This window comes from Salvia miltiorrhiza, chromosome 7 (assembly GCF_028751815.1).
Source record: "Salvia miltiorrhiza cultivar Shanhuang (shh) chromosome 7, IMPLAD_Smil_shh, whole genome shotgun sequence".
Lineage (NCBI taxonomy): Eukaryota > Viridiplantae > Streptophyta > Magnoliopsida > Lamiales > Lamiaceae > Salvia > Salvia miltiorrhiza.
In genome coordinates, this window is record NC_080393.1 from 20,421,497 (window position 1) to 20,475,714 (window position 54,218).

General features: G+C 34.3%; 6 protein-coding genes, 1 long non-coding RNA gene and 1 pseudogene across 14 annotated transcripts; 3 read left to right on the forward strand and 5 right to left on the reverse strand.

Moving 5' to 3' along the window:
- Window positions 1-18,722: 18,722 nt before the first annotated feature.
- Window positions 18,723-22,044, reverse strand: LOC130993309 (uncharacterized). 8 transcript variants are annotated; one of them, XR_009091624.1, is made up of 4 exons: window positions 21,967-22,044; window positions 19,343-20,519; window positions 19,167-19,258; window positions 18,723-19,017 (listed from the first exon to the last, which is right to left on the reverse strand). XR_009091624.1 is itself a non-coding variant. In XM_057918146.1 (2 exons), exon 2 carries the CDS (start codon window positions 20,450-20,452, stop codon window positions 20,012-20,014), a length of 441 nt encoding a protein of 146 aa, XP_057774129.1. In that variant the 5' UTR covers window positions 20,453-20,519; window positions 21,967-22,044; the 3' UTR covers window positions 18,723-20,011. The 8 variants fall into 8 exon arrangements, 1 of the variants encoding a protein (XP_057774129.1); XR_009091623.1 differs by having other exon boundaries at window positions 18,723-19,074; XR_009091622.1 differs by having other exon boundaries at window positions 19,167-19,261.
- Window positions 22,045-24,056: 2,012 nt separating this feature from the next.
- Window positions 24,057-24,437, reverse strand: LOC130993943 (uncharacterized). Its single transcript, XM_057918980.1, has one exon. The coding sequence runs from the start codon at window positions 24,435-24,437 to the stop codon at window positions 24,057-24,059; it is 381 nt and encodes a 126-aa protein (XP_057774963.1).
- Window positions 24,438-26,284: 1,847 nt separating this feature from the next.
- LOC130993310 (uncharacterized) lies at window positions 26,285-27,190 on the forward strand. The gene is made up of 2 exons (XM_057918147.1): window positions 26,285-26,577; window positions 26,651-27,190. Exons 1-2 carry the CDS (start codon window positions 26,464-26,466, stop codon window positions 26,903-26,905), a joined length of 369 nt encoding a protein of 122 aa, XP_057774130.1. The 5' UTR covers window positions 26,285-26,463; the 3' UTR covers window positions 26,906-27,190.
- Window positions 27,191-27,688: 498 nt separating this feature from the next.
- LOC130993306 (60S ribosomal protein L9-2-like) lies at window positions 27,689-29,159 on the reverse strand. Its single transcript, XM_057918143.1, has 3 exons — window positions 28,683-29,159; window positions 28,058-28,180; window positions 27,689-27,928 (listed from the first exon to the last, which is right to left on the reverse strand). The coding sequence occupies exons 1-3, from the start codon at window positions 29,055-29,057 to the stop codon at window positions 27,839-27,841; spliced, it is 588 nt and encodes a 195-aa protein (XP_057774126.1). The 5' UTR covers window positions 29,058-29,159; the 3' UTR covers window positions 27,689-27,838.
- A 559-nt stretch (window positions 29,160-29,718) lies between these two features.
- On the forward strand, window positions 29,719-30,422 carry LOC130993312 (uncharacterized). Its single transcript, XR_009091627.1, has 2 exons — window positions 29,719-29,954; window positions 30,118-30,422. It is a non-coding gene; the product is annotated as an uncharacterized LOC130993312 (long non-coding RNA).
- Window positions 30,423-36,889: 6,467 nt separating this feature from the next.
- On the reverse strand, window positions 36,890-38,515 carry LOC130993307 (60S ribosomal protein L9-1-like; annotated as a pseudogene).
- A 2,187-nt stretch (window positions 38,516-40,702) lies between these two features.
- On the reverse strand, window positions 40,703-43,200 carry LOC130993305 (40S ribosomal protein S4-1-like). The gene is made up of 5 exons (XM_057918142.1): window positions 42,994-43,200; window positions 42,231-42,308; window positions 41,968-42,148; window positions 41,625-41,722; window positions 40,703-41,337 (listed from the first exon to the last, which is right to left on the reverse strand). Exons 1-5 carry the CDS (start codon window positions 42,994-42,996, stop codon window positions 40,903-40,905), a joined length of 795 nt encoding a protein of 264 aa, XP_057774125.1. The 5' UTR covers window positions 42,997-43,200; the 3' UTR covers window positions 40,703-40,902.
- Window positions 43,201-45,841: 2,641 nt separating this feature from the next.
- On the forward strand, window positions 45,842-49,404 carry LOC130993302 (uncharacterized calcium-binding protein At1g02270-like). Its single transcript, XM_057918140.1, has 10 exons — window positions 45,842-46,235; window positions 46,494-46,598; window positions 46,687-46,792; window positions 47,249-47,469; window positions 47,549-47,625; window positions 47,726-47,834; window positions 47,908-48,033; window positions 48,450-48,560; window positions 48,668-48,775; window positions 48,871-49,404. Exons 1-10 carry the CDS (start codon window positions 46,101-46,103, stop codon window positions 49,105-49,107), a joined length of 1,335 nt encoding a protein of 444 aa, XP_057774123.1. The 5' UTR covers window positions 45,842-46,100; the 3' UTR covers window positions 49,108-49,404.
- Window positions 49,405-54,218: the final 4,814 nt, after the last annotated feature.

The window sequence follows — 54,218 nt, forward strand, 5'->3', positions numbered from 1 at the left end:
CAAGTTCTTGACCATAAACGAATATAAGCTCAAATAAATCAACAAACACACAAAATCCACACAACTAAGCATCAAAAATGACACACCAAGAGGTAAAAATGCATGTTTATCAACCCCCCAAACTTGAACTATTGTCCGTCCTCGGACAAAACAAAGATGAACCAAGAATGAATCAACAAGAGCGCAGAGAAAAGTTGATAACATTGTGGCTTCAGATTTGTCAACAAAAATAACAACATGTATTTGTATCTTCTATCATCAAGATATCACACTCACGACAAACTTCAAATTATGGTCTCAATGACTTGCAATCCTCACCAAAAAGATAAAGAATTTAAGATCTCTAAACTCTCAAGTGTGTCAATCAACATGGACGTGTATACGCTCAGTTCAAGCAAAACAAGCACTCAACCATAAGCTTGTCAATCGTCTCACTCTCCACCACTCAATGTGTGCTCCTATAACCAAGATCAAAAAGGTCTTTATTGAGGGTTGTAATGTAGGCTCTTTGGTAGGGTAGGATACGTTTGGCTAAGTGACTAAAAGATACGAATCAAATTAACACCATCACCAACCTTATAGCATTCTTACTCAATTCTATCATCCACCTTCCACAAAACCAAATTTTTCAATATATAATCCACCACAACACATCAATTATTTCTCATGACGAATTTCTAATGCATCCTATGTACCTCTTTTTTTTTTCTTTTTCTTTTCTTTTATTTTCTTTTCTTTTTTTTTCAATTTTTTTTCCAAACAAGTCAGGGTACTAGGATTTTTTTTTCAATCAAGATCAAAGTTCATAAACCATAATGACGCATCTCCGCAAACCAACAACCCCATAACAACAATCTCCAAGCTCCCACCCACGGCTAAACCAAATAAAATGGAAAATAAAAGGCCAAAGGGGCGAACTAGGATCATATATAGTAATAGGACAAAGATGGGATATATAGGCTAGCAAAGACGGCCTTCTATCATCTCAAAGTTATTAAGCACACTATGTGACCTCGAGGGAGAAACCAAGACAAGTTCTAGTGAGACACAAGCATGCTCGAACAATCACTCAAGAATAAGAAATAAGACTGTAAAATGGTGACAGTCAAGGCTCAAATCTCACAGCTTATTTCATTGATTGCAAACACATAGAGATCATGCTTATCATTCATCAATCATGCTCAATCTCAACAATATCAACACAAACACATGCAACATCACAATTTTAAAGCAGAAATCATCATGAGCCAGCTATCTAACCAATCTCTACACTACTCGCATCTTCATCAAGGTAACATCACAGAGAAACCACCAAAGCAAGACTAAACAACGCAACGACGACACAAACAAAAACAACTAAAAAGAAACAATGCACCCACAAAAACACATCCCCCCAAACTTATTCACCTCCAAGGAGAATAAGTTTGAAAAGGATTTGTGGGGCACAAAAAAAAAACTAACAAACGAAAAGAAAAGAACTAACCGAAAATTGGGTTGCCTCCCAATAAGCGCTATTTTTAACGTCGTTAGCTCGACAGAACATCAAACTCTTCAAGGAGGCTGATACAAGCAGTGCTGCGAACAGCTGCTCCCTGCTCCACTCTTGCCAGCCAAAATGCCTTCTTCCAACTTTCGATCACCTGGGTCCTGCCAAGAAAAAGGATCTGTATCAAATGTATTAAATACATCAACACTTACCGTTCTCGGATCCTTTGCTTTCTTGGGCACTTCGTCCTTGTGGATGTGGTATGGTTCATAGACATAGAAAGTTTGGCTCTCAGCATGAACTCGTAGTGTGAGCTCTCCTTTCTCCACATCAATTAAAGCTCTTCCCGTTGCAAGGAACGGACGCCCCAAAATCAGCGGAATTTTGTTGTCATCTTCAATGTCTAGAACCACAAAATCGGCAGGGAGAATAAAATCCCCCACCTTCACAAGCACGTTCTCCACAATTCCACGAGGATAGGTGACCGACCTATCCGCCATTTGCAGCCTCATTGATGTTGGCTTCAACTCTCCAATTGCCAGCTGCTGGAAAACAGATAAAGGCATGAGGTTTATGCTCGCCCCCAGATAACAGAGTGACCTTCCGAAATGCTGGCCTCCAATAATGCAGGAAAGTGTGAAGCTGCCCGGATCTTTGACCTTCGCCGGCAGTTTCCTCTGCAGAATTGCGCTGCATTCTTCATTGAGATTCACCGTCTCCAACTCTCCCAGCCTCTTCTTCCTCGAGATAATGTCCTTCAGGAATCTAGCATATTGTGGCATCTCCTGCAGTGCCTCCACCAATGGGATATTAATTTGCACTTTCCTGAAGATCTCTAAGAACTTGAAGAACTGCTCCTGCACCCTTTCTTTCTTATGGCGCTGAGGGAAAGGTGTAGTCACAGCTGCTGGCGAAGTAGTTTTCTGCTTTTCATCCTTCTTGCTACCAGAAACCTCAACAGTGACCTCCTCAGCTTTTTCCTCAATCAGCCGTGCACTCTCATCTTTTGCCGTCATGGCCCCTTCTTGCGTAGTCCCGCTCGGCAAGTCAACCATCTTATAATGACGCTGGGGAAACGGCATCCACCCCGGAGGACGCAGATGAGGTGGGAGTCGTCGGCCTTCCTCATGGACTCTCCACGATAACTCTCCTCTTTCCATCTCACGAGATCCATGGCTACCTTCAGAAGTAGCTTCACTCTTCAATCCGATGGCCATGCACTGCTCCTTTGGGTTCACTTGGGCATTGTTTATAAGATTGTCCGACTGTTGGAGTTTGTTGACGGCGGTGGCTATTTGACCCAATTGGGTCTCGAACATCTTCATTTTAGTCCCCACAGCAGCGGCATTGGACTCTAGCTTTTCCATCCTCTCGTCGGATTTGGACATGAACTTCATCAGCAACTCCTCTATATTCGGCTTCTTCTCTTCATTTATCATTCCATTGGTTACCGAGAAGCCTGGTGGAGGTTGAATTGCATTGTTGGGATTCCCATAAGCCAAATTTGGGTGTGGATGCCCTCCATGATGAAACTGTTGTCCACTATTGTATCCGCCCTGTTGCCCATGCTGAAAGTTCCCATAGTTTCTGCCATTGATGTAGTTGGCGTCTTCTACGCCTGTCGGGATCTCTACAACCGGCTCAGGATTGCCAACAGTCATAGCATTGATTTTCAAGTTCATCTCTGCCAGCTGAGTCAAAATCAATGCCATGGGATTTGAGTTGGACACAGCAGCAACTTTCTTCAACTGAACTCTCTCGGATGGCCATTGATAACTGGTAGTGGCCATGCTTTCAATGATCTCCATTGCCTCCGAGCTCCCTTTCTTGAGCAGAGAACCTCCAGCTGCTGTATCCATAAACATTCTCGCACACTCTCCACATGCATTGTAAAACATGACCACCAGAGTCCCCTCATCAAAGCCATGGGACGGGCACTTCCTCAGCTTCTCCTGGTATCTTTCCCATGTTTCAGCCAAAGTCTCTCCATCAAATTGCTGAAATTGAAGAATATCCATCTTCAACTTCAAAGTAAGCCCAGGAGGATGGAACTTCCGTAGGAAAAGATCTGCCAGGTTCCCCCATGCTGGATTGGCTCCCAGCTGTAGAGTTTGATACCACGACTTTGCCTTATCCCTGAGTGAGAATGGAAAAAGGCGGAGTCGTATAATGTCATCTGGGACTCCGTTCATCTTAACAGTGCTGCACAGCTCCAGGAATTGCGCCAGATGCGCATTAGGGTCCTCCACAGCTTTGCCTCCATACTGGTTTTGCTGCACCATGGTGATCAAACTAGTCTTAAGCTCGAAATTATTCGCGTTGACTCTTGGAGGCTCATGATACTGATACTGCGGAGTGAACGCCTCATTGATGGGAGGCTGCTTCTGAGCATTGCGGTTTTCCTGCGCCTCAATCAAACGCCGCAGTTGCTCCTTGAGAGCACGGACTTCTTCTGCAGTAGCCATAGAACTACCTAGCAAACTTCAGAACCAAAAATCAGGACCACAGGAAAAAAAATAAAGAACAAAATTTAAATAAACAGAAATAAAAATCCAGATTAGTCTCGAACAATCAACAGATAGTACTGATAAAAATCAGTCCCCGGCAACGGCGCCAAAAACTTGTTCGCTATTTTATTTAACACGCCGCAAGTGTACGGGTGCAATTGTGTACAGTAGCAAGCAAGGTCGTATTCCACAGAGACTAATTATTATCAATTCCTATCCTAAATTATTCTACTCTATCTTGGACAAACAAAATTAAGAGTTTTTGTTGTTAAATTAAATAAATAAATAAACACTGGAAAGAAAATAAATCAAGCTGTGAAACAGAGAAACAGATAAGACAAGATTTCCCAAGGCAAAGGTTTCAACAGATTCTCCTAGCTAACATGTTCAATTCAATTAATAAGACGATTCCTAAGGCAATCTCTAAGCTAGTCCATACCCACTCCCGTGGCATACAAACCGTTGATTACATGCAAGGCTACCATCCCTGGATCGCACTTCTAACATGTAACTCCTAAAAGCTCATAGGATTAGCGCCCTCACAAATATCAATTCCCTTTAGAATTAAATATATATGTTCTATGTTCTTAGTTCAGGTAATAATTATCATCTCCCGATCTCAAATTAAAACCTATGATTATGCTAAATTGGTGGCCAATCAATAAAGCAAACAATTATAACAAGAACATAGAAAGGAAAACAGTCTCAAATAATTGAATCAAACAGTTAGAAATTCAAATCATGTCTACTCCCTAAACCCTGGGAAAAAGGGATTCTAGCCACACATAGACATATGAACTAGAATACAATTCTCAATAAAACAAATAAACATCCAACAAGAAAAACCGTAGTAAAATTGAGAATCTTCAGTTCTTGCTCTCGCTCCGTTCTCCGTCTCTCTCAGCTCTCAGGAAAAGTAAAATATGATAAAAGATGATAAAAGGTTCTTAGAAATAAGTTCTTGGGGAGTATTTATAAGCCCCAGGTCTTGTAGCTCTCAAAAATACCCAAAATCGCTAAAAAAACGAATTTTGGGCGGAAATACGGCGACTCGCGCGGCCCCGTCGCGCGGCCGCATGGCTGGCCCGCGTGACGAAACAGAACTCCTGACAGCTTTGCGCAGCGATTTTGTTTTGGCTCGTTCTCCCTCGTCCGAACTCCGATTTATGATCCGTTTGCGCTCACGAACTCCTATCGAGACGAACTACAACTTGTATTTCAGCCAATTCTTCCAAATTCTGCTGCATTATTTCTGAAAATTCGTTCAAACACAAGCAAGTAACAAGTTCTTGACCATAAACGAATATAAGCTCAAATAAATCAACAAACACACAAAATCCACACAACTAAGCATCAAAAATGACACACCAAGAGGTAAAAATGCATGTTTATCATCTCTCTCATACTTTATCACTTTTTCACATTCTCTTTCCTACTTTATCATCTTATCTCTTCTACTTTATCACTTTATTACATTCTCTTTCCTACTTTATCACCTTCCATCTCCTACTTTATCAATTTTATATTTTTATTACCTACACACTTAAAACACTAATAATATTCTCCTTAATAACCGTGCCGAAACCAAATGGGACAAGCCCAATGGGACGGAGTGAGTAACTTAAAACAATGTGCAAAGCTATATTGTTATGTTTTTGTTGAGACTGAGCTATTGTTATGTTAAATGTCTTCTTCTACCGCAAAAAAAGTATCAATTCATCAAGATTTGGAAAGCGATCTCACTATATTTAGCTTTATATAGAAGGCAAGTACCCCAGTATCAACTTAATAGAAACTTGAACTAGTCGGCCCTCAATTTTGAATTGTAATTTAACTACATTTTTAGCCAATAAATATTTGAGCTAGAGAGGAACTTTATGCGTAGAGATGCAACCACATTTTGACAATTAACAATTTCTCAACTTACTCAATATTGATATGAGAATATCATTGCAGCTGGGGGTAGAAAATTGTTATAATTATTCTTCCTTATTTAATCACTTTATTCTGTGAATGAGATACATAAGAAGTAGGGAGAAGGAAAAATATATTTGGAATCTTATTTTTAAATATATTTTGGAATCTTATTTATCAATTTTTTTAAGAAAAACGGCGTCGAACAACCGTCTATGCAATGGGTTTAAATGCACCTTTATTCTGGACTATGGGGGAGATTTTTGCGTCAAGGTCGACAATGGGGGTCAACGCTTTAGGAGTGTCCACTTTAGGGGTGTATCCGCACTTTAACCCTATTTACAATTTACTCAGTGAGGAGAACTGAAATAATAACCAATAAGGCAATAAGTGTTCTGGGAGAAATATAAAATTTGTTTCTCAAATTTTTCCCCAATGAAAGAGAAATTAATTAAGAACACACACACACACACACACACACACATATATATATATATATAGGGGGCCGCTCCAATAGGACCCCCTATATAGGGCCGCATCCGAAATCTTTTTGCTCATATACTTGTTCATGGAGAACTTCGGTAAGTTTATTATTTTGTTATTTGTTCATAATTTTTTTTTGATCGTTTGGAAGTTTAATAGTTTTTATCTAGGGCACGATCTGGTGCGTTTATTGTTTTAATCTTATGGTTAGATTTTTTTCTGATTTTATTTATTATATAATTCCATAAAGGCTAAATTTGTCATTGCCAAATTTTACATATCTTTTGTAGATTCTTTTCATATATTTCACGCTTTGCATATCTAATTCTTTTTTTATTTATGTTAATTTTTATTTGATACATATCTTTGATGTTTTTAATAATTATTTTTAATCTGCTCTTTCAGTTTCCCGTTCCTTCATTATTAGGCAGTTTTTGTTTCTTTTCATAAAATATTATTTTGCATCCAAAATCTTTTTGCTCATATACTTGTTCATGGAGAACTTCGGTAAGTTTATTATTTTGTTATTTGTTCATAATTTTTTTTTTGATCGTTTGGAAGTTTAATAGTTTTTATAGTTTTCGTTTCTTGATTTCTCTTTAATTTGCAATTTTTATTCTTTTTTATTTTCATACACTTATCGTTCCATTGTTGTCAGTTTCTGCAGTTTTCATATGTGTAATTTTTTTTTTGCAGAACCTGATTCTGGCGAAGTAGAGAGCGCATGTACCGTTCCTCAAGATAAAAGCAAGGGTAAAGAAAAATTAATCGAAGGTTTGTTATTTGTCAACAGTATGCTGTTATTCATTATCTTTTGGATATTATGCATCCGAATTTACATTAGTTTATAATGTTTAATATATTGTATTTGTTCAATTTAAATTTTTTTTTTCATGATTTTTGTATTTGTTCAGTAATTGTTTTTGCACAGAAAACCCTAATATTTATGATTTTTATTTATTTATTATCAAATTCTTAATTTTCAATACAATAGATTATCTTTTGCTAACATGGTTAGTAATATTTTTGTTTTCTTATTCTGTACAACCATGTATTGTTCAATACGTTTTCTAATACTATTCTGTAATTTATATATGTAGTGCCTGTTAATGATTCCAAAGATGATTCGCGTCAAGATTTGATTTTTCCTGAATGCGATGATTCTCTGAAACCCCGGGTTGGTCTAGTATTTCCTACTTTGAAAGTAAGAGAGGAATTTTATGATTATTATGCTAGTAATTGTGGATTTGAAACTAGAAAAGGCTCAATCAGACGAACGAACGATGGAACGATTCGCAAGAGGTGGATTTATTGCAATCGAGAAGGTTTAAGGGAAAAGCCTGACCCCTTAGCTGTCCATTCAAATAAAAAACGCAATCGATCATCATTTAGAGTTGAATGTATATATGGCCAGAATTATTTTTCATGTGGCATCAGGTGGATTATATTATGTGTATATTATGTTGGATTAAATCATGTCAATGATAATGTTTATTTTTTATTTTTTTATATACTGTAAAATATAGTAGTATATTTTAATAAATAATTTACTTTTTTATCGAGTTATTTATTAATGTTTTATGTACTTTTCAGTTTTCCTATTTTTTTTATCCTTTTATTAACTAATATTAATGGTTAGTTATTAATATATTATTTCATACAAATGTTTTTTTGTAAACAGTAGTGTAATTTTTAATGAATAAGCACTAATTCGTAATGAATAAACATTGAGTAAATGTGAGCTGTCATTTAATTAGACCTTGTAAATGTGAGCTGTTCACCAAATAATGTTAAGATTTGTATTTCGCCAACCTTGTATTTCGCCGCTGAGCTGAATAATTGTAAAGGAAGAAAACCCTAAAAGAAAATGAATAAGGAAGCAAATCTAAAATGAAAAAACCAAAAATTAGATAAAAAAGAAATCACCGCCTAAACTATTGAGTAAATGTGAGCTGTCATTTAATTAGGAGCAATTATTTCACCACCTATTTTTGTGGGTTTAGTTGAGACCGTGTAATGCTTAAATTACTCAAAACCCCTTTTATTAGTGTGAACGCATAAGGCATTTTTAAGTTAAAATCGGATTAAATAATTCCCAAAAAAAGCTAAACGGTTGGATCAATGTAATCCTATGGTTATTAATTGATCTTAGTCCTTACACTTAAGTGGGGGTCTCATTGGAGTGCACCCCTATATATATATATAGGGGGCCGCTCCAATGAGACCCCCTAATTTTAGTGAGATCTAGGGCACGATCTGGTGCGTTTATTTTATCAATCCTATGGCTGATATTGTATCTGGAGGGAGAATTTTTTTCGCAGGGTTCGAATCCTGGATGGAGCATAATATTTTAAATTTTGTTATTCATTGTATATACTGCATTGTTCATCAGTATATATTGTCTTGTTCATCAGTATATATGACTTATTCATTAACAATTTTTTAAATTTTGTTTTTCATCAGTATATACATCTTGTTCGTTAGCAATACGTTTTGTTCATTAGTATTATGTGTCTTATTCATTGTCCTAGTGTTTCACGAAAAATAGGGGGTCTCACTGGAGCGCGCCCCTATATATATATATATATATATATATATATATATATATATATATAGGAATGGGATCATATAGATCCCAATGCTTATAATAGATCCCTAGATCCAAATCTTGACCACACATTTATGACATGTGGCGCATCAAGATGGTGACACGTGGCAAGGATTCCAAGGCAAAATCTGGAGGGGTAAAATTGGAATGTAATTTTCGGATTTAATAATTAAAAAAATATATATTTTTTTTAGATTTTCTCAAAATAGATATATTTTAGATGCATATAGTTTCACACAAAGATGCATAAAGTTTTCACATGAAATGCATAACTTTGAACAGAAAAATGCATTTAACTTTTCCAATTTTGGTATTTTCACCACCCCACCCCATACCACCCCCCAATCCAGCCCACACCACCCCCAACCCTCCCCAATACCACCCCTCTTAAGATGAAAACTAGGAACCAATTTAAAGCCATTGATTTAAATAAAATATAGGGCTGAGATTAAACTACAGATGCACAATTTCGATTGCATAGATGCACAGTTTCAATTGCATAGATGCACAATTTCGATTTGCTTGGGTATTTTACATTGTTGGTTTCAATTGCATAAATTGCATATTTTTTAAGTGCACAGTAAAATATAATAGATGCACATTTTCTTTTGTTGACTAAATCCTAACCATTAGATCTAATATTTAAAAGGTCAAGATTAGGTTCCTATTTCTCATTTTAACAGAGGTTTTTATTAGAACCTCTTCCTATATATATATATATATATATATATATATATATATGGTGGGGTTAATGTAGAAACTCCTCTTAAGATGAGAACTAGGACCCTAATCTAAACCATTCATTTAGAAAAAATAGATGGTTGAGATTAAATTACAGATGCACAATTAAATTAATAATTTAAATGGTATTGAAATTGAAAGGATAAAAATGTAAAATAGTAATTTAAAATTAATCACGTCTCTCATTCCCCATTCAGTTTCACAATTTCACTTTTTTCTAAGGTTTGCAATTGAGAGAAGCCGCCTATACACCTAGAAGCCGCCGATTGAATCTGTTGAAAACGACGACTAGGGATAATTGTTCGCCGGTCGAATCTACCGGTGGTATAATTGTTCTGTGCAAGTCGGCTTCTCCGTCGGAGGATTCAATATTGGACGCCGATCTGTGCAAGGCGACGGCGGAGGGATTGACTTTGAAGTGTGCAAGACGAAGGCTTTTCCGGCGGCGGCGGCGGAGACAGAAGTATTAACTTACGGCGGAGGGATTGACTTTGAAGTGTGCAAGACGAAGGCTTTTCCAGCAGCGGCGACAGTCTTAGTCGTGGGTCTTAGGCATTTCCGGCGGCGGCGGAGACAGATGTATTAACTTAAGTGGTTGTTCCCCGGCGATTCTAAGTAGGCGGAGGCGTAGGCGGAGCGATTTCAAGGCGGCGGCGAACTCGACTTTTCTTCAGGCGATTCAAAACAGACTATTGCTTAACCATTTCGAATTTCAATTGCATTGATGTTGGATGTTGTTGCAAAGTTGTTGAATTTTTGTTAATTTTTTTAAAATTGAATAGATGATGGTTGTTGTTGCATAGATGTGCGTTGTTGTTGCATAGAATTAAAATTGCTTACGATTTTTTTTTGTTAATTTTTTTTAGATAGTATAGATGATGGTTGTTGTTGCATAAATGTTAGATGTTGATGCATAGATGTCAATTTGCCTTACGATTTTTTTTTGTTATTTTTTTTAGATTGCATAGATGATGGTTGTTGTGGCATAGATGTTGGATGTTGATGCATAGATATCAAATTGTCTACGATTTTTTTGTACACTTTGTATGTATAGGTTTTCTTTTGTTATTGTTAATACTTGTTGAATATGCCGGGGAATTTTATCTTATTTGCACAATAAATTGATGGATTTTGTTTAATATACCGAATGTTTCGAATCTTGTTGAATAAAACGTGTAATTGCATAGTTTTTGGAATTTGTTGAAGATACCGTGTGATTCGATAATATTGAATCGTAATTTCTGGAATGCATAATTGAATGAATTAGTTGCATAGTAGGGATCAAAATTGAGTTGTTGGTCTCGATATTGTGTAGATGTATCAATTTTAATTGCGTATTTTATATGGAGAATGTATAGTTATAACAATTGCTACTGCATAGTTGAATATATGTTAACTACATAATTCATAGCTGAATTGTACAGATAATTTGTTGGTTTGTAGTGCACAAATGATAATTGTAGATGAATAGATTAAATTGCATAGTTGGTATTTGAAATTGAGTAGATGATTTATTGGTTTGTGTTGCACAAGATTAAAGTTTAATTGCATAGTTAGTATCTGAAATTATAGTTGGTGTAGTGTCATGTGTCGCACAAGTGAAGAATTTAAATGCATAGATTGATTCTTTTCGGTGCAACTGTATTTGTATGTGTTGTTTTGATGGCAGTTTGATATTGTTGTAAGTTAAAATTAAATGCATTTGCATAGTTGTTATAATTTGCCTCATTTTGTTCACTTCATTGCATATATGCACAGGTTTGATTTATTGGTTATTTGCATAGATACATAAATTTGATTCATTGCACAGTTAGTGTTTTTATTGCATGAGTCAATTTTTTATGTTGCATTGTTTAACATGTAAATGCATAGTTATGGTTTCCTAATTTTTTAGCATACAAGTTGATAATGTTTTTGTCGTTTAGATTAAAATCGGCATCTGTGTAGAGATTTCTGGTGGAGATCAGCGCTCGTGCGGCGATGTCGAGAGACTAACGCGATCGTGCTGAATTTCTAGTGACGAACGACATTAGTGCGGAGGTAATTCGAAAGAGTGAGTTGTTCGTGCAAAGCTTTCCGACTAAGATTGGTGTTCGAACGACGATTTAGAGAGAGTGTATCGGTTGTGCAAATTTGAATGAATTAGTTGCATAGTAGGGATCGAAATTGAGTTGTTGGTCTTGATATTGTGCAGATGTATCAATTTTATTTGCGTATTTCATATGGAGAATGTATAGTTATAACAATTGCTACTGCATAGTTGAGTATATGTTAACTGCATAGTTCATAACTAAATTGCACATATCCTTTGTTGGTTTGTAGTGAACAAATGATAATTGTAGATGAATAGATTAAATTGCATAGTTGGTATTTGAAAAAATTGAGTAGATGATTTATTGGTCTGTGTTGCACAAGATTAAAGTTTAATTGCAAACGTTTTGCTATGCACGTACAGTAATCAAATAGTATATAATTTGATTATGCAACTCAAAGATATTATGAACAATAATTGAAATAATAATAATAATTAACACTACAAAAAAAAAACAATTTCCTAACAATTGAATAAGCACAATAATCGTTTTAAAAAAAAATATGATAAACAATTTTAATAAATAAATTATTTAAATTAATCAACAAAAAACGACAATAAATCTAAATTAATAAATACCGTCAGTGTTCATCGTATATAAATACTTGCTTCAACTGGCTTCAATACGAATTGATATTAAGATTATGGAAGAATAAAGAAGACTTGGAGAAAGAATGGACCGGAGATAATTAAGAACATAAAATAAAAAATTCAAAAAACCTAGACGGAACGTGCAACAAAAATAAATAATCATCTTTCATTAAAAAAGAATATTATTTTTTATCTTTGATTCTTTATTTAAAAAACTTATGAAAAGCGATAGACACGTCCCTTAAAAAAAAGATAGCCACGTCCAACACTACTAATTAATAGACTATAACTAATTAAGAATATTGTAAAAGTCAAAAGTAACCTTCCACTAATTGAAAACTAAAACACACGGTATATTAAAACCAATCAACACACTAATTAGGCGGTTTTTAGTTAATAAATCCTAACCACTAGATCTAAAATTTAAAAGGCTAAGATTAGGTTTCTAGTTCTCATTTTAACAGAGGTTTTTATTAGAACCTCTTCCTATATATATATATATATATATATATATATAGGGGAAGGCTAAAATAAGAACGCTTCTTAAAATATAAATTAGGAACCATTTTCAGCCCTTAGATCATCAAGATCTACGGTTGATTCATCACCTTGTTGGATAAATTCATGGTCCTGAGTTCGAATCCCAAAGGTAGCAAAAAATTATTTTTCGCAATTCATGCATTTATACAGTTTATTCATGCGTGTTATACATAAAATTCATGCATTTTTGCTGGTTCATAATTCTTAAAATAAAGGTGGTTTATTGAATAATCGCACCCTATATATATATATATATCATTTCATGAAAGAGAAATATTTCCAGCAATATCATCAAAGAAGGCATCTATTAAATGTATGTGTAATTAATCATGTAAAGAAGCATCCAAATTAATCAATGCATGCCACCAAAAGTTGAAATTGAAAACCTCCCCCTCTATTACAAATAAAATAAAAATTACAAACAAACAATCTGAAATTGAAAAGGATAAGGAAGCATTGGTTGAGAATCTTGATATAAAAAGATGAAACAGTTTAATTATTGGGAATATAATAATGCTTTAAGGGGGCCCTGTTTTAGACTAAGACTAATTGCTTTCAATTTAAAGTCTCTTTAGCTCATTATTATCTTCTTCTACTCGTTCATGGCCCTCTTCTATTATTACTCTACATTGCTATCCATTAATTTTCTTATTAGTGAATTATTCAACGTAAATACGTTGGATTTGAATAGATAGTTTAAAATGGAAGATATTTATATGTTTATTGATAACTGATTATTCACGTTATATAGTGCAGCGGAAGTTTTGAATTTTGGAGACAATTATCTTAGACAGCACACATAGTATTAATTGATCTTTCACACAAAGATAGTCCAACTTATACTCGACCTTACCAATCTATTGTTATTTTGTAATAATCAACCACCCAAACAATAATTTTTTCTTTAAATAGGTTGATATTTCCTAGTACTATGTTTTTAAAAAAGTCCCAACATATAAATGTGTCTTAACTTTAGAATCCGAAGTTGAAGAAAAACCAAATTAATGGAGCAATAAAGGAAATGAGAAGTGTATAATGACGATTGTGAGATATCACAAAATGTCAAAAAATCCCAATACTTGAATGTGAAAAGGCATAGTATATTAAATGAGTTATAGGCAAAAAATACACGAACTTTGAAAATTTTGTAATTTTCTCACTTGAATTTTTAGTTAAGCCAAGAAATACATGAATTTACATTTTTGTTGCAATTCTCACCTAAATTTGATTTTCAACTAAATTAGAGCTTAATTGACACTCGAAATTAAGTCAAATATATTAATTTCTGTCTTCTTAAACCTCCGAACTTCAAAATACTCCTCATCATTAGAAGTTAGACCAATATTAGGTGAACTTCCGACTGTCAACTAAACTCTAATTTCGCCGATCGAAAATTGCAACAAAAATATAAATTCACGTATTTTTTGACTTAATTGAAAGTTCATGTGAAAATTACAATTTTTTCCAAAGTTCGTATATTTTTTGGCCATAACCCCATATTGACCTAATTTTGTTGCAATTTTCACCTAAGTTTAATCCAATGAGAATGCTATCTTTCGTGAAAATGAGAATTGATAATGGATAAGTAAATAAAATATACGAATAAGCTTCTTGTAATGCACGACATTCAAACCTGGGTTCAAATCCTAGAGGTGAGGCTGTAAATGAACGGAGCTACTCACAAGTTATTTGAGACTCGACTCGAAAAAGCTCGTTCGGAGCTGGATTCAATAGTAAATTAAAGAGCCGAGCTCGAGCCTGATTTTGAACTCGATAATTCTATCGAGTTGAGCTCGAGCCTGAAAACAATCAACTTGTTAGCTCGCGCGTGAGCATGTTTGTGAGCCTGTTCACGAACCTTCAATTGAGTTAGTGTACGAGCCTTAAATGAGTCGGGCTCGAGTAACATATCAATTAAGAAGCTTTTCATGAATTTTTAATGAGTTCTAGCTCGAACATCATGTGTACGAACATCTAACAAGCAGGGCTCGAGCTCAACCTCAAGCTTGAATTCGGTATTATCTAGTATCATACGAGCCAAGCTCGAGCCGAACTAAGTGGGTGACGAGTCGAGCTTGATCAATAAGATAAAAGCTCGAATTGAGCTTGCGCCGAGCTCGAACACCTAAATATTTAAATGAGCCGAGCTCTCGTTTACAGCCCTACCTGGAGGGGGAAAAAATTTCACCACATTAACTGAATTACATGTATTTATGTATTACAAGCAGCTTATTCTTAGATTTATAGTATTATCTTATTCGTTATTTTCATTTCTCACGAAAGATAGCATTCTCTCTCGATTTCAATATATATATATATATATATATATATATATATGTGTGTGTGTGTGTGTGTGTGTGTGCGTGTGTGTGTGAATTTCATTGTAGACTTCATGGTTTAAAGACTAAAATAGTTCGTAATTTATACTGTCTCCGTCAACTAATGAACTTCCTACCAGGGAGTACACGAGTTTTAAGAAAAATATTATTGAGTGTATTGAGAGTGAATAAAAGGTTGTTAAATGTATTGGAAGTGGTGGAAAGATGTTGTAATTATAGTTCAAAAATAGGTATATATGAAGTTTTTTATGAACATTCCAAAAATGAAAAATAAAAAGTTCTTTCAAATCCTAGAAAGTAAAATTTACGAATTTTGGATGTCATTGATTCATATTTAATTTTATAATTTGAAGGGTATGTTGAGGACTTTCCCATATAATAATTAATGGTATTTAAGCTAGTATTTTATAATTTTGGAATATACGTAATTTTTTTGTTGTACTTGTACTTAATAGATTCAAAGCTTTATTTCTACATGTGATGAATTTTAGCCGCACCATATAGAATTACTGAAGTACAAGGAAAATGATAAAAATATGATGGAATACGTAATCCTTAAAATCCAAGCTTCTAACAGTTGGAATTATAGCAGTAGACGAAGATTACAAATGAAAATGACGGCTCTGGCACTGCTGGTGAACAACTTCGGCGATTATGCAAAGAAAATGGAAAAATCAATGAACAATATTGAAGAATGAGAAGAACTTGTATTGCTAGCTAGAGAGTATTTACAAGATTTTCAAAAGAAAAGAAAAAATAAAAAATTCAAAGTATGTGTGTATGGAAAATGAACATTTCATCTATTTATTGACAAATTTAAGCAGATATATGATAGAATCATCTTTTCAGGTTTGTCATGCATTGGCTTCAAGGATTCATCAGTCTTTTTTTGGTTTACACATATAAAGCATTGAGCAATTACACCAGTTAAATTCATATCTTGGAGTTCTTCATATCAACGACCTCCATTGCCTTTTTGTGGCAGCGCTGCGTTCTACCATGGTTGGCTATCTTTCTTTTGGGTCGGTACCATCAGATCGTAGCAAAGATTGATCTTGCTGCTTTAACTTTTTTTTATGGTGACTATCTCATTTATCACAATCAAAGTTGATTATGCTAATGAGGCCCAGCTCAAATGGAAAATTTGAAGTAATCAAAGACTCTCTTTTATGAGAAGTATTGTGTTCAATCCCGCCTACGTGCGGTGTAATTTTCTCACCTTTGTATGGGTAGTGGTCCCGCCTACGTGTAATTATTTTTTTCATTTTTGTGTGGTGTATAGGTCTCGTCTGCGTGCATGTGACTTATTTGATTATGTAATAGATACATCTTATAATTCTAAAAAAAAAACAATCAAAATTGACTATCTCAAAAAAATACGATCAAGGTTGACTCTCCAATCTTGATATTGCCTTCAAAGTTGACTATTTATCCGAATTTTGGGCTCCAACCCGATCTCGGCCTATTGGGCGGTAGCCCAATAGCAATGACATAACATTGGCCAAGTCAATCTCTTTGTTAAACTTGTTTGATTATTGCGAATCGAATATCAGTGATCAAGTATTCATAGAAAATGAACTAATACTCGATATAAAGGTAAAAAAAAGTAATAATAGTATAATTTATATATTTTATGAAAAGTGGTATTATTATATTTTATCTTTAAAAATAGGTAGATATCATGTATTTTCACCATATCCCTATAAACACCTTGTGCTATTCATGACGCTAATTTGTAACACCTTGTGCTATTCATGACGCAAACCTCCTTAATTACCAATTTTATTGACCAATGGCATAAACTATATAGCAATGATTTAGAATGTTTTATTATTAATTGTAAATTTATCATAAAAAAGTTAAAAATAATTTTTTTTTCTTTAAATTCCTTTTTTTTTCTCTCATTCTTTACTAAATATAATTTCACCATTTCTCACATGTCTAAGCATCAAATCTGGTAACAAGTGTACATGCGTGATGATGCACACAATAAGCCGATTCCCATTTAATTGCCAGATAGATCATCGAAGCAGAAAAATACATTGAACCAAGCCGCACCTATTTTCTTCTCATGCATTAACCTTTTTGATGTATATGCGTTGCCACTCATTTTTACGATTTACTCCCTTCTTAATTACATCATTGAAGATTTTTTGTAAAGTGCATTTGCATCCCTGCTTTATGGCGTTAATTAAATACTATGTCCAATATTTGAGATTATCTTGAGTAATATCTTATTATTCAATTAATTGTGAATTTATACATGTAGTAAGGCTTCTATATCTCGTGTGGTAGTCTGATACCCAATAAATATACCGAAAATAGGAGAAAGAATTTGGCGAGGTATAATAAAATAGTTGAGTGGAAAACTGTAAAGTTGCGGGATATTAACGCACACGAAACATAACAATATGAGAATCCGAAATAGTTTCTTATTCTTTTCTCCTAATAAATAAAACAAGTATGTATTCATTATTAGGGTTAATAATTGGAAAATTCATGGGTTTTTTGCATCTTTTGATTTATATCACGATCCCAAAATTTAATTTCCAAATACATCAATTTGTAATTGAGTCGCAATTTTTCCATGACGAAAACCTCCGGCCAAATTAAAGTTGACGTGTCTCCTATGTGGCAAAATTGAAATTGATATGCCAATTTATTAGACAAAAAGACATCGTTTCGTTAAGAATTAAAAATAAATTATATTTAATTAATAATAATTAAGTTAAAATATACACTAAAAAACAAGTAGATTTATGTTATCTCCTTTTGATTATTTTTATGTTATCAAAAACCTAGGGGCTTAGCTCACCTGGCCACCGGGTCCTCACTTAAGTGATGAGACCCGGGTTCGATCCCCTTTGGGAGCGAATTTGGTGATTGAAGAGATAAGGTGGGCTTGGTGAATTCTTAGAGTGTTTGGGGGGGAACTAATTGTTAACATCTAACATAACTTTATCCGATCAAAAAAAAAAATTTATGTTATCAAAATCAATCAATCCATCAAACAGTAAATGGTAGATTAGATTTAGATTATTTTTACAAATGGACAAACGAGTAGATTTATGTCATCTCCATTTGACTCATCTTAGACATGCGTGGAGTTATGGTTTTTCTTTCTTTTGATTGTTTATTCTCGACTCCTATTCCGGCATGTAGGTATATTCCTATAGGTTATGTAGAGATCGAGTGAGTGAATTTGGATTTAGACATCATCTTCTTCAACTGTATCACCACACCCATGGCTTATTAGGCCATGATCCCGACTACCTAAGACTGAGCAATCTATATATTCTATGATTACTTTCATTCACATAGGTTGCTTACTTGCTTTCTGATTCTCACAACTATAATGTTAATGTACGTCAACACTTGAATCATTTAACAACTTTTTTCCGGGTGGAGATGTAATGGACAATGGAACCAAAACAGGAATATTGGAACTCCATAGTAATGAAAAATCATGTGGTGATACAGAAATATGGACGATGGATGATCAAGCTTTTCATGCAAAGATGAACAGAGCCGAGATGACATAAACTAGGCTAAGACCCCTATCACATTCCACTGAGAATTATCAACAATATCTATAGTTCGGGAACCACCTACTCTTTCCAATTCCAAGCCCACCAAGCATCTGTCGTCCTTCAAAGACTGGGTTGAGTCGAAGCATAGAAAATTGCAACAACTCCAAAGGACACAAATATCAGGGCCTAAAAGTTCCACATGGCTTGTTAAGATCTTGGTTTTGTTAGAGTAATCGACAAGATCTAAGCCAAGAGTGAAGGTTAAATTAAGAGAGAGCACTTGAACCCACATGACACAGATTTCCAAATAAATACGGAGAAGGCTGCAAACTTACTGAAAATGCTTGAAAATGACTCCAAAAATCTCCACTTCCATCGATGGTCAACTTAATGGCAGAATGTCTGGAACTTGTGGAAACAAACCTCTCTTCTGCATGAGAATTTTTTTTTAGTTAGAAGCTTCCACAAGATATATAACATAATTCATTCAATAAAAAACAAGAGATATTACAAAGCCTCCTGTTATATACTTAAGCCCCCCTGCAAAAAAATGCAATGATGTTAGGATAAAAAGGGGCAGATCAACCAGAACAAAAAATCAAATTATAAATAAAGTAAACTGATCAACTATGTGCTCCTTCCTTGACCTGCAATGCTATCAAGCAAAAATAAATTTCAATAAGTTTCCATAAATAAATAAAGTACTATTTCTCCTCCTGACCTGACAAACAAAACAATTCATCAAGAGAAAGGAAGTTTCTTAGACAATAGAAACATCACATGCATCTATAGATCAAGCAAGCATCTGGATCATAAAATTCTGTAGAAAAGATCTTCCGGAGACCTTAGCACTCATGAAATAAAAGTGAACAGATTAACGCCCAAAGGACTAGTTAAAAACACAGAGTAGGAAGGAAGAAAGAAGGCATGGACAGCAAAGAAGTAACAAAAGTACGATAGTTAAGGATGCACCACAGCACCGAACCGTCATATATAAATTCCACCTTCCTTTCTCAATAATAAGCAAGAAATACTGAAGACAATGTTTTTCCTAATAAGGGCCGGGTGGTCATGTTCGCCACCAAAGTAATGAACAAGTTCTTTTACACATAGCTAGTCCTAGGAAAAAGTAAAGGGGCAAGGAAGGTCAAAGATACTAAGAAATTAGCAGATATAGTATCTAGCTCATATCCATGCCATCTCCAATCTGACTGCAGATGGGGCTAACAGCAGTAAATGATCTCTCAAATGATGAGGGATGATGCTGTGCATCCCTTCTGCGCTTGAAAGCGCAGCTCTCTGCTGTGGAGCAACTCTCAGCATCAAGCTTCCTCCGGACACCTCTCACGGCTTGTTGTTCAACTTGTGTTAAAGGAAAAATCTGCTTGCTCACTCTGCAGAGTGAGCTATGGTTATCATACAAAATTCTCTGGTTACAGTTTTTGTCACAAATGTGCATCTGTCCGGTTAGCCTGCAGCGATACATATTCCCACATACAAGTTCGTTTTCACATTTCCAGTCACATTTGTGCATAGGGTTAGGCCCATCCTGACCCAGAATACTTGACAAATAAATAACATTTGTAGGTACAGTTACCATAGATTTGCCAAATACCTCCATTTCTTATCTTGGCAAGCAAATCTTAAGACTTCAATGAATCCCAATCCCAACTCCTGGACCAGATGTTCTGCATACCCAAAAGGAGATGTGAATTATTAAGTTTTGCTAGCAGAAGCTAGAAATGATTAATTATTTTGATTATGTCCAAAATCTACTTAGAATGAAACAAATAAACAGTGGCTCAGCACCAAGAAGCTTTTAGTAGACAAAATCAACTAATGAGTTTGAGGGATCAAAGTATAATCATTTCCACTAGGAGCAGTTTTTCATTTTTAACCCATTCACCCTCACCACATCCTCATCACTGCACTTTTTGCCCAGACCGAATTTACATCTACAGGATGTAAAATACTAAAAAGATGATGGAAGACAGTGCCAGGTGTTTGGCTCAGATCAATTTGCAAGCATGAACCACCACTGCGCTCGACACCATCTCAAACCAGCAATTAATATTTTGTGCTTCCCACACAACTTGTGAAGAGAGTGATTTGAGACAAAGCATCAATTATATGAATTTAGAAGGCATAATCAAGACCTGACCTCCTAAAGAAACAAGCTACTTCAAGAGCTCTTTCACATAAAAGCTTAACAAGTATTTTGAAGGCAATAACGAGTTATAGAACAAATTCCACAGAAATGTAGCCCGTCATACTCTTCATTATTTTCAATTACAAAGAGTGAGAAACACTTGTTCGCTCGAACAGCAATCACTAAAGCACAAATTTGGCATAAGAGACTACAGATGTATAACTAGCTAGCTCATTACAATACATCAGGGGGCATTTACTTTTGAAGATTAGCCTAGATAGATAAAAATAGTATAGGTTAATTCATTGTGTAAGATGGATTTGAACTTTGGGATATCCCAAGGCCCTTGGTAATTTCTGCCATTTGAGCTAACTTTGATTGATTCATATCCCATTGAAAGAGCATAATTGGAGAAATCCTTATAATGAGAATATAAATACTAATCATATATCAATCGCGAAAAGTAACCGCCCCCAAAGAGCTAAAAAGAATAGGCCTAAAGCCGTGCATTTACAATAATTTACATAAATTCCACAAATCTATCCAAACCTAGCAATTTTTCAGTAATCTTTATTTTATAATAAAAAGCGACCAGCACAGATTTTTTACAAATCCTTGAGGTATAACAGGATTAATTATAAATGCACATTTAGCTGATGTAAATTAAATAACAGTCTAAAATATTCAGGCTTAAGGTGCTGTTATCCTTCTTTTCCAAAAAAAGAGGGAAAAAAAATACAGAATTGCTTTTATCTTAGTTTCTTTTTGTGCAAGGCAATTGATCTAGCCTTAACATTACACAAACTAGATCAAATTACAATCAGGTTCCACGACAAAGTAAAAGAGAAAAAGAAATATACTTGGTATATCATCACCACACAACGCACGAATAACAGAAATATAATCTCTCACGTAGCCAAACGCAGGCCAAAACTGATCCGCAACAACAACAAAAATAAAAAGGAAGAGAGGGAGAGAGAGCTTACACAGTAGACGGAATCTTCAGCGCAACCAACAGTTACCAACTTTCTCTTACACAAAACGCAAAACAAAACAAAAGTTTAGTAGCAAGAAAGAGGGGGAGGGGAAGGGAGAGTAAGATATTTATAGTGCAGCACAAAGATAAGGTGATCCGATTCTCGTGTAGTAGACGTTAAAGTTTCCCACGTGTTTCTTTCGCTGATTAAATGAAAATGCATGTATATGTAATTCAAACTATTAATAGTGCAAATAGGTGAAATTTCGGCGAAATGCAGGTGAAATTCTAATTAATTTGAGGGCAGAAATTTGTCTGAGTAAAATAATCATGAATCCGAGTAAGACGGAGAGGTGCGTGCGATGCCCCCTCACCTCGTTTTGTCCCACTTCCTTGAATATTTTTTCACATTATTTGACACCATTTAAAATAAGTGTTTCCGTAAAAAATTGGAGCAGAATATTATTTTCATTTTCAACGCTTTGTTCCATCATAAAAAAAACAAAAAACCTTTTAAATTAGTCTATTTTTGATGGATAGGTGAAATTCATAGTAATTAATGTAAAACAAATACGGTTCATAACTATCACAAATTTTATTTGATATTAGATAGTTTATTATTATTATTATTTTGTATTTCAATATATTTTAAATTTTTATTAACATCATTTGAATTAACATAAAAAAGATTTAAAAAAATAGTGTAAGTATAAATAAATGTGCATCAGCTTTTTATATCCATAAATAGCATAATACATATGTATCACTAAATGTAAAAACTAAAATTACAAAGAAGAAAGAAAGAAAAGGATAGAAGAACACTGTAATTTACAATGCAATTTTAGAACTGGATTGGAGTCAGCCAACTCAGCAGAAAAGCGCTCAACGCTAATATGACTTGTGCACTGGAAATGGTCTTACAATCTTACATGTGATTTTAAGATACTGTGCATTTTTTTTACATTATTGTATGTATGCCTAGAACCAAATCTGACAATATATTTGAAATGTTTAAAAACTTGAGAATAAAATTAATGTTTTTGAAATATGTTACAAACAAAATTTGGAATTTGTCTTCTCAAAAAAAAAAAATTGGAATTTGTTTATAATTTTCAAAATCCCACTATTGTGACGTTTTACAATGAATAGTGTAGTGTAGTAAGTTACACCAATTCGATTTTGGGCTAGGATGAGCAATAACATTTTTGGTCCATCATGAAAAATATGTTAAGCTCTAGTTTTGAAGTCGAGTTGGGTTTGTAGAAGTCGGTAGATTTTGAAGCTAGAGCAAATTTTCCTTTCGTTCGGTAGGCTGATATACTTTAATACCTCCATACTTGATACACCACCATTACAACCAAGATTAACCTAATGATGCTCCTTAGTTGTCATTTTATAGTTTTACTCGATCAACACATTAAATCACACGAATAAAGATTTATACAATATATTTGGATTATATTTGAATTTTGATTGGTTGGGGATGAGATGGGTGGTGTACAAACTGATTTTACAACTTGATTTGGGCTTAAAAGAGATTTATTTGTTTATCGAGTTAGTGTTGGAGCTGTCTTTAGTCGTAGAAACGAGTTGAATTTTGGTGGTCATGTTTCTTGTTTCTTCAATTCATACAATTATGATGATCAAACATGAAACGCCAACTCAACCATTTTCTCCATTAATGCTTCATTTGCCCGAAACAGATCTAAAAGTGACCAAACCTACTCCTAAGTAAGCATACCCATTTTGATTAAAATGAAGGAAACAAAGATCAAAACAAACCAATTTTAGATGCGTGCCTTTCTTCAAATCAACGACACAGATGCCATTCATATGATGAAATGTTTTCTCTAATTAAATATGCCATTCAACTTTTTCTTTTTGTGAATCCATACTTCGCAAAGCAATCCTATCATCCTTCAGAAGCAACAAGAATACACATATATATATAAAAGAATATGAATCATCCTCGACTACAAAGAATACAAGAAATAACCCCTACATACAAATATAAATCCGTAAAAGAAGATTCACAAATGACCAAAAAAAATCAGAGTCGAGTTCTAACCTCAATTGAAATGTAAGAAAAGTTACAAGGAATCAAAGCAGCCCAAACAATACGAATACCCCGAGCAATATTAGCCATATGATGTGAACCAATAGAAGAGCCTGCCCCGCGGGGCCCGACCCGCCATTGCGGACCTCACAATACCCGAATTTCTTCACACGCGCTCCTGCACAATGGGCCTCTGCGCAGCCACACCAATAGGTCACGCCGTCCACCCCGCAAACCGGGTCGGGCCGGAAGCATTTTACGGGACACATATCCGGTTCTGAATTCAACGGGCAGAGGTCATTTTCTGGCTGATCAGACGGCAGCTTCAGCAGATTAGAGTCGGATCGGGCGGCGGGGAGGAGAAGGGCGGTGAGGAAAACGGCGAGGATGAAAATTGAAGGCGGTTTGCCGGTGAATAAGCGCATTTCGGCGACCTTTGAATGGACGACCTGAAGATCGCCTCTCGACGGTTCCTGGATCGAGCTATTTCTCTCTCTCTCTTGCCGCAAGAAATTTCAAATTCTAGGGTTTCTTTTATTCGTGGATTCCGATTTGGGGTTTCCTTTTTCTTTTTCCTGGTTGTTGGACAGTTGGACAGACTGATTCCTTTCTTCTCTTTTTCGCGTAAAAATTGTAGGTAATTTCAAGAGAGAGAGAGTTATAGACTTTCCCCTCGGATTAGGTAGCTGTTGTTTACTAACCTTATCTATATTTTTATGCAATTTCATATCACAACAAATCAGGCAAGTACCATTATTGCATTATTTAGTGATAAATTTCCTGCAAATATAATATAAGTGCGGATAATTTAATTTAGATCATAATATTTTCACCATATAAAACGGTAGTTTACAAAATAAATTTCTCTTAAATCTTTTCCGTTTTATTAATAAAATGTGATGTTGTGCTGGTTAGTGATTATTTTCTGCTTCCAACCTGGTATTGCTAGCCTACTGTATATATTATATACACATGTAAAACTCCCAACAATTCTCAATCATATGCTACTACATTTTCCCCCCTACAAAACGCGAATTAGTTACTAATCTTGTGTTGGTTCACTTTTATTCCAATCAAAAGGATTAATGATTCAGTTGACTAATCGGAATAACTCAAATCAACCTGACTAATTCAATATAATGTTGTTTTACTTTTCCTACAAAAGAATCTTGAAGTTAAATATTTCATTTCACATTTGAAAAAGAATTATGAAAAAATAATTCATAATTTATTTTAGCCCATCTATACACACATATATATAATATTCAAATATTTAATTAGGTATCTACGAATATCGAATCGAATCAAATATCATAATTTCATGTTTATATTTGAATACTAATCGAGTCGAATCAAAGATTTATATTCGAATACGAATATCAAAATTTCGAATCGAACAAAAATATTTGATTAGTTTACAACCTTACTTGATGATATCATATGAATATTTGTGTGGCACGTAAATATTCACATGAAAAATTAACGAACTCTATATAAACTATAAATCAAGCGAAAAGAAAATAATTAGAAGCTAATAAATTTTGTATTTAACAGCAAACAAACCTTTTGGGATATTAATTCATTTACATTTTAACATGTGAAGTTCCATTCACACGTTCTTCTTCTTCATTTGAGATCCCTTACACACATTCAAAAACAAAATTAAAATAAAACAAATAAGCTTTTATTTTATTTTATTTTATTTTCTAAACCATCAACTCTATGTACTATGCCATTATTATTTGAATATTCGGCCGTAACATTTATAAGTATATAGGAAAGCATGGCATATCATAATATCAAATAATATCTAGGAAAAAATTAAATAGATACATTCTCCATTTACACGACAATTACAACCTAATCTTAAAAGTATCAAAACCTATATCTATAGTAAACTTGTAAATAAGGAGCAGTAAATTGGAAATATCTACCACTTCAATAAAATGAAGATCCTATATTAAAAAGAGGAGGTCTGCACCGGAGAATTTGTGTATTAAAAAACCAAATAAGTTTTGCATGCTGAAAACATACCAAACATTATGTACAAAACAATGCGAAATAATCAAAGATTGTGATCCTCCCATTATACATCATTGTGTACAAAAATATCATATTTCAAGATGACAGCAGCTATAAATAAAGCCATAGACTAGAAATTGTTGTTGTAACCTGGCAGAAGAAAAAAGCCAAATAATTGTCTTGTAACGGTCATAACTAACCTGTAAACAAGGCCTCGAAGAATATGCCAACTGCCAACTAAATTTAAGGAGTGGCTGCCAACGATAAAAATAAGGTCAACACAAACACAGCTCTACATAATCCCTTCACCACTGCCCATTACTCATATCGGAGAAGACGAGGGAAAATAGCTAGGGGATACATAAACAAAAATCACTGTGTGAAATTTCGGATCATCTCAGCTCTCAGAGCTCGCTCGCTCGCCTAAACATGGGAGGCTGCGCGAGCAAACCTAAGGACTTGAGCACTAGGAAGCTGCCTTCTCCCGCTGTCAGGAAGCCACACGCCCCGCCTGAGCTACCTGTTGAGTCGCCACCGGCACAAGTAAGCATCTCTTCAATTGTGAATATGAGATCTAGTTGTTGTTGTTAACTGATTGATGTATGGATTGTTTCAGGAGAAGAAAGGTGGAAACGAGGACAAGGAAGAAGCTTCTGAGGCAGCTCCGCCCAAGGTGAAGGAGCCGGAAACTAGTGATCAGGTGGAGGTGGTGAAGCCAACGGAAGCTGAAGTTGAGGCAAAGGAGGTAACACAGGTAAAGGAGGAGAAAGAAGAGGTAGAAGCACCCAAGGAGAAGGAAGAAGAAACTATTGTGCAAGAGGAGAAGAAACAAGAGGTTGTAGTGGTACCAAAGCAGGAGGTAGCAGCATAATCTTGTACCTAAAGGAGGCTAAGAAACAAGCAGCTATTATATCTGATGAGGATGATTAGTTAACCACCATTATATATATTCCATAAGTTTCTAGCAATAGAGATGTAACCTAATTTCACATGTGTGAAGCGTCACGGATTTTGTTCAACACATTCCACTACACTTTCCTAGGATCACAATTCACAAGCCATCTTCAAACTTTAAACAATCAAACTCCTTTCTTTAACTTTACTTCCCCTTATATTTTAGTAGAATTTAATTAACTATACAAAAATTACTTGTTGTCTGTTACCTCGAATATTACCCAACCAACAATAAAAATTTGGCTATATCAGAATCGAAATCGATTTCCTTTCATATCAAATTACAAAATACAAATTTGACAGGATTTTCAAATATAGATCTTCAGACTTTGCAGTGAAGAAAAAGGAAATGGCAAACTTCTGCAATATGTTTATGAAGAACTAACTTCTAAAACAATAACATGAGGGTCGTGTTCTCTACTTTTTTCTGTGTTCTGAATCTCCCCGTTGCGAGCCAACTCATAAATACTGATCTTGAAAGATCTCAAATCTATGGGAAACCAATTCTTCGATAGGACTATCTTATGTTGAAAGTAGAACTGTTAGTCCAACTTCATTAGATATCATATCAAGATATATCATTCCCAGATTAAGGCAATATTCAAGCACAAATTTTGAGACCACGATTGCCACAATAAATGTGTTTTCCAGAGTCAAAATTGGAAAACACAAAGGAATCCAGTGTAATTGCCATTACCACTAGCACAAACCAAATATGGATTAGTTAAGCAATTCGCATGATGCAAAATTGTGAATTCATCTTCAACTATGTCTATAAGGACTCCCAGAATGGGAGTGACTAGAAAACAAGAATCGTGTCAAAAACCAAAATCACTAAAACACAATTGACCTAATTTTCCTCCACAGCAATGGCGCCCTTCTCGCTCACATAGATACCGTCAAGGAACTTACGGATGTCCTTGTTCTTCACATGGCATTTCTGTCCCAATGAATACAAGCATAAGTAAGATGTAAAGCTCGGCTCGCTCTAAGTCATATTTAGTTATTTATGTAGATAGTAAACTCACACATCATTAGACAAATACATAATCAGGGAACTATCTTTTACCTGGTTTATCAAAGCACATGATCTAGACACGAGCTCAATGTCATTGCCCTCCAAAACAAGTTCATCCTTAACCTTCTCAGACCGCACAATCGTAACCCCTTCAAGCATGTCAACCTTCCTCACCTATTACAATCAACAATCACATGATCATGATTCGTGATCAATCTCATCCATTTACAAGAAGCTTGCACTATGTTATGTTATAGCAAGTGTAGAAACCAACATCAAAAAATTGACCAGTAAATTCATTCCAGACCATAATAAACACTAATATTAAATAAAGATCTTCCAAAATTAATTCTCTGAGACACAGCATATCCGTTATACAATATCTTATTTGCAACTCATCCTTCAATAAGCAAACTCTACAATGTCAACATTACAAGCAATTCAATGTCCTTTTACAATATCTATTGCTTATATGAAGCTATTTAACAAATTGCAATCCAGAAAACACCATGACTCAAACCACCTATGCAACATTACAGTTAAAGGCATATTGCTACAAGTTTTAACAACTTCTGGCTACATTTCAACGTATAGAGTCAAAAAGGAGCCGCACAAAGTAAACAAACAAAAAAAAAAAAAACAATTTTATTTGTAAAAAAAAGAGAGGAAAATGTACCTTCTTCTCGCCAAGGAAATTTCGGATTTCAATTGCAGTGCCGAGACCAGTTATTGAGGCGTTGATTGGGAAGTGAGCATACACAAAGCGCATCTTGTAACGGTAACCTTGGGTAACGCCGTTGATCAAATTCTGCACGTGGCTGAGAGCCGTGCGGATGGCGGCGGTGGTTTTTCGGCTGCCAAACCAAGCATCGATCTTGAGCTTCTTCTTTCCGGTAGCCTCGTCGGTGGTGAGCTGGAAATCGAGGTTCAAATGCTTGAAATTGCGGGAGAGTTTTCCCCTGGGGCCTTCGACCTCGATCACTTTGGCTTTCACCTTAATCTTCACGTCGTCTGGGATATCCATGGAGTCGGATGACAGAATCGTCTTCATCCTTGCTGCGTTCCTCTATCTCTCTCTCTGAAGTAGACAGAAAATGGGAGAGAGTGAAGGAGGAAAAACCCTAGTTAGCAGTAGGAGACCACAAGCAGCCCAATTAATTTATTCTTCCAAAAAGGGTAATTTTAAACATAGCCCCCAATTTTTTCATTATAACCTCTTGTTTAATAAAATAATAAAAATAATTATGATTGTACTAATATACCCTCGTAGCCCCATTTAAAAATTTATAATAAATAAATAGGTTTTTAAAATTAAATTTCAAAGAACACTGTGTACAACCTCAAACTTTTTATAACCCCATCTCATATATTTCTAAAACTTTACGAACATAATGATGGAGAAGAAGACAAATACTTTTTCTTCGTCCAGAGAGAGAGCCGCTGCGCCACCGCATTGCCGCCGGCCAGAGACAGTTGGGCTCTAGCTGCCTGCATTGTCGGAGGAAATAGTCGATCTTACCCTTCCGGGCTCTGTTCTACTTGCCGTTTTAGGGGTATTCCTCTTTTGTCGCTATGGGTTCTTGAAAAAGATTGAGGAGAGTAAGCAGTCGGAGAAGAGAGATACCACCGCCGCCGCCGCCACCGTCGTCAACGAGAGGGAATGCAGATCGAGGGACGGCGGCGATGACATCATCATTATGGGTGCTGGAGTGGCGTCGCCGTCGCTTACACTCTCGGAAAGGTTTCGCCTTTTTAGTGTGTGTTTCTTCTTTGAGTGGATATAGTTGGCACCTTTTACAGGTGTTAGTTTGATTTGAATTAGGAGTTTGTAGTTTATGAGATTTGGTGTTTTCAGTCCAGATTGTGTGAATGAAATCGACGCTCAGAGGGTATTCGGGTATGCTCTGTTCAAGGATTAATCAAGGAGGCTGGACTTTTGAGTTGCAAGGTGTGGAAATTGCCTCCCTGTTCACAGTTTTAACTGTTTGGTATATGAGAGTAGTTGACTTTTAATGTATTAGAGATTTATGTATGTGGCTAATATTACCAATTTACCACCTATCTAAACTCTTTCATCATCTATTCTTGTTTTGAATCTTTCTGGAATGAAGAACAGGAAGTAAATATATATAACTTCGTAAATAGATGTTCGGTGGAAAGCTTTCTATCAAAATATTGGACGAATTTTAGAGGATGGTAAGGATCCCATTGCAGAAGGGCAGATGAAGAAACCAAGTGCTCGTATCCAAAGTTATCATCTTTTTTCAAGAAAATCACTATATACCTTGGGTACACATGATGTATTTATAGATTCTGACCTCTTTTTTTTTTCTTTTTTTTTTTTACTTTGTGAATCTTGTGAAGCTCAATTAGAAGTTGTGAATGCTTTTGTGTTGTTGAGTTGATTTGTTCAAATAATATGTTGTTCCTCTTTTAATACAGACAGAAGACTTGAATATTCAAATCCTTCTCCTCATAAAATGATATAAAATCATATGCAGTGTTCAGTTCCTGTGTGTCATGACAAAAGTTGCAAAACAGGATACCAAACATTAAGAGATCACCACATGCTTATAAAATAGTTCAATATCAACTGAATTGTGCAGAAAGGATTTTCCATAATCAGTTAGATTATATCTTAGCAAGTTAGCAGTGTAATGGAGCTTGTTTATCTATAATTCTTTGGTCATATTCACGCAATTAAGTCAAAGCCACTAATGGAATCAAATTAAAATGTTTGCTTGTTTTGGGCACATTCCCAATGAGGCAAATTAAAAATATGAAAAGTAAGGGGGGAGAAAGAGATTCAATCCTCCAAAATTCCACAAAATAAATTGAAGCATTCACACAAACTTGGAGAATAAATTAACAATCAAATCGAAGAGACCAAATTCGTTGAGAACGCATAAATCGGACGAAAGCAGATTCAGATCCATAGAAATGTGAATACCCAAGCCTAATCATCGTCCCTAATTTCTCAGGTTTAAGCTACACATAGCTGAAATCACCGCAGTCTCCGTTGTGTTAACGGAAATAAAAGCAAATTGTGATCACGAGCTCAGAGAAGACAAGAAATAACAGCTGCTTTCACAATAGCGAGCGGAAGCATGCCCTGCTTTGTATGCACACCTTTAAATATGTGGTTCTCTCTCTAGATAACAATATTTATAATGGAATCAAATTAAAATGTTTGCTTGTTTTGGGCACATTCCCAATGAATGCAACGAAAATTATCGTCAAACCGCAATATAAACTTAATTATTTTGACAGTCTTCTTCGAAGACTTCTTCGTGTGTTTTCTGCAACCTGCGTCTCACGTTCTTTAAGTTTTGTTGGGGGCTATACTAACGAAAATATTAGGGTTATTTATCAGTATTTTTAATATGAGATCAGGAGGCTATATAATTTTATCTGTGAAAAATTGTAGGTAAATATGTTTTCAACGCAATCTTAATAACTTATAATTTATTGCAAATTTTAAATGGGGGCTATAGGGATAAAATGGTACAATCATAATTATTTTTATTATTTTTTTAAATAAGGGGTTATAGTGAGAAAATTGGGGGCTATGTTTAAAATTACCCTTCCAAAAAATATACCAATTTTTTTATTTTCGAATAAAAATATACTTCTTCCGTACCATGAAGCAGGATCAAGTTTTCTTTTTGGTTTGTCCCACGAAGCAAGACCAGTTTTTAAAAGTAGCAAAAAATTTACTCTTTATTCACCTTTTCATTTTTTGACCTACCACACTTAACACACAAAATACCAATTTTTTAATTCTCGTGCCGAAAAGAACTTGGTCTTGCTTCATGGGACGGATGGAGTACCAATTTTCAATACGAGTAATTCTTTCGTCTTTTTCTTAATCTCTTAGGGTGCATTCACTTTGAGGTATAAGAGAGGAATAAACTACATTTACCATCTTATAACTTGTTTGCTTTGATGTATGAAAAATTTCGGGCAAGTGGTATAATTTTTCGAGAAGCCCCTTATCCCTTGGGAAATTAATAATTTTATACCTAAGAAATGGTGATATAATATTATACACATATAAAGGGAGGGATAAATATATTATCATTCAAACCAAACAAGATATAAAATATGTGGTCCCCGCTTCAAGGGATTAATTTATACCTCCTTATATTATCCCTCCATTTAGAGGGATAAAAAGCAAACACACCCGTAATCTATAATCTATATCTATATAATTTGTATAATATACTACCTTCATCCCATTGACAATTACTCATTATTTTTGGCCTGTTGGACACAGTTATTAAGAAGAAGAGTGATTTAAGGGTAAAAGTGATAGACAATGGTGGGGCCCACAACTTTTTGTGAGAGAGGTTTTCTTTTATGGGACAGGCTGAACAAGCCATTATTAATGGAACATACTAAAAAGGAAAGTGAGCCATTATCAATAGGACAAAGGTGTTGAATGCTCTAGTGATGGCAGAGGGAGTCATGGGCAATGGGAAAGAGGTACTTGTCGCTGCCAAGGGATCTGTTTCTTCGTCGCAAGGCGGAAAAAAGAAGTGGAAAGGTCCGAAGGGCAAGGGAGGCAAGGAAGCTATGTGCAGCACTTAAATTCATAGGAGCATGTTAGGAATTAATCGTTGTATGGTGAATTAAGATATCCAAGAAACGATCTCGTTGGGGCTATAATCCTTCAATACGTTATGACATACCAGTATAGATAAGTAGTTAAGACAAACTCCTTCCATCTATACTGCAGCCTAAACCAATGACTCGTCCTAGAGTCATCTCGGTTGTGATCATTTTATATCTCTTAAGGTTATTCCAATTATATGGTCTTCTGTATCTACAACACACCATATAATCTACTTATATAGAGATAAAGAACATACATATGCAATCATGAACACAATCAAATAGGAGATTAAATAGTGAACACATGAATCATTGTATACAAGCATAAAACGTTCTTGCATTCAGTATACAAATCCAACAAAAGGGAGTATAAAAGAGGTGGTATAAAAATCATCAAAATTGAATTTAAAACTAATAAGTTATGAAAATTTTAAAATATTTTATTTTCTCTCTCTTCGTTAAAATTTTACAACTTTTTTATCTATGTTTGTGTATGAAAATATTTATTTATTATGACGTGTAATACTCTTAATAATGTGTAATATTAATTTTCATTATCAGATGGTTTTAAATTATTTAATGAGTATAATTATCGATAATCTTTATGCAAAGTTGAAAATTTATGTTTTTAAATTTGGGATATTACTGAGTAATTAAAGTGAATTGTTTTATTTTATTTTTTAAAATATATTTTGCACTTATATTTTTATTCTATTTAATATTTATATTTATTTATTTATTTGTTTAAATATATCATTTAATTTCAATATTCGATTTATATCGCACGAACGAACGTACTAACGATACAGACGAACGTACTAGTTAATTCAAATACAAAATTACTATTTACCTAAACATTTTTGCTACCTGGATCTGAAAACTTGGACTGAAAAGTTCAGAACTTGGAAATGAATAAATTCCCGGAAGATTTTCAGTTTGTTTTGAATATACAATGTTTTCATAGTTTAAGTGAAAAGTACTACTACTAAGGACAAAAAATAGTGGATCGATAATTTCACTATATATATTAATATATATTTTAGCTAGATAATTATACAATATTTATATCATTATGTAATATGATTAAGAATTTCTACATCCATATTATTCTCTTTCCTCGTGGCATCTCTATAATCCTCCATTTCTATTTGTTTTAAAACAAATTTTCATGCATTTTAAATTTATATATTTTTAAAAACCTTGAATCTCACATCGAATTTCTTGTGATCATCATTATCTGAAAAACTTATATGAGTGAATATTCCTAATTTCAAGTCACATTCTAAAATGAATTTTAATTGGTAAAGTGTTTGAAATTAATATCAAATTGCACCATCAATTTATAAAAAATGCAAATCCATATAGAAGAATATATTCTTCAGTATCTCAACCATTTTTTTTTAATTGATGAAATGGTTAATATTAATCGAAGCACAAGATAGAGTGGTTAATGCTTAAGATAAAAAATCTTGAGTTCGAGTTTATCGTGACACAAATTTTAATTTTCTTTATTTAATATTGTTAATCTATTAAAAAAAACTCAAATACTCAGTGTCTCATCATATATAAAATGAGAGAGCATTATTTACAAAGGAAATGCAATGCCATTTGTAGAGATTACATAGCTAACACTACAAGAAAACTGGTCGAACACCGACGGAAATCACCGACGGACTATTTTCCGTCGGTAGATACCGACGGATCCCCGACGGACCGTCATCCGGCAACATCACCGGAGCCGGCATCTATTTCCGATGAAAATACCGACGGACTACCGACGGAATCACTACCGACGGACAATATCCGTCGGTAAATTCGGTATTTTCGATTTTAATAATTATTTTTATTTTTTACCGACGGAATACCGACGGAATCTCTACCGACGGATTAAACTCCGTCGGAAATTTGGATAATTTCAAATTTATTAATTATTTTTATTTTTACCGACGGATTACCGACGGAATTTTCCGTCGGTAATTTCAATAAATATTATTATTTGTATTTTTTATTTTTTTATTTATTTTTTTTATTTTAAATTATTTTTAAAATTAGTACCGACGGATAAAGTCCGTCGGTACATTATTTTTTTATTATTTGATTTTTTTATTTTTTATTTTTTTTATTATTTATTATTTAATTTTTTTAAATTATTTTAAATTAATTTTCTATATTATTATTATTATTTTTAAATTATTGAAAATATTTTAAAATTGATAGTTATTTTTAGCAATAATATTTTCTCTTTTTAATAAACGATAATATTAATTTTTTTTATTATCTTAAATTCGATCATATATTTACCGTCATTTTTTCGCCGGCACCACAAGTCTTAGATATCATCTCGACATATTCTAAGGTTATGAATAAATGATATTGTATATTGAAATAGAGTTTAAATGAATTAATAGGTGCTAGTTATATCAATAATACGCGTGTTCTCTACTGGCGACCACTCGAAAGAAACTTCAAGGTTAAGCGTGCTTGACTCAGAGCACTAGTAAGATGGGTGACCTACTGGGAAGTTGGCCAAATCATATGCAATTAAGTTCAAAATACATTAAAAATACGAAATACTTGTTGAATACGAAGATAGGTTGATAAAAAAAAAATTAAAAATTAAAAATAATTTACCGACGTAATTTTCCGTCGGTAATCCGTCGGTAAACGCGCCACCTACCACGGCCAACGCCGGCGCCGGAGACTTACCGACGGCGACGTCCGTCGGTAATCCGTCGGTATCCACCGACGGACAGAAAAAATCCGTCGGTAAATCATTTACCGACGAGCGTTTTCACGACGGGTGAAATCCGTCGGTAATCCGTCGGTATCTCCATTTACCGACGGAATTTTGATTCTTACCGACGGAATATTCCGTCGGTGTTCGGCCAGATTCTGGTTGTGTAAATAGTCTTTTCTGCTCTGTCCTAGGAGGGGTAATTTCATCTTTTTAGTTATGCGCTTCTTTAATTTGAGGGGTATCTTCGTCTTTCCTTATTCTTCACGTATTCGGTATGAACGGATGACATGACACATCATTGTTGATGGAGATCCTCAAATTCAAGAAGTGCAAATTGTTAATTGCCACATATCATATTATCATGTCATAACAAACTGATTTGTCCAATACTTCAAATCTGACATTCTTATATTCTTATATCTGACTAGAAAATTCAATTTTCTCTCTGATGGCTTTATCTCTAATTCTTCATTTCTTATGAAGACTTCATATATGCATTCCTTTTATTCTTCACTTATTTCATTTACTCTTTGATTAAGTTCTGAACTCTCTACCAATTATATTTGAACTTCCCAAAACCCAAATATCATCCTCATCACGAGTACAAGTATATAATGTTCAAACTTGATCGATTATATTTTCTCAAAAAGAAAAGGTTCGAATAGTTATATGATATCTTATGTTTTTCCCCATATTCTAGCTCTTGACAACTACCAATGTCACATAACTCACTCTCATTGTTTCCTCATTTTAAGTGTGAGATCTCTTATTGAATTTTGTCTAATAAATTATCAAAAAATATCATTTTTACAAAAGTTATGTGATTTGGGTTATCTTCTTGATGAAGATGGTATTAGGACCTACTTATTTATTATGAAGTAGGCCTTAATACCGACATCACAGGTTCAATAAACTCGATGAAAGGCCCACACAGGGAGGAGCCCGGAGATCATTCCAGAGCTTAAGACGAGGGTTAAAGACGAAGGTTTTAGCAGATCAAGTTTAAAGAAAACTAAAAAAAGAGACCAAGCATTCAAGTAAGACTGAGTAGAGTTCCAGAGCCTGTAGATCTGCTTATTGGCCAAGGAAAGTAGAGATGAAGAAAATGACAGAAGAAATGAAGGAGATAACCCGAACAACTCTGAGCAAAGTGGCAAGCAGAGAAATTCTGCTTTTCCTGTTGCCAAATGGGTCTCCCGTGGAAAAGACTTCATGAAAGTGTATTGATATGAAAAGCAGTTGGTGATGAATATTTGAGCATTTCATAAATTTCCCTATAAATTAAGTACACGTCTTAGTCGCAACTGATAGATTAGTTTAAGCTTATTTTGGGTCTTTTAATCTATTAATTTTGTCTAAATTTGAGAATTTGGTGATGAATATTGATTATGTTTATGTAATTTGCCATTGTGTGTTTCTGCCTAATTCATATGTTAAAAAAAAAAATAGGAAGTACTTTTATGCTTAGCTATTGTGTTTTACTGTGATATCAAAACATACTCAACATGCTTAATCAACTGATAAACCAAGAATATTTTGAAGAAATTTAGTATGATATCAAAACATACTCAATGTACTTAATCAACTCGGTGACCACACCTATAGGCACAAACCAATGGTGCCATTCAACAATTCTCATGACCAAAAATTGTAAATTCCATAAACACCTTTCTATCTATGATAAACCTATAATAAAAATAACTAAAATGAACATTAGTCCCAAAAAAATATACTAACAAAAGAAAATACCTCAATTAACTACTTATTCTTCCTCAGCAATAGCACCCTTTTCACTTACATAGATACCATCAAGGAACTTCCGAATATCCTTGTTCTTCACATCGCATTTCTGTACAAGTGAAAAGAAGCATTAGCTACATAAGTATCAAAGAGAAAATACACATGGGCTCAACATATAATATAGTCCACTATTGTTGGATTTTAGCACTAGTATTGAAATCAACCCCTTTTCAATCTTCAATATTTGAATTGTTACACATAGCAATTAAAGAAAGACACAAATGTAGGATGTTTATTCAACAAACGTCTAAATCCATGTGAAAATCAAAGTAGACTAATTAACGGATAGAAAGAGTATACAAATGCTTCCAAGAATAGTGTTACATTTTTTTCCAGTGAAAAGAAAGTCCGATATAACATGATTGGTAAGCAATGTTAAAGATATATGGGGTACCTGGTTTATCAAAGCACATGATCTAGAAACGAGCTCAATATCATTGCCCTCCAAAACAAGTTCATCTAACCTTCTCGGACCGCACAATGGAAACCCCTTGGAGCATATCAACCTTCCTCACCTGTTCATATCAACATGGATAAATATTTGAGAAATGAGTCCAACCAAGAAAAACTCCAACAATTATTTCCAATATCATCTCATACATAATATACCTTAAATCACTGGGAATTCAATGTTCATGAATACTCTATACTATTTCAAGTATCAATTAGCACATTCAAATTTCTCCAAATTTCATTATAAATGGAAACTCGTCATTCAAAACAAACACTATAGGATATTATGTAACTTGAGTGAAGAATGGAGATTTCTATAGGGCGCCAAACAACAAACTTACAACACTATCAAGACTTCTTGCAACATTTGAATGTATCGAATCGAAAATGTGTCACACAGATAAAATATAAAAGAACAATGAAATTTCTGCTACCTTCTTCTCGCCAAGGAAGTTCCCGATCTCAATCGCGGTGCCGCTACTGGTGATGGATGCATTGATCGGAAAGTGAGCATAAACGAAACGCATCTTGTAACGGTAGCCCCTGGTAACACCGTTAATCAAATTCTGCACATGGCTGAGCGTCGTTCGAATGGAGGCGGTGGTTTTCCGGCTGCTGAACCAGGCGTCGATCTTGAGCTGCTTCTTTCCGGTTTCTTCGTCGGTGATGAGCTGGAAATCCAGATTCAAATGCTTAAAATTTTTGGAGAGTTTTCCCCTGGGGCCTTTGACCTCGATCACTTTGGCTTTAACCCTGATCTTTACGCTGTCGGGGATATCCATGGTGTCAGAAGACAGAATGGTCTTCATTTCTGCGTGTGTATTTGCGTCTCGGCCTCCGGCGTCTGGACTCTGGGCGATGAGCAAAACCCTAATTATGTCGGATTTGATGTGAATGCTCAAGAAAACCCTAATTTGATTTATGGGGATGTTTTTCTACAATAATTGGGCCTGTGAATGTTCAATGTAATTAATTTTAAAACACAAACTTTAAATTAATAAGTAAATAAATAAAAAATAAAAAATACACTACAATGAACTTAAACTAAGAGCCTCTGGCATTAATCACCTATTGATAGGCCAACACACGCACATTTTAAACACAAAATTAGTGTAGGAAGATGTTGATTGAGGAATTATGCTTAAAGATGGTAAACAGTTCTGTTACGGGTTAATCGAACCGAAATTTCAGTTAATCGTAATAGAAATTAAATGAAATCAATAATCATAAACAGAATCGATTAGCGGTTCGATTAACTGATTCAATTAACTAAATCGATTAAATGGTTAACCTAAATTAACCGACTTTTCCTAAAAAATTATTGAATTTGTGCAAAGTGTAACTCCACATGACCACACATCTGCAAGCTGAAGGAAAGGTATCGTTAACATTCACAGATAAAGAACTTTACTCAGTATAAATAATTAATAATAATTAAAAAAAATTAAAAATCACACAAAAAATAGAGTGAAGGTTTAGTTTACCTTTCAAGGTCACTAGTTCATGAAATCCATGTTCTGGTTCAAACATTTGTGGGTTGGTTGGCAAGTCTTTTTATCTTTCTTTTTTTATTTCCCGTAACATGTCTAAACGCCCGTTGATGTTGTGAAAGAGCTAATTTTTCATCCGTTCCATTTAAAGATAACACAAGAACTTCTTTCAGCACATGAAGTATATAAATTGTTAGCGAGGCGTTGGGATTTCAAAACTAAAATCAATCATCTTGAATTTGTTTATTTGTTTTCAATTTTTTTTGATCGAAATTAATTCTATTTCTTTTGTTTTCCTCGAATTTATTTTGATTTGCGTTTCCTGTGATGAAATTAAAATCTCTTATCAAATATCACTATCTTTCGGGACTAAGTTCGTGTAAAAAAACCTCCTAGCAATGCACATTTGATTTTTTGTGTAAAAAATCGGTTAATTTCGGTTAATCGAACCGCTAATCGATTCAGTGTTCAATTATTGAATTCAGGAAATTTGCGATTCGCTTAAACCGTAATCGAACCGATTACCACCCCTACCTAGAGTTTCTAAATTTGAGCATTAATCATCTACCATTAAGCATATAAATACTTTAAACACAAACTTAGTGTATGAAGATGTTGACCGAGGAATTCTTCTTGAAAACTACTCCATGCACTTGTCATTTTCTCGAAAACTATTAATTGAACTGTGAAAAAAAAATTGGATGGTTAATGGATATTGGAGTTGTCATTTGCCACTTATTTTTGGACATTGTTACTAAGAATAAGAGTGTTTAAAGGGTAAAAGTGATAAAGAGTTTTGGATTCCACAACTTTTTACAAAACAAAGAGATTTCCTTATTTAGAATTGACCATTTATAATAGGACAACCAAAAATATAAAAACTAACCATATTAAATAGGAAGGAGAGAATAATAAAATACTATAATGTAACTCTTACATCACATAAAAAAGCTTACTAATTGATTAATGAAGATTGAGTTTGTTTAAACAAAACAAAACAAAACATAAATGAATATCGATCACATAATGTGCTAATACAATTTATAGTCTAATCATGTTTCATGCAACAACTTCCAAACTATTATTAATATCATCATTAACATTAACAAATTATGTGGTTTCAAAAAAAAAATAGTACTATTAATTAATTATGTAACTACGCAAGTATTGGTTTTTTTGAAAGAGATTTAGGGCCTCTGGTGCTCTTTACGAATTCTAAGGATTTAGGGGGAAGGCTTTATAGATTTTTAAACTCATTTAAAAAAATGTAATTATAGATAAAATTTAAAAAAAAATTAAATTTTAAAATTACAGTAATAAAAAATTACATTAAAAACAAAATTTAAAACATATACTTCTCCATCCCATAAAAAGTGTCACCAATAATCATGCATAATTTTATAAGACGACGAAGGAAGTATTAAAAATTAAACATATCGCATCCTCAATATTTCGCAATCTCCTCCACCGTCCTCAACAAAATACAGTGCTAATCCAAGAAAATTCATTGTGCTGCCTTGGATCAATCACGTAAACTAAAAAAATTCAAGGATTGCCTATGGCACAATCATTAATTTCAAAAGCTGAAGGTTACTCAAGACAAGAAACAAGAGGATAAAACTTTATCAGAATTGTAAGCAAAAATCCAAGACAAGATTATCCAACAGATGAAATAGAATATCAAGGTCAAAACTTAGGGTTGGGAAACACATAAATTTGCCACAAAACATCCTATAATAGCACAATGATGGCATCTCACTGTACTACTTCCAAATAACTAGAACGATAATTTCATTTATCTACTAAGCTGTAGCAGCAGACTGAGCCTGGATCCTCTTCCTCGCCTCCTCAATGATGGTCAACTTAATGCCTTTGCCCTTTGGAAGAGATATCCAGGGCTTCGTACCCTTCCCAATTGTAAACACATTCCCCGATCTGGTTGCAAACTCATGGCCAGAAGCATCCTGAATGTGAAGAGTCTCGAAGCTTCCCTTATGCTTCTCACGGTTCTTGATCACACCAACACGTCCCCTGTTCCTACCACCAGTCACCATGACAACATTGCCCACATCATATTTGATGAAATCAACAATTTTGTTGCTATCAAGATCTAGCTTGATAGTGTCATTAGCCTTGATAAGAGGGTCTGGGTAGCGAATGGTCCTTCCATCAAAGGTGTTGATGTAAGGAATGCCCTTCTTTCCAAACTGAACTGAACGAACTTTGCACATCTTAAACTGCATGACATATTTAATGAACTGCTGAGATTTCTATAAGACGCAAGTGGTAATATTTAAGTACACAGCTAAAGAAAAAGCAAGTGAAATTTTGAAATTCCTACGAGTAGAATAGAAAATTTGGGTTAGAAACAATGTGTATAAAAACATGTTCATCTTGTTCATAGTTCCTCCACCATTTGAACATGGAAAAAATTCCAACCACGGACAGTAACTACTAGCAAGTGAACATGAAGTCCCCAGAAACATAATTCAATTGAAATACAAGAACCATAAAGCACGCATACCTTAGCTTCCTCATCACGAATCGAGTGCAGCCTGAAGCGACCCTTGGTATCATAGAGAAGGCGGAAATTCTCATTGGTCTTTGGAATAGATACAACATCTGGTAACAAAAGGACCGTCTTAACTATAGGGTCAAACTTAATTACAAAAAACAGGCAACAAATTATACAATAAGTAAAAGAATAGTTCATGCAAGCTGCACGATCACATCAAACATGTTAACCAGAAATTATTTTAATACAGCCTATAATTTTAACACTGTTAAAAAATTATTATGAGTACCAAAATTACCTAATATAGTTCAGAAAAGAAAATATCTATGGAAGTATAGAGAGGAATACATACCCATGAAACCAGCAGGATAAGTCTTGTCAGTCCTAACCTTTCCATCAACCTGAATGTGACGTTGCATCAATATAGAAATAACCTCGCGGTAAGTAAGAGCATACTTGAGCCTGTTTCTCAGTATCAGAATCAACGGCAGGCATTCCCTGGATTTGTGGGGTCCAGATGATGGTTTGGGAGCCTGTACCACATAGGTTGAGGATGATTAAAATAAAACACTGCCCACCGTGTCGATACAAAATAAGAGGGTAACCATTACTTACAAAAGCACCACCAAGCTTGTCCAACATCCAATGACTGGGGGCATTGAGCCTCTTCAAATGTTTCTTCAAACCTCTCGCCTGAAGTTCAACAAAGAATCACAAAGCACCAGGTTACAACAAGAATTATGGAGGACTCAAAAGCAATAAACATACCAAATTCCATAGAATTAGGGGAGCTTCTTATACAATAAATATAGGAATTTCATTGATGTACCTCTGCTACATACATGTTACATTCTACAATAAATTAATAGCATACGCCAGCAAAGACTGATATATATACCTATTTGAATTTCACTTGAATAAAAAGGACACCTTTTCTAATCGTCTATATCGATTTTGGACCAGCAAAGGAGGGCAGCTCAAAGAGACTTAAACATTCAGTTAATCCCATCATTAGGCAGTATAAGCAAATCCATCACAGTTATCGGCATAAACTCGTACAAATTTCAATATAATGCTAAAATTGTAGCAATTATTTCTCGATAATAACACCCTTAGCTTGACAATTGAAGTTTCTATACACATATCAATGAGTATCTCTAATAAAACGTTGCCAATTTTTTTTTTTTAAATGCAACACTATCGTGATAAACGTTATGGAAAGCAAATCAGCGCATTACCCAGCTACAGAAACCCAAAAAGAATTATCACAGAACTTCGAAAGCACTAATTCAGTAGGAAAAACAAAATCTTTAGGCGTGCGGACGATCAAGAGATTATCGAGGTACAACATTATCATTCAATGTAGTCAGAAACTAACCATATTGGAGTCGGATGTGAGAACCTACGGCTGCGCCCCTCCCTCGCGTCACTCCTCACTCAGCTCTGGTCTGGTGTATTCAAGCTGCGGAGAAATTATTAAACCCTAGCAACAAGTTTATATACGAGAGCGAGCGAAGAAGGGTAATTAGGGATGCTCGAATGTGGGCTGCAATGCTTCTCGGCCCATCTATGTATCTATTGTTCTAAAATATAATTGTCACAAATTTTTTTTTGGATAAATATAACTTTTTGACTCATTGTTTCAAAAATATCTCATCTTAAGGATAATATCGTTCCATATTTTTTTATTTGTGACCGATAAAAATAATTCGAAGACCGATAATTAACATATTCCGACCAATTATCATATCAATACACATGAAATAACAATAACAATAATAACAATAATAATAAAATCATATAAACGAAAACGCATCTGAAAATCAAATAAACTCCATAACCCTCGCTCCCCCATCCAGTACCAAAAAAAAACCCGTGTCCTAATCGAGGCTTGGGGCGAGAGGTACCTGGAGTGCAGCCGCGAGAATCTCAAGTAGAAGCACTGGAAAGACGTCGCTAATTATTAGCAGTCGCAAGGATTATTCTAAAACCCCCAAAATCGACATCTAGTGCAAGAACAGGATCGACACCGTCAAGAAGAAGTATAGAGTCGAGAAGGCCAAGATTGACGTTGATGCCAGCCCCATCAAGTAGCAATTCTACGACAAGCTCGATGAATTGATTGGCCCTATCACCAAGATGAGCTCTGCCACCCCTCCACCACTAGAGTCTAATAACCCCTATCAAATAGTTTCCAAGGGAATCCTGACAGGCACTATCGCCAAGATGAGCTCTGCCACCCCTCCACCATTGGAGTCTAATAACCCCTATCAAATACTTTCCAAGGGAATCCTGACAAACCTGTCAGGATTCGGTCCAATTCCGCTCAATTCCAACTGTCACCTAATCGCAAAAAGCCTCTTGTTAACTATCCAATGATGAATTCCAATTGACAATCTAGTGTTTTATGATCTAGATTGAGATTTTAAATAAGCAATTATCATCTATTTTTTGCAAACTAATTAATCGATATTTTGTATAGATCGCGATTTCACAATTTTATAGGGAGTGAGAATAACAATGACAACTGAGAAGAAATTCCCAACAAAATATAACAAATTTCGAAACAAGGAGTGAACAAAAGAAATTTCCCAATAAAATGCATTCGAAATGTCAAACATTGGTACACAACTACGTAACAATATTAGGTGATTTTATATAGGGTTAATTGTATTTTTAAGTTTCACGTATTGTACTTTGATATATTTAATTTCAGTTATGTGTTTAATTCTTGTAATCTTCATTTGTGTTTGAGTTAAATATCAATTACAATATATGATAATGTTTAATTATAATATGATTACAATTTTTTTTAAATATTTATTTTATTTTATTAAATATAATAAATAATTATTTAATTTTAATTTATATTTTATTTTAGATATTAGATAATTTGAAAATAAAGTGAAAAGAAAAAATATGTAGGTTGGATTGGTGTCACCATTGGGAGTAAAAAATATATTAGGTTGTGGGTTGTGTAGGTGGATAAGAGAAAAATGAATATTTTATTAAAAGGTGGAGTAAGATTAAGTTGGATGAGTGTCATGACTGTGGGTAGTCTAATAATCCTTCTATAACCTCATCCCAACAATAATCATAAAACATACCAAATTATAATTAACTCATAGTCTAGTAGTAAACATGATCATCTTAACAATAACTAATTATTTTAGGTAATAGATTACAACTTAATTCAGAATTGAGATCTAACGTTCTATATTTTATGTCTAATATTTCACTTTCAATTTTTTTTCCCCTTCAATTTCAATTTTATACGATTTAGTTTAATTTTTATAATTACTAACTAAGACTTATTCCATTCAATTACGGTATATAGTTATTTTTATCATGTTTTTTATTAGTTAATAACTCATTTTTATAGTTGATAAAATTAAAGTTAGAGCATATATATATTTTTTAATTTCATGTTTTTGAAAATAATAATAATAATTACTTGTTATTATTTTATAACAATTATTTCTAGAATAATAGACAAAATAATATGACACAATGACACACAAAAAATTATAGAACATTAAATCTCATCTGACATATTACTTTCGTGTTCAATGAGCTCAACCTTTTTTTTTTAGGCTAGCTCAACCCAAAAGTTAATATTAAAAATTGTGAAATTTGACTAAAAATCAATAACACAAAATGAGACATTCAAGGATGCATATATGCAAACAAAGTTCTATATTTTATTCAATAGAACAAGTTATTTTATCTTCATACTTCATGAATCATGACGAGTAAGTTATTCTATCATACTGAAACATTTCAAATTTTCATTATTTCTTTGTGCATTTTATACATTCCAGTGAAAAAAATATTAGATTAAAATTTGCACTTTATTTGCGGTCTCATCTCACAACTGGAGTCTAATTATAGTGGATCTGCAGTCAAATATAGTGTAGCACATATTGACTTTTGGATATTTTGTAATTGGCCAACTAATATAGGCAAAATCTAATTTTTAGAATCGTATCACGAGCTTGACCTCCGAATTAAAATGGCTTACTTGGCGATCTCTTCAATTATAGCTATCACAAAAAATAGTAATATCTAAAACTATATAATTTTAATTTCAATTTTGCCACTATATATTTGATTTTGATGGCAGGGCGTAGGAGAGATGAAACAACACGCGATTCATAATGCGGAAAATTTGGCCACATGAAATTTCCAAGATTTTCGAGCACAATAATAATTTCAACGAACAATAAACACACACAACACACACACATAAATCCACACACCACCATTCCCCTCTCTCTCCTCCTCCTCTAACTTTACTTCTCTCTCATTCTCAGATAAATAAAGCCACCGTCACCACCATCATTGTGAGGAGCTAACAACATCTTTGTATTCGTTGGTTGCATTTCCGTCCATCGCCACCTGCGAAACAAACACAATATTATCGTCATTCCTCTCTTAGCATTATTAAGCTCTTGTTTCATTGGAACTTGAATTTTTTACGTATTAATGGGGAGGAAGAGCAATGGAAGGGTTTCGAGAATTGGCAGTTACGCGATAGCTTCATCAATTACGGATGCAACTTGTTTTTCTTGCACGACTTTCAACATCCTTGCTCCTATTTACAAAAGACTCAATCACGAGGTATATATGTTAATTTCTAGTTGTTTCATAAAATTGTTTTTCTTCTTCTTGTGCATTTTTTATGCTTTCTGCCATTCCCCATTTTCAAATCATATGTATGCATCCGTGTATGTCGTGAGTTGATGTTGCTGTTGTTGTTGTTGATGTCATGGGTGGTGTGTGTTTGTGTGCGTGTTTTGGATCAATTTATTCATTTCTATTATTTTTTCTTTAAAGAAATGTGAAATTTTGATGGGTTTGTTGCAATGTTGAGAGCAGGATCCTAAATGTAGAGAAAGCGACGTTAAGCAAATTTGGCTTAAGAGAAATAAAAGGATTTTGGATTGGTTACTGTGTGAAAGATCTTCTATTATCTGCCTTCAGGTTCTATTTTGCCTCATTTTTATATATATTTTTATTTGTTTTAGCTTTTAAAATAATGCAAGTTTGATTAAGATTTTCTAATGAGCAGGAATTTTGGGTTGGGAATGAAGAGCTTGTGAGTATATATGATAAGAGGCTTGGAGATGCTGGTTATGACAGTTTCAAGCTCGCCAGGACAAATAATCGAGGCGATGGTATTCTAACATCCTTATTCTAGAATTAGATGTTTTATCTAATTTCTTGTTGTTGCTTTCATTTCTTATACGTATTGGTGTTGTGTTCGATACATGCAGAGAGAAGCATTGATGAAATGAAACTTATCCTCTTAAGCATTTATAGTGAATAAGATTATGAGTATATTATTAATGAATAAATAGAGAGAATCATTCCTTTGCATAAAAGGAGACATGACCTATTTTTAATTCGATAAATTACACTCAATGTTATCCTTTAGAAGAAAATGAGTTCAATTTTGTAATCAGCATTCCGATTTATAGGACATGTAGGTTTAGTCTTTTATAAATATTCCTATCATATAATGCTTCTTCAAGTTTGTACAACATGAGTTGCATGCTCTACTAATCAACAAAAAAAAAAGGCAGAGTTTGTTATCCAAAGTTACGAAGTTTTTCCCTCTTGAATTTGGAAAGGTCTTTTGATTGCTGTGCATAAGGACTACTTCAGGGTCATCAACCACAAAGAGCTGTTGTTCAATGATTTTGGTGACCGTGTTGCTCAGCTACTCCATGTCGAGCTAATTCCTCGCTTTTCTCAATGTCGAAGCAATTGCATACGCCAGGAAATTCTCATAGTGAACACTCACCTGTTGTTTCCACATGATTCAAGTTTGTGCTTGGAGCGGTTGCGCCAGGTATGTTAAAACTAAATTGCATGATGAAACTTAAGCCGGCTATTGGCATTACTGAATTGGTCCATGATTTGTTTGACAGATCTACAAAATATTGCAATATGTGGAGTCATACCAGAAAGACAAAAAACTCAACCCCTTACCAATCCTACTATGTGGGTACGTCTTTTAGATGTTATTTTACGTTTAAAACGTCAAGTTATGACTTCTAACATGAGAGGAAAATAAAGTGTTTGGTGTATTTTTTTGATGTGTCTAGTGACTTGAATGGGAGCAAGAGTGGACATGTTTACAAGTTTCTAAGGTCTCAAGGATTCATTTCCTCGTACGATGCTGCCCATCTGTATACTGATGCAGATGCACACAAGGTATTTACACTTAGTTTATAGTTTCTACCACAAATAAATATTGTTCATGATGCCATTTATTTTTTTCTTGCAGTGGGTGAGCCACCGTAATCATCGTGGAAATATTTGTGGTGTGGATTTTATATGGCTTCTTAATCCCAATAGATATAGGAAATTACTTAGAACAAGTTGGGGTGAAGCATTATCAGGATTGCTCAAGGTACGACGTGCAATGTGTTCTTGACACATTGTTGTGTAGTTGCTTGGATTCCTTCTGATTAAAAATGCATGTCCCATGATTTTACTCACAAACAAGATTCAATATCTATGTACTTAGTTTATGGACTTAGAGTATTTCACTTAAGTTTCCAAATATGCAATTTTTGCTTGTAATGTAAACACATTTGTTTGAATATATTTCTGCTACATTTAACAGCTGCCTTAATCTTGAATGAGTCTTCTCCCTTGTCTTTCTTTCTTACTTGTCTTATTCTGCATTTGAGTTTTGTATCCAAGTTGAAAATAGCAACGAATGGTATTGTTCCCTTGCAACATCCATTTCCTGCTCAATCTGAATGTTTCAATCCCCTGGCATTTGTCTGTATAATATTTGACAGGTTCATATTTGTCTTTCAGCATCAACTAAAGCGAACCTTACGCACAGAGGACAGTGCATTTGCGTTCCTAAAGGGGAACGGCCATGGCCACGACATTGCGTACTTTGACTTTTGTGAAGCATTGCAGCAGGTAGGAGCATTTCAACTAGGTCAGTTTTCTTCATTTTTTATGTCCTTAAGTTGCACGTGATGTGTTGGAAAATAGACGTGTAATGCGTCTTGTTCTTGTACGCTCAGCTTAATTTGATTGGCCATTGTTATGGGCTGCATACTGAAGAGATACGGGAACTTTGGGTGCAAGCGGATATGGATGGAAATGGTGTCCTGGACTATGAAGAATTTAAGGTACTATAAAGGTTACTTTGAGTTTGTATTCTAGTTAATAAGTAAGTATGATATCTAGGAAAATGTGATCATTTTGTGGTGTGGTTTGATTACAGCAACGGATTTGGAATGCATACTCGGGGCAAGGGGAAAAAGTGAGTGAGGGGTGTGTCCGGGGCGACTCTATCTTTGGCACAGAGCAAACAATCGGATTCAGCATCAAGAATGCAGTCCTCTTCCCTACAGAGGTAGAGAAAGGGTTGTGGCCTGAGGATTACTCTCTTTCTGATCATGCTCGACTAACAGTGGTGTTCTCGCCAGTGAGAATGCCACGCTCTCAACTGGCATTGTGATGGATAGATGGATCTTGATGATCAAAGATAAAGATTGTGATTTTTTGGGGAAGGCATGGTTAGAGTAGTACGATAGAGATGGAAGTAGATGAGTAGGCATATTCTTTATAGTTGAGTTAGACCGTCTCGTGTTAGAGTGTATGTCTATAGAAGCTTTTTTGTTGGTGTAAATAGTAGACAAGTTGGAGGAGTCTAACTTATACACTGTTGTTGTTCACCCCAAGACAAGACTTATTGCCCATTTTTTATGCTATTTTTGGCAACTAATATACGATCTCATTATCTCTCTCTCATGAATTGAGTGACTCAACTTTGGGCGAACATTAAGGGAAATTAAGCTGTAAACTACTGCCGTCTTTTGTTTATAAATTGATCATCAACTTGAAATTGATGAAACATCATGTAATGATATATTTTTACTCGAATTATATGTTGTCATGTAACATCTAAAGTCGAACTCCGAAAAGCACGATTGAATAAACTCTAGTTGGCATTTGATAAGAATTAAGAAAGGAGAAATAGATGCATCAATGATTAATAGTGTTGCTGCATGCATGAAGTCGGAGTGTCATGTGCTCAGACTACTCAGGACAAAGAATTAGCTACGTATTTCAATATACTCCTTTGTCCCTCAAACATTTCATTTATTTTCATTTTGGTCCGTCCTCAAAACATCTTTCTAACTTATTTTTGAAAATATTTTTCACTAGCAATTCCCTTACAATTTTTATTTTTTGTGGAACTCGTTTTCACTCATCAAATACAAAGCTTTTATTAAATTTCGTGTCACCCTTGCTTAGGAAGATATTTGAGGGGCGAAATGAATAATAAATTGTGTTTGTGTTTGAATTTTTTCACTCTATATAGCAGTTAATTTATTTTTCTTGTTCATATTTTGCTACCACGAGAAACAATCATTGCTAAAAAAATGCGGCTCTAATGACCTAAAATTAATTCAGTTGTTACTGAAAATTCGATCGTTAAAATGATTAACGACCATTTTTAGGGATCGTTATTTGGATGGTTGTTCCATCTTTTAACGACTGAAAAATCGATCGTTATAAATATCAATTTTGGTCGTAAATTTTCACAATTTTTTATTTTCAACGATCGATTTTTTTTAACAATAAAAAATTCAATCATAAAAAAACTCATTTTCAATTGTAGCAACTTGGCAAGCTTTGTCGCATGAGTCTTTCTAACATATTTTATACTCAATCGCATGCACCTTGATAAACTTCCTAATGGATCACCCATCGTGAAAGTGCTCTAAGTCAAGATCGATTAACTTCGAAGTTTCTTTCGAGTAGATACCAATATAAAAGATGCATATTATTGATATAACTAGCATCTATAAATTCATTTAAACTCTCATTCAATATACAATCTCATTCATACATAATCTTAGAATATGGCGAGAATGATATTCATAAATAATGATCGATTTTAAAATAGTAATAAAAAAATATTAGCGTTATTTTAAAAAAAAGTTAATACTGTCGTTAAAAAAGTTTAAGAAATTAACATCGATTTTAAAATAGTAAAAATATATTCCCTCCGTCCCACTAGAATTGGTACTTTTGAGTTGGGCACGGAGATTAAGAATAAAGGGTTAAGAGTGTAAAGTAGGGAGGGTCCACTTGTTTTATGTGAGTAGAGAAAGTAGAGACCACATACTATTTTAGGAAAGTGTCAATTCTAGTGGGACAAACAAAAAATGCAAGTGTGCCAATTCTAGTACTGCGACGGAGGGAGTATAAAAAAGAATTAAAAATAAAACATTAATATTAACGACCAAATTAAAGATCAATTTTTAAAACACTCAACCCAGAAACCGGCAAGTACATAATTTACCCCTCATCAACTATAACCCGTAAAAACCTTTATAAGAATTCAAAATAAGTAAGAACACAATAACCAAGTACCAAATAACATATTAGTATGATTATTTTTTAAAAAATAACATATTAGTATTAGAATAGTAGTTCATCAACATATCAAAACTATTAATTTTTGTAATTTTCAAAGACGTCTTCCATGTTATAGCTAGCTTCAACATCATCGACATCCTAACGAAGTAAAGAAGGAAATATAATGAGAAACACACACTTATTTCAATTGTATAGGTATAAAATGGATTAAAATTAATTATCACATCATTAAAATAAATTTGATCTCCATCTTCATCACAATATTCAGTAAATGTGGAGAAAAAAATGTGTGTTTTAGTTTATCTTAGAAAAAAAGAAAAATAATACTATGAATACAAATAAAAGAGATAATTAAATTAAAATAAGATTTAAACTAAGATACAAGTAAAGTATCACATTTAACAAAATTTTATATTATATATGAAAAGAGATTGATATATTAATTATAGATCTTTAGCATAGAGTTACATAAAATAAAAATAAAATTATATATTCTTTATATATAATTAATTGGATTCACATGTTGGATTTGAACAGAATCTGAGTATCAAAACTCATTCTCCAGATTCAAATCCAAAAATTTTAAGATTAATTCAGATCCAATTCAAATCTATAGAATTTAATTTTTACAAGATCGAAATCCAAAAAAAAAAAAAAAATCTAAATTCACTGATATGAACTGGATCCATAGTCCAGTATACATCATCCCTAACCATAATCATAATATACTATATGAAAATAGAGCTATTAGTAAAGTATGGCCAAACATTATGGAAAAAAAAGAATCAGAAATTTGTTTGTCAAAATGGTGCGATAAAAATTGGGTACCTAAAACTTTTGTTTGGGTGGGCGGCAGGGTAAGGGTATTTCTTGAACTTCACTTTTAATAATCATATTCACTATTCAATAATTGAGATGGTAGAAATGATCAAGGTCAAGGGATACAATTCTTCCTTTTATTTAATTACTTTTCTCGAAATTTATTTTAGGGCAAAAGTGCATATTAGTCCCTAAAGTAGACCCACACACTCGATTTTGGTGCAAATACCTCCCCTATAGTACATGAAAAATATGCAAATAACCCCACCTACTAACGGACCTTTGACGCCGTTTATTTTATTTTATTTTTTTTGAAATGGGCTCTCTCTCTCTCACACACACACACGCGCGCGCATCAGTTCACACTCCCACCCCAAACCGCCCCAGCAGACCCTTCCCCCTGCCCTTGTTAATCTCCCCGCCGACAAACCCTTCTCAACTGAAGGTCCATGCTGCCGGCTGCCGCCTGTCATCAAACCGAAGACGTCTTCGAGTTCAGCGACGACGACGACGTATCGCTAGCGTCTTCGGATGATGAACAGGAAGGAGACGAAGATCACCCGACGGCGACGAATCGAGGTCAGCACCGCGTTGATGAAGATTTCTGCGTCTGGGATTCAATTCTCAGCTTTAAAAGCCAGTCGCAGAGCGATCAATTGAGGCAGCGCCGGCGTCGGAGCAGCAGCGGCGGTGTTTGGTCGGAATGTGCTTGAAGTACCTTCTTCGTCAATTTCCCGTAGACCGTCCTCCGTCGCCCTTTCCCACTCACCCTCCTCTGCCGTTGATGGCCAACAACAGTCGCCGCCGCTTGAAGCTCCCATCCACCGTTGCAATTCGTTGAAGTGTGTGTGTGTGTGAGAGAGAGAGAGAGAGACCCATTTCAAAAATAAAAAATAAAAAAAATAAGTAAACGGCATCAAAGGTCCGTTAGTAGGTGGATTTATTTGCATATTTTTCATGTACTATAGGGAAAGTATTTGCACCAAAGTCGAGTGTGGGGGCTAAACGCTCTAGGGGGATCTACTTTAGGGACTAATCTGCACCTTTACCCTTTATTTTACTATGATTTATGAACATAAAGTCGCATGCATACGAGTAAAGCCATTCTCTAAACGAGTTTAACGCCACAAAAAAACAAAATAAAAAAAATCCTAACATAACTAACCCAACAACAATGATTACATAATTACGCGTATATAATTCAACCATAAAAAGCGAAGGATGTATGAATATGGAAATGATGAAGATGAGAAAAATAGTTGGGGAGTCACATGAAAAGATAGGGCAGTAGTCCGAGAGTAAATAATGATGTCATAGAATGAAGTCAAAACCAAATCATGGTTGCCTTTGCCTAATAAAAACCTCAATTTCTAAGCAATCCCCAAAACCATATTCCACATAGATAAGTTTCTTGAAGCTTCAAACTTGTGAATTAGTAAGCAATCCTACCTACATACACAACCACTGCACCAATTCAATTCTAAATTCTAATTGAGAGAGAGAGGATGATAAAAGTAGGGAAAATGGTGGAATTGATGGCAGAGTACAGTTGGATGATGTTGAGAATGAGAGAGCGTGTCGGTGTTGGTGTTGGCGTTGAGTTCTTCAGGAATCTTCGTTCTGCTTCGACTTCTTCTTATGCAGATTCTTCCTTTCTCCTATATTTCTAGCTACCCAAACCTAAACCTTTCATCTTAATTTATCCCTATACTTTTCATATTTATGTAACATATTTATTCTGTTGATTGTAATATATTGATTACTTTGGAATCGATTCATTACTAAGCACTAAATGAAATTTTACTCAATCCGCAATTTTAATCCCATCTTTAAAATGTTTCAATAATGATCCTGCTGCAACCTTCAAACATCCTTTTTTTTTTTTGAGACGTTCTTTAATTTTTCAATAACGTAAAGAGCATCCAATGGAGGAGTTAGATAAGGGCGAAGTCAGAATTTTCATTAGAGCTAGGTGGGGTGTATAACAACGACAATTATACTGATGCGAGAGAATAATAAAAAAAATAAATTTATTTTAATTTGTATTTAATTTGTACTATTATTTTATTGAAATAAAATTTAATATAAAAATTTAAAATACATAAATTATATACTCCCTCCGTCCCTAAAATAACTTCCTCTTTTTCCATTTTGGGACGTCCCCCAAATAACTTCCTCTTTCTTTCTTTCCATTTTTGGACACCTACCCCACCACTAATAATACTTTATTTATTCTTACTTTTCACTTTTCACCACTCTCAATACTAACTATAACACTTTTCACAACTTCCAATAATAATTATATCACTTTTTCTCAACTATCAATACACTTTACAACTTTCATTAAAACCCGTGCCGTCC

Coding starts and splice junctions, on each gene's coding strand:
- LOC130993309 (XM_057918146.1), bottom strand. CDS start 20,452: ATGGAGGTATTTGGCAAATCTATGGTAACTGTACCTACAAATGTTATT.
- LOC130993943 (XM_057918980.1), bottom strand. CDS start 24,437: ATGCGCTTATTCACCGGCAAACCGCCTTCAATTTTCATCCTCGCCGTT.
- LOC130993310 (XM_057918147.1), top strand. CDS start 26,464: ATGGGAGGCTGCGCGAGCAAACCTAAGGACTTGAGCACTAGGAAGCTG. Junction 26,578..26,650: donor TTGAGTCGCCACCGGCACAA/GTAAGCATCTCT, acceptor GGATTGTTTCAG/GAGAAGAAAGGTGGAAACGA.
- LOC130993306 (XM_057918143.1), bottom strand. CDS start 29,057: ATGAAGACGATTCTGTCATCCGACTCCATGGATATCCCAGACGACGTG. Junction 28,181..28,682: donor ATTTCCTTGGCGAGAAGAAG/GTACATTTTCCT, acceptor TGATTGTAATAG/GTGAGGAAGGTTGACATGCT. Junction 27,929..28,057: donor CATGTGCTTTGATAAACCAG/GTAAAAGATAGT, acceptor TCATTGGGACAG/AAATGCCATGTGAAGAACAA.
- LOC130993305 (XM_057918142.1), bottom strand. Junction 41,723..41,967: donor TTATCCTGCTGGTTTCATGG/GTATGTATTCCT, acceptor TTTTGTTACCAG/ATGTTGTATCTATTCCAAAG. Junction 41,338..41,624: donor TTCGTGATGAGGAAGCTAAG/GTATGCGTGCTT, acceptor TATGTCATGCAG/TTTAAGATGTGCAAAGTTCG.
- LOC130993302 (XM_057918140.1), top strand. CDS start 46,101: ATGGGGAGGAAGAGCAATGGAAGGGTTTCGAGAATTGGCAGTTACGCG. Junction 46,793..47,248: donor GACAAATAATCGAGGCGATG/GTATTCTAACAT, acceptor GAATTTGGAAAG/GTCTTTTGATTGCTGTGCAT. Junction 48,561..48,667: donor TTTGTGAAGCATTGCAGCAG/GTAGGAGCATTT, acceptor TTGTACGCTCAG/CTTAATTTGATTGGCCATTG.